This window comes from Podarcis liolepis, assembly GCF_965112155.1.
Source record: "Podarcis liolepis genome assembly, chromosome: Z".
NCBI classification, from domain to species: Eukaryota; Metazoa; Chordata; class Lepidosauria; order Squamata; family Lacertidae; genus Podarcis; species Podarcis liolepis.
In genome coordinates this window covers 12,784,439-12,856,527 of record NC_139570.1, presented here as the reverse complement: position 1 = coordinate 12,856,527, position 72,089 = coordinate 12,784,439, and the positions used below count along the sequence as shown (strand labels likewise).

Sequence of the window (72,089 nt, the reverse complement as noted above, 5' to 3'; positions counted from 1 at the left end):
AATTAAAATGAATATCAGCTGATGAGGCTTGATCTGATACAAACTATATTTGAGGCAACAAGTATCTTCCAACCCTGACAGGCTCTTGCATGAGATAAGGAAGATTGTGAAGGTTTTTGGGTTGGTTTTTTTGCTGACTAAAGTTACAATTAAGTATTTATATAATCTTTTATGGTAGTTTTGTCCTAGATAGTTCCATGTCTAAATATGTAACCTGTGACTTTGCTTTTTTAAAAGAAAGAGGAAAAACAGGAAGTGTGGTGTAGTGGTGATTAGGATGTGGGAAACCAGTGCTCAAATTCCACTCAGCTACAAGGCTCACTTTTGTGACCTTGGTCCATTCACTCTCTTTTAACTTAGCCTATTCACAGGGTTGTTGTGAGGATAACATGTTCAGATGGAGAATCATGTGTGCCCCCTGACCTTCACTGGGGAAAAGCAGAACATAAATGTAATAAATAAAAATGAGAGGAATAAAAAGCAACCAGGAGAGAGCCAATCTAGCTTTTCTAGGAAGAGAGATCCGAAGATTGAGAGTAGCCACCAAGAAGGTTAGCATAACGATTTGCAGCTCTCCTTCAAGATTTGTACTTCTCTGAGTTTTGTGGTACAGTTCTCCAGCAAAGGCATGCATACAAAAATGCTTAAATTAAATCAAAAGCATACACACCTTAGTTAAAGTAACATACCCCGCCCCCAGCACAAAAGAAAAGAAAAACATTAGTGGGCAAATGTATCTGCTGAGCAAAACTACACACAAAAATGTGCTTGTTGGAAGAAATGTGCAAGAAAATGCATTTAGATTTTAATGTGTTGCTTTTTAAATCACAAACATGCTCAGAAATGGAGCAGACTGAATTTAAGCCTGGAAAAGCAGGCAATGGAGAGAAACTGAAATTGAATGAATCCCCATATGCATAGTCACGGCTTCCCCCACAGAATCATGGGAACTGTAGTTTGTTAAGAGTTAAGTTGTTACAAGACTTGTGCTTGCCTCACTGAGCTACTGGGAAGTCCACAGAGTTATATGGGAAGAGAGTTTGCTTGCATGCTAAAGCATTCTGTTTAGTGCAGTGGGGCCTGAATATAACAAATACTTCTACGGTTTCAGAAGAATGCTCAAGAGATGGTGCAAGCTTGGGCCCTTTCTTCTTCTATAGATTTGGCTTGCTTCCTCAATTGAAGATTTCCAGCTCTCTTCAGCCATTGATCCAACTGATTACAGCTGAAGATGTTGAGTAAACAAAACTGCACAGCATGCCACACTGACAAGAGACTCAGCTAGCTTGTAATCAAGACTATAATGAGGAATTTATTTGTTCCTTTCTCCCTAGGCTTGCCCATCATTACATGTTCATTAAGGAATAATTGTCATTGATCGACAGCTCTACATATGGATGATGGTAAGAGAAATAGGGCTATTAGACCTTCACCAACTCAAACAAGTGCATGCCACAACCAATAAGGTAGATTAATGAGAAGAATTAAGCTGAAGGAGAGTTACATTATGGACCATTTTCCTGTCTTATTTTATTTATGATTACTGTCAACTTTGTAACGTTGCAGAGACCTTCAGAAGGCAAAGGATAACCAAGTGAAACGTATCCAAAACCTCCGGCTATGTTGTTTGAATGTTCCAACTCTCAGCTGCTGATGGTCATAATTTTTAATGTGGCAGACATAATTGGGCTAGGAGATTTGAGATTACAATGATGCAATTAGTTTTATGACCTTTCCATTTCTTACGTGTCCTTAAATGCTACTTCCTTATCCTATAATCCTGCCCAAGATTTAATTATTTATCTATCTATCTGGCATGACATACATGGTTTCCCAATCACACTACCACTTAGAACCTAATGGTTGGCATATTGCATAGTCCCATTTATTTACATAACGACTGTAACGTTACCACAAATGGGCCACGGAGCTACTTAGAAAGTTTTCATTTTCCATTGGGTGGACCATTTGCTTCTTATGAAACTCTATGCAATAGAGACCTATAAGACCAGGACTATTTAACCCACTTGCTCAAAGCAGAGTGCATAGCTACAGGATAGCCTGAAATTTCTTCATGACCACTTTCCAGGGAATCCAGTAAGTCAGAGATCAATAATGGAAGAGCTAAGCTTGCATTTACAGGTGCATTATGTGCATGGCCAGGTGAGAAACCAACCAGAGATAAGACACAGGACATTGCTGTTCGGTTGAAATAGGCCACAACTTTTATTGATTACATATGTAAGCAGGTTTTGGGTGTGCATTGTGACCCCAAAGGTCATTTCTAGAACCAAACTCAGTGAGCTCTTTAGTTGTAATAGTAGGAATACAGTGATGCAAATGATCATGGTTCCACAATATAAGAGATCTCAGGGCAGTTTGACTGTCTGTATGAACCCTCAGTGATAAAAATATCAACAAATGGGAGAATGCACATGGGAGAATGCAAATAATATAGGATTTTATGTAGGGATTTTCACTGGAATAGGAGTTGCCTTGTCTTCCAATCCTGATTCATATACAGTGGTACCTCGGGTTACAGATGCTTCAGGTTACATACGCTTCAGGTTGCAGACTATTTCTAACCCAGAAATAGTACCTCGGGTTAAGACCTTTGCTCCAGGATGAGAACAGAAATCGCACGGCGGCAGCACAGCAGCAGCAGGAGGCCCCATTAGCTAAAGTGGAACAGTTTCAGGTTAAGAAAGGACCTCCGGAACAAATTAAGTCCTTAACCTGGGGTACCACTGTACACAAACAGGCAGCTCCATCTTGATGATTATTGCTTGATTTCTTATAAACAATCAGATCTGGTTATGTAATGATATGTGAAGTAGAATCATAGGAAGGACATTGGTGTACTCTAGTGGCCTGTGAGTAAAAGCTAGAGCCGTGCATAGTCCCCACAGTTCAATTTTGGAGCCAAACCAGTGTTTTGAAGCAGCCCTGATCTAACCTGTGATGATATTGGCATGACCCTTGCAGAAGCAGACCCTGAGCCTTGCACGGTCATGCAGTTGGAAGGGTGTGACAAGGAGCTGCACTTTTCCTTCTCTCTCTCCCCTCCCCCATTAACATACGGATGGGAAGTTGGGGAAGAAGGAGGCACATTCAGGCTACCTGCAAGTCTCCTCCTTCCCACTCTCCTCTCCACCAGACCACCCTGCTTTTGTTATTCCTGGAGCAGTCCAGATGGACATGATTTGAACCAGATGATCCAGGGCTGTCTTAACTCAATCCAGCTCAATCTCAGGACATCATAAATCGGTCCAATTTGGTCCCCTGGATCTAGTGCGGAATCTCAGTAAAAAAGGGGGTGTCACTCAGAAACAGCTGACAGCGTGGTTCCACCACCAAGATGACCAATACATGTAGAGAGCTTCCTTTCCCCTTCCAAATGCACAGCTTGGGTATAGGGTGATAAAAAAACTTATACATGTGGAGGGAAGGGGAAGAGGATTTGGGCTCAATACGAATAGAAACCTCCTCACATGCTCCTAAATTTAGTGCAAAAGACTAAGCCCCATCCTTGTGTGGGATGACTGCCATTGCCCAGCCTGAGCAGAGCTTAGAAGTATCAACAAACTATGTTTGTATCAACACAACTCAAACACAACTTCTAAATTAACTTGGGGGGGGGGTTGTCATGGGTTGTTTACTGTACTTTTACCTGGCAGCCAAGCAGGAGGTTAAATCCCCTCTTTGTTTTAATTTTCATTGAAGAGATTAAAATAATTAAGTGCTTATTAGCCCTGGGGCTGGCCTTTTTCTAAAGAGCCTTCTTATATAATTGGCAAGCTGCCACTTACCCTTTCCTCACTGCCACTCAGTTTATACGCTCTAAAGGAGAATAAAAGGCCATTGCTTTAATCATACAGGGAACAAGTCTTGTTGACCCAACCATCAACGCTGGGAAGGCTAAACACTCTCTCATGACTAATCCTTCATCATAAACAACAGCTAATAAATTAACTTATGATAGAAATACCAAGAAATGCACAGCCAAATGTAGGGCAGCGTCCTGCTTCCCCTTGGATTTGACCTTGCCTGTTAATAACATAATTCATTACATGAAATGTCTTTCCTGATCATGTTCTTTCAAGGCTGCAGAAGTTTTCCATGGAAACTACTATCTACTTTAATTCTCTCTCTCTCTCTCTCTCTCTCTCTCTCTCTCTCTCTCCCTCAAACTCCATAAATTCAGTTAAAGCTAGTGCAGTGACTGTTCCTTGAGGTGTCTGATTTGCCCACAGTGGCACACGCCTTGGTTGCATCCCGTTTCGATTACTGTAATGCATTCTATGTGGGGCTGCCTTTGAAAGGTGTTTAGAAACTCCAACTGGCTCAAAGAGCCGCAGCCAGATTTTTGCCAGGGACTGGTTATAGGGAACAGACGACCCCCTTGTTACAACTGCTTCACTGGCTGTCAGTCTGTTTCCAGGCACAATTCAAACTGCTGCTTATGAGCTATGAAGCCCTAAATGACTTAGGTCCAAGCTATCTGAAAGCCCATATTCCCTCATATGAACCTGCCTTTGTTTTGGGATGTTTGGGGGAGGTCCTTCTCTTGGTCCTGCCACCCTCATAGGCATGCTTGGTGGGGTAAAGGGAGAGGGCCTTCTCAGTGGCTGCTCCCAAACTCTGGAACTCCCTCCCTAGAGAAGCTGGACTGGCTCTCTCTTCATTGTCCTTCTGCCAGCAGGTGAAGACTTCTTTGTTCCAACAAGCTTTTGTGAAATCTGCCCACCTTTCTCAGTGGGCAGTGTTGCGGCCAAGCATCCCGGTCCCCGCTGTGATCCAGCTTGGGGGCAGGGGAGTTGATGCCCCCTCGTGCTGACCCCAGCCACTGGCCCAGCATGGCCCAATTGGCCAATCAGCGCCAGCAGAGGGCGCGGCCGTGGAAAATTTAACCGTGGTGCAGCTGGGACGCTCTCCTCTCACTCTTTTCATCAGACCTGAGTGCTTTTAATGCAGGGGCTGGTGCCATGCTGTTTTTACTGTAATTATTTGTAATATTTTAATAAACATTATATATGTACAATCATACCTTGGGTAACAGATGCTTCGGGTTGTGCGATTTCAGTTTGTGCACTGCGCCGAACCCAGAAGTACCTGAACAGGTTACTTCAGGAACAGGTTACTTTGGCGCTTGCGCATGTGCAGAAATGCTAAATCACTCTTTGCGCATGCGCAGAAGTGCCGAATCATGACCTGCATGTGCGCAGATGTGGTGCTGCAGGTTGCGAACGCTGCGGGTTGCGAACGTGCCTCCTGCATGGATCATATTCACAGCCCAAGCATCCACTGTATATAGTTTACTTTAATTATTGTTGTTGTTTTTTAAAAATGCTCTTTTTTCTATTTTCTTAGTTTTCATTTTTTAATGTAAGCCACCTTGGGTCCCTTCAGGGAAAAAGGCGTGGATAAATAAATAAATATATGATAATAATGATGATGATGATGATGATGATGATGATGATTTATACAGCACTAACCCATCAGCCCACCTGTCTACTTCCACTGGTATCAGCTTCAAGCAATTCAGGCACAAATCTTTTCTAGCCCTCCCACTTGCATCCTTCTGAGTAGAGGTGGTAGGAATCAAGACTGGGACCTTCTGCATGAAAACAAGGGTGTCAACAGGATGCTATGAGCCTTATACACTATATGCAGATTGGGCCCTCCAACCCACTCACAAAAAGAGGATATGTTTGCTTTGTTGCACATTCAAATTTGTATCCTCTTCTGCAGATTGGAATGAAGGGACCAAAAATAAAGTACCTGCACATTTTGCTTCATAACTTTCTAGATGGACTAGACTTAAAAAGAAAAAGAAAAAACCAAGAAAGAAAGTTCAGAGACTAGTACTTTTGCTGGTTGTAGGTCCAATGCAACAGCAGCGCCTGAACCCACATCTTGGTCACTCTGCATGCAAAGCATGTATCCTACCTTTGAGCAGTAGTCCCCATTCCATCAGTTTGCACTCTTCAGACTCTTGCTTCTGAGAAAGGGTGCAGGCCTCTGGGATCCATGGGTAAAGCCTTACTTCAAGTGTTTAGCCTGAACATGCAAAGGCATAAAGTGTGGAGGGTGCTGAAGGGTGCCTTGCTTCTTGGCTAGAAGTCCACTTCAGACATTCCTGTTCAAAACAGGAAAGTCAGGGATGGAGCTAGCACACTCAGTTTGCATGAGGATGTTGGGTATGGGGCCAGTATGCATACTTCCGGGGACACAGGTCTAAACCTGTGGTCTAAACCACTGAGCCTAGGGCTTGCTGATGGGGTGAGCTCCTGTTGTTCAGTTCCTGCTCCTGCCAACCTAGCAGTTCGAAAGCACATCAAAGTGCAAGTAGATAAATAGGTACCACTCCGGTGGGAAGGTAAACAGCATTTCTGTGTGCTGCTCTTGTTTCACCAGAAGTGGCTTAGTCATGCTGGCCACATGACCTGGAAAAACGGTCTGCGGACAAACGTCGGCTCCCTCGACCAGTAAAGCCAGATGAGTGGCGCAACCCCAGAGTCGTTCACGACTGGATTTAACTGTCAGGGGTCCTTTACCTTTAATACATACTTCCAGTCCTCTGCCCACTTTGTCTCCCTCCTGTGGGCTGCAGAATTAGAATAATAACATTATGTGAACCATAAGAGATTCCTTGTGTTGCTTTGGAAGGAGATATCCCCAGCATTCTGACCCAAGTACACTATAGAGTATAGGAATCATCTCGTACCTCCAGTATCTAAACTCTGTAGCTCAGTGCTTTGCTGATGACCAGACTGTCCCTTCTATGGGATGATACACCCACACATGTATGCCGTATGTACATGACTGCATCTGTGAATAGAAACCAGAAGGAGCATCATGTGTAAATAAATCATCACAGCCCCAGTCTATGTTTCTGTCACCACAAAGAAGAATTTAGTATCTTTAATGGGGTTAGTTCTCACATTCCACTGCTAATCTTAAATGACACATAGGTAATGAAGTGTAGGGAAATTAAATGAGAGACTTGCATATGTTAATCAGCCCTTGATATTTAATACCTGCATGCCACCTGCAAAACTCAGATATAAATTAACAATATAGATTTGCACAAGTTTAATATTATTATTATTATTTTTAAAAGAGTTTTCCAGGGCACCCACTATAAAGTCGTCCTTTTAGAAAGACTAACAAGTGCCCTCATTTGCTCTCAGTGGCATCATAATCATGTAGTCAAATCTCATTGGATGTTCGGAATGTGGCCACTTATCTCCCTGTGCAATCCTTGAGTGGGTGAGTTCACCTGTGCAACTAATTTAAGAAAGGTGAAGACGAAGCATTATATATATATATATAGAGAGAGAGAGAGAGAGAGAGAGAGAGACATACACAAAAATAAGACTCAAGAGGCGGCCACAGTATATAGTAGTATGGAACAAGGATGGGAAATATTCCACACCATTCCGATTTCTGGGTTCCATAAAAGCACAGTGCAATGTATTATATAAAGGATAGCACAATTCTGCAAATTCATCGAGAGTGCTAGAGTAAAGCCTGACAGGTGTGCAGCCAAAATAGAAGTTAAGCCTCAACACTCCTGCTGTCTAAAGGCAATATTTCTGTTTCATGTCCTGTTTGTTTGACTAGACCCTTCCTTTGATAAATTATTTTAATTCAGAGCATACGCTGCTTGAGCACTGGGTCGTTGCACAGGTGTGTGTCACCTGCTGATGAGATGCCAAACCTCTGTAGTATGAAGATATTTCATGATAGCTTTGAGGGTAGGGCGGGGTGGGGGAGGGGGAGGGATGATGTTTTGACAGTTTTATTTCTTGTCCCTTGCACTCACTTTGTCAAGTAGCACATAGTTAATGACGCCAACTGGCTAATCACAACCATTTTGTTTAAAGGTGAAAATACATTAAAGCACAAGAGCAATAATCGCAACGGATGTGGGCAATACTTCATCTTTAGCACACCATCAGTGTCTAAACTAGAGACAGTACTGAACTTTGGAACTTGGGAGTTTGGAAACAAACAGCCCCACTTTTAATGAGCATTTTAATGATGAGCAATTGTGAACAAGCCCTCCTCCCTCTCCTGATTTTTGGCTCAGCTTCCAGCTGCCCACTACAACACTTTTAGCAGCCTTTCACAATACCTGCCCACCCCTTTTCCAACCAAATCTTATCCTGAGAGAGGAGAGGGAAGGCACTGGCAAGGATGGGTGGCAGGCATGTAGAAGCATCAAGGCTCATTTATAATCCCTAGATGCTGTTGTTTTATTCTGAACAAGAAGGCTGATCTCCAGGACAGCGTTGGGGCTCAGACACAATGGCAGTGAGTTCACCTTGCAACACCACTGCTCTGTAGAGCCACCCCTACTTGAATAAAACTTGGCACTTGAAGAAAACCACAAAGCCTTCCATCCAGGAAACATGTGTGAGTGAAGATCACAGGAACAAGGGGTGGGGATAAAGATCTACATTGAGAACAAAGGTGGCGGGAGACCAGCAGTGCCTCCTGTTCTCCAAGAAGTTGCTGTAGAGGCAGCATGTGGGGTGCTGCCAAGAATACAGTAGACTAAGCTTCCCAGGAATGTGCCACAGCTGTCACTGCCACCTTGGCAGCAGCAGTGGTTGATGCATTGTTTGGAAGCTGGATCTGCTGCCCCTGCTGCCCCTCACCTTGCCTCATGGGTGGGCCAGTCCTGCTGCTCTGCCCCATTCTGGTATGTAGTAGTGATCCTGGTGCTGGGAGGATGTGTCAACACTGTCCACTTCTGTGCCATTTCCCACAAACCTGATGAAAATGTGGCTCTGTGTACAGACCCTTTCCCCAGCATTCCCTGTTCTCATAGGCACCAATGGCCTGCAAGACAGTTCACTAAGTAGAACCAGCAGCTCCTGCTGCTTTAGCAAAAGAAATGGAAGGACCTTTCTACACACCCTTTTGAAACCATGGAGGCAGCAGTAGAGATGAAGAAGGTTAGGCTTCTGTCCAGCCACTGGCAGAAGAATGTGGGGGTGGGGGAGAGGGCCACCCTGGGTGCCATCCGGGGGGGTGCCATCATGGCTGCCCTCCTCCCCTCCCCTGGGACGCTCAGCGCTCTGCGCACCCCCAGGACACTCGGTGCTCGCTGCGCATGCCCTGGGATGTGCACCATATCACCCGCGGGTGGCCCGCCATGCCCCCTGGGATACATGTGCCATGCCCCCGGATGTGCGTCACTCCCAGTGCCGGAGCACGTAGCTCCACCACTCTGTCTAGCTCAAATCCCACCTCATCAACACAGTTCAGATTCAACATTCCCCATCGTTTAGCCCAGACACTGAGATCCAGCGCCAAGGGCCTTCTGGCGGTTCCCTCATTGCGAGAAGTGAGGTTACAGGGAACCAGGCAGAGGGCCTTCTCGGTAGTGGCGCCCGCCTTGTGGAATGCCCTCCCTTCAGATGTGAAGAAAATAAGCAGCTATCCTATCTTTAAAAGACATCTGAAGGCTGAAAAAAAACTTCAGGGAAGTTTTTAATATTTAATGCTGTATCGTGTTTAACACTCGATTGGGAGCCGCCCAGAGTGGCTGGGGAAACAGCCAGATGGGTGGGGTATAAATAATAAATTATTATTATTATTATTATTATTATTATTATTATTATTATTATTTAAACTTTAATCTAGCAATATTCTGTTAGTTCAGCCTCAGGCCCCTTTTGAAAATGACAGCATAAATAAGAAGACTGGCCTACCTTACAGACAGAGGTGTTGTAGAGAAAGACCATAGCTCTGGGACTTCTGTCAGAGCATGAACAATGATATCATCTGCTGGAGCCCCAAGATAACTTACAGACCCCCCAGTGCTTTGGCAAGAGATTGATGTGATAAAAGGCTTTTATGTTTGTGTCAGATTAGCACAGAGGAAGTCAAAGAATAGGAGCAACGATCACACAGAGGCTGGATACCTGTTTCCTTTGATGGGGTTCCTACTTCATGTTAGTAGTTGAAGTGATAACATCCCTTTGCAATATATTTTGCATTTTAATTATAAGTGAAAATTTGCATTACAGTAAATATCCTTTTCTTTTTTATGCTAAAGCTCAAACTGACTTCAGGTTGTTGTGGTTGCTGAATCTATGCTGTTCAGTTTTGCTTGTAATTGTTTTATTTGTTTTTCTAAGCAGAAGTGTTTTAGATGTGGAGAGCTGGTAAGAAACTGACATGCCCAAAATGGATGCCTTCAGGGGCTAAGGTACCAGTTACAGGAGATATAAGCCTTCATCAAAGTACAGGTGCTCCAAGTGTCCCCATTTTCCAAGGACGTGCCTGGAGTTACAGAAGCCATCCCAGTTTCTGATTTGATCCCAGAATGTCCCATTTTCCTTTTTCCTCCACGTCTTGGAGAACAATTAAAAGTGGTGTGTGTAGGTGCAAAAAGAGAGTTCTGTTTATCCTGAAAATAAAATACCTGCACCAGGTGAAAGAAACGGTGAAACTGGCATCCAAAGTACAAAGCCCTTCGTATAATTTTGAAGGAAAAGTTCACCGATTCTTTTATTCCAGTGTTTCAGCAGCCGAGCATTTCTTAGGAAACATGTGGAGCATTTATTCCTTTATTGTAAATGGAGGCCATCCCTGCTTGCTTCTCTTGTCAACACTGCCTACCCCCTTGCCCTTCCCCCATATCTGGCCAACGTCCTCCCTTTAAACCTTCACCATCCCCTCTGTTCCTCTAAAGTTCATACTCTGCCATGCCTGTGCTTCAAAATCTACTGCTGCATCACTGCTTGCAGACATGATGTAATGATATCACTGACGTTGGCAGGATCTGAGACAGAGCAATGGGAGCTCACTCCATCACACAGATTCGAACCGCAGACCTCCCAATCGACAAGCCCAAGAAACCCAGTGTTTTAGACCACAGCACCACCTGCGTCCCTGTAGCAGTGGTCTAAACCACTGAGCCTCTTGGGCTTGTTGACTGGAAGGTCGGCAGTTCAAATCTGATTGGGGTGAGCTCCTGTTGCTCTTTCCCAGCTCCTGCCAACCTAGCAGTTCGAAAGCACACCAGTGCAAGTAGATAAATAGGTACCGCTGTGGAGGGAAGGTAAATGGTGTTTCGGGGGGCAAGGTGTGGCCATCACCTTCCCCGACAATTTTGGGTATTCCGCTAAAGGAATCCGGCGGTCGTGGATCCTGTCCGATGCCTGTGTGGCGGGGAGCCATGGCACGACCCTTGGTGACATCAGGAAGAGAGCCTATAGTTGGATTAGCATCAACAGGCTTCCCCTACTGGTGGTTAACCCCTCCTCAGACTCACCCCTCTATGAGTGGGTGGAGTCTAATGTTCCGTGGTCCAATGCCTAAGCCTTCTCACATGCTGTAATCAATAAAGTTGTGGCCTTTACCTTACCCATTAACCTTACATTCTGCGTCCACGTGTCTTTATTCCCCAAGCGGGGATCGGGTCCTCGAATCACAAATGGCATTTCCGTGCGCTCTGGCACTCATCACGGTCCCCTGTGCACCAGTAGTGATTTAGTCATACTGGCCACATGACCTGGAAAGCTGTCTGTGGACAAATGCCAGCTCCCACGGCCTGAAGCGAGATGAGTGCTTTAACCCCATAGTCGCTTTTGACTGGGCTTAACCATCCAGGGGGTCCTTTGCCTTTACCTTCATCACTGGTGTAATGAAAACGACGCTCATAAATTATTACTTTATTATCATTTATTGCAGTAATATCCCCCCTTTGTTTTCACCAAGGAGCAGTGTCCCTGCTCATTTAGTCCACAAGACCACACTGAGAGGTAGTGACTGGCCCAAGGTCACCCAGGTCCTAGTCCAACACTCTAACCACTACACTAAACTATACCAGCTGCCTAGATGCTGTGATTGATGTATAAATATATAGAAACATACTTGAAGAGTTGTTTCCATGCCTACCTCCCCATTTGCTGTATCTCTGACATCACTGCCACATGGGTTATAAATAATCAGGGAGGCTCAAGAGGGGGGAAAGGAGGTGGAAGAGAAATTAGTCATGAATGCCAGATAGAATTTTCCATCTGAAATCTTAATTCATACAGCAGTTCTGGATAAATCTGACAATGCCGCCTCTGAAAAGGGCAAGGACTGAATCAGTGATGAGATAAAATGTCTATCACATGGAGCTCAGGTGGCTATTTAAGATTACAGGAGGCGATGCAGCCACATGACAGCAGGAGGAAGTCTCGTGTGGCGCGTTGTGCCTGTACAGCAATGATTGAAGCGACGGGGTGCCGAAAGCGATTCATGCACACATGCATTAAGACACATTGGCTCAATCGAAACCCTTTGCATTGGCACTGTGAAAACAAAGGCTGTCTGTTCTGGGCACGATTTTGCTAATCCTCCTTAACCATCAGCGCGACTGGCCTCCACAATTAAGACACGAGGAAAATCTTCCCTGTCATTTCGGCTAACCGCTGGGTTTCAAGTTCACCTCAGTTAATGACATAACTGAAACAAAATGGTTTCTTGCAAAATAAATAAATAAAATGAGGTGCAGAATTATTTGGTCCAATCAACTGTCCCCAGGCTGCATTCCCTCTCTCTAAGTCACATTCCACATTGGCCATGCTTCACAGCTCAAGTGCTTTTGCCTGCCTTGATTGTGTTGCTTAATTGTGATTGGGTGTCTTTCCTGTCTGGATGGAGGCTAGAAACAGGTTGCATGAATGTGAGACATAAAATGAAACTCAATACTCCCCAGAAGACGCTTTGCAAACCACAGTTCTTGTTGGGGATTTAAGGTCGAGCATGGTTTGCTGCACGACCCTCTTATCCAGGAGATTCTTTAATCTATGCCAGTCCACACAGTTGACACATATATTTTTCAATAAGTTGCTTTAAACGGTGGTTCTGATGACACAGGGAAAAATTAATTCTGACTATAAAACAAATGCAGAAAGACTTTTAAAAGGCAGGGAAAAGAAAGAAAGTTACTTCCCAATGCTGGTTTTCCCTATCTCTTATAGCAATTTTATTAGCTTGCAGCACATTGCTGCCGCAGTAGCACCAGATGGGTCTGAAGAAATGATAGCTTTTTAACAATATTATGTCATCTCTGACTGCTCCTCTAAGTGTTCTTCCCTTCATTCAAAAGTTAAATGGACTCTCAAAGCATGAACAAGAATAAATATGTAACATTTGTTACAAGGACATTAACAAGAAAGAACACGATAACAGTCAAATATATTCCAATATATAGAAACTGTATGAAACGTCTCCTTAAGTCCTCTCAGGTGGGAGCTGGGATGCTGAAAATATACCCACCTTTCTTGATGCATTAGAGAGACATTAGACATTTTCTTCTTGCAAATGACAGATCTTTTTCCCCGGTATGTTTCTGTCACTCATAATATGTTAACCGGTATGGGGTGAGAAAATGTATAATCACAGTAGCAGTTTAAGTTTGCCTTCAAACCAGACCAGAGAGACACCAAACTGAACAAAGCCCACAAGCCACACATGAGATGCTTTGCAAGATTTCATATTTCAAGAATGAATGAAAAAGAAACAGCCCCTGGTGGGCTGTGATGCATAGCTGGTGGGGCTGGGTTTGGATAAGTGAGTCACAAATTGCATCCAGTAGGTCTACATCAGAAAATCACAGGAACATAGGAAACAGCCTTGCTGGATCAGACCAAAGGCCCCACTAGTCTCAAATCCTGATTTAACAATGGCCAACTAGATGGTCATGGGAAGTCCACAAGCAGGACTTGAGTGGAACAGCATTCTCCTCCCTTGTGATTCCAAACAATTATTACTCAGAGGCATGCTGCCTCTGGCAGTTGAGATAGAACATAGCCATTGATAGCCCAGAGATCTGTCACAACTTCTTAAAGCCATCCAAGCTGGTATCCATCACTACCCTGTGGGACTGAATTCCATAGTTTAAACTTTGCATTATGCAAAGCAGTACTGTAGCAAATGTGGTGTAGTGATTAAAGTGTCTGACCAGGGACCAGGGTTCAAATTCTGCTGAGCCACAATGCCTTTGAGCCAGATGCTTTCTCTTAGGCTAATCTACCCAACAGAGCAGTTGTGATGACAACATGTAGATTCTGAAACTCATATTGATGTTTGACACCATGATATGTGTTATGTGGGGCAGATGAGGGGATGCAGGAATAGGTAATGACAGGATCAGATGGAGGGGCTTGGGGTGGTCTATAGGATGTGGTAGGTGAGGAATTCTTCTTCAGCTTGGAGTAACATCTGGGCCAGGGAAGAATTCAGAGGTTGTAATGTTTAATTTGCATTATGGTCCCCCTGAAACATATATTTTCATGTATGGAAACCTTGGGTTCAGCTATACAGGTAAAGGTACCCCTGACCGTTAGGTCCAGTCACGGACGACTCTGGGGTTGCGGTGCTCATCTCGCTTTACTGGCTGAGGGAGCCGGCGTTTGTCCACAGACAGCTTCCAGGTCATGTGGCCAGCATGACTAAACTGCTTCTGGCAAACCAGAGCAGCACATGGAAATGCCGTTTACCTTCCTGCCAGAGTGATACCTATTTATCTACTTGCACTTTGGTGTGCTTTCGAACTGCTAGGTGAGCAGGAGCTGGGACCGAACAACGGGAGCTCACCCCGTCATGGGGATTTGAACCGCCAACCTTCTGATTGGCAAGCCCTAGGCTCAGTGGTTTAGACCACAGCACCATCCGCGTCCATAGGTTCAGCTATATCACTAGCCAAAAATTATGTTTGTGTAGTGGTTAGGGATCAGTGGAATGGCTCACTTTTGGTCTGTAATTATACCAGAACTGGTTCTTCTCTGCCAGTGTACTTGGCAGGTTTTTGCAGGTGTGATGTTTGTGTGTGATTTTTAAAAATACATATACAATGGTTAAATTGTGTAAAAACTAGTCTCTCTGTTGTTTGGCTCATCATTTTCACATCATTCTTTCCTGGGATGGGTGGGTGAGGCTTAGCTGACGATCTTAGCTTTTGGTGAAATCTGACATAAGAGAGGTTCCACAATGTTTAAGGATTGGCAGAAAACTCTTTCGAAATTTATATGGCAAGGGAAAAAGACCGAGAATTAGATTTAAATTACTTACAGATCGAAAAGAAAGAGGGGGATTCTCGGTGCCAAATCTGAAATTATACTTCGAGGCCTCCTGCCTTTGTTGGATCAAAGATTGGATCAATTTGGAAAATACTGGTCTGTTAGACCTAGAGGGTTTCAACAATAGGTTCGGTTGGCATGCCTACTTGTGGCTAAATAAAGAAAAGGTACATAAAGGGTTTTCAAGTCATATTATTAGAGGGCCACTATATGAAGTTTGGGAGAAAAACAAAAAACTTTTAGAATGGAAGACACCCTGGTGGTTATCACCAATTGACATTCTAACAACCAAAAAAGCAAACATGGAAGGAGAAAGATTGACCTACGAAGACCTACTAATAAGATCAGAAAGTGGCTGGAAATTGAGAACATATGAAGAGTTGAAAGATAAATTAACAGGCTGGCTGCAGTATCATCAAATAAACGCAATATGGATGGAAGACAAAAAAGTAGGGATAAGTGAGAAAAAATCCAAATTTCAGATAGAAATAATTGAAGGCAAAACCAAGTTATTATCCAAAATGTATGATATATTATTGGAATGGGATGGTAAAGATGAAGAAATAAAGGAGGTTATGACAAAATGGGCAATGGACTTGGGATACAATATAGAATATGAAAAGTGGTCGAAATTATGGAGTTATGGGATGAAATTTACGGCATGCATCATACTTAGAGAAAATTTAGAAAAGATGATGTATAGGTGGTACATCACACCAGCAAAATTAGGAAAAATGTACAAAACAGGAAATAAGGCCTGCTGGAAGTGTAAAATCAAAGAAGGTAATTTCTACCATATGTGGTGGACCTGTGAGGAAATGAAGAAATTTTGGGACCTGATTTATAACGAGTTAAAAAAAAATACTTAAATATACCTTCCCTAAAATACCAGAGGCCTTCCTGCTAGGAATAATTGGGGGTGAAATTAAAAAAGAGGATAAAACACTATTCCAATATTCGACAGTAGCGGCTAGAATATTAATTGCACAGATTTGGAAAAGCTCAAATACCCCAATGGTCAGAGATTGGCAAACAAAATTATTTGAATATGTTGAACTAGCAAAAATGACGCAAAAAATTAGAAACCAAAAAAATACAAAGTTTATTAGTGATTGGAATAAATTTATGGTATATATTGAAGGAAATTACAAAAACTTAAAAACTACTGCAGGTTTGATATAAATCTTATGATGCGCAAACCATTAACAACTTTAGCTGCAGGAAAAAGAAAGAATTTGTATTAAGAAGCCCGAAATCGGGAGGGAAAGAGGTCAATAGGTGTGTAGAGGAAAGATCTAAGTATTTAAAGATATAAAGATTCAAGGAATAAGACAAGAAACTGTAATGGAAATTGACGTTATTTTTGTGTTATGTATGGATATTTTTTCTTTTTTTTTCTTTTTTCTGTAACTGTTGTTTTGTTTTTCCTTTTGGTTATTTAAATGAAATTCAATAAAAAGAAATTTTAAAAAAAATTCTGATATAAAGAGAATTTTGAAATAATGGCCTATTTTTATGTCCCACCATGTTTTGTTTTGTTTTTAATTGCAAGAAATTCTGACATTTCATAATTTTACTATTGCACCATGCAATAACAAGAATCCCAAACGCTCCTGCAGAATCCAATGACAATCTGCCCCATCAAGTTACCACCCAAAAGCTATTCCAGAAGTCCAGGGCTGCAAAATTGCAAAAAAACACACACAAAAAAAACAAGTTTTTATTTTGAATTGCACATTGGGAATGGGCAGCAACATAATCTTTCCAATGCTTGGGTTCTCTAAAGCTCTTAATCCGGCCCTGCCCATAATCCTATCTTTAATGCACTTAAACACTACCTGTTCCTCTCTATGCACAAATGAGGATGTTTGCTTTCTCTTGCTAAAGAGTGGTTGCTAACACAGTGCCTTTCTCCTCCATTAGTCTTTAAATTCTTGCTGCTTTCGCTCAACCACAATGATTCGTCACCTTTTATTTTCTCATTTTAAGGACATTTGCAGGGCTCTCTTTCAAATCTTCTCTTTCATCTGCCAAAGAACTTTGTTAAACCGATTTTGAAGCTTCTTGGCTGACACGGCCTGAGCTTGGCTACCAAACTGGTCTGTTATCACCGCAGGTGATACCTACATTGCTATTTTAATTATTTGTGCCTTTTTCTTTATTGTACAGTTTCCTTTCATCTTCTCCTGGGCTGCATTTGGAGATACGCCTCTTATGAATAAAGGCTTTGTCAGAGTGTCAATTGCATACCCTTTGCACAGCTGCAGTATAAAATAATTTGAAATCTTTCTGCTGAATACGCTGCCACTACACAATCCTGTGCATCTTGCCCTTTCTTCAAGGTTCAGGACAAGGTATAGATATAGTATAATATAGTGAATACCAAAGAACCTGCTTCTCATCTCCAAGGCCAGACCTCAAAATATATTTGGAATATATGTAGTGGTAGATGATAGACATTGTGCTTTACCTGTGACCATTTCCCCTTGCTCTTTTTCAGTTCAAAGGCCACATTCCCACCTAGGCAACTTTTGGAAAACAGCATTCCTGGCAGGCAGTGTTGTAGGTGATGCAGTAGATATGACTCCTACCTTTAGAGAGGAGACTACATTCCATGTGATGTCAAATTTATGTCATATGATTGGCAGGTGGGTAGAATTTGCTAGAAATGGCCTGGTGGTCCAAATTAGACTCACAGGGCAGAGTTTTCAGGGCTATCACACTCTTTAGATTTGTCTGTTCTTATCTATCTGCTTTCTATATGTGTAAGTAGGAATTAGAATTCCTCATATTAATATATGGCTTTTCTCCAGCCGAATCAGCATATTAAAGTCATTTCTTATAGCTCCCTGAGGGCCGATCTGACATTGAGTTTCATTTCCTGCATGGACAACTAGTGACAGCTTGATTGCTAAATGGGTATTTTGCTTGAAAATCAAATCTCTCAAACCCATTTATGCAATCAATGAAAACTGTGAAAAGTCGGTTCGGGGTCAACTTGTATTTGCTATTGTGTTTACCCTAATAAATTTGCCACTTTGACACCTCTACAAAAGCCATGTTTGGGTGGAACAACCAAGTTATAGAAACAGGTGTGCCCCTCCCCCCCAAAAGCTTTCTTTCCCTCTACTCTTTGCAACTCCATTTAGAATTAAACAATTCATCTCCTTAAGGTGATACTTTAAGAAAGATATCCCCTCACTGTATAATAAAAGCAAACAGAAGAAAGACTCCAGATTCAAAAAGTAATCATAAAATCTTCACACTCATCTTCTAGTTTTTACTTCATTACCAACAAAACAACCACCCAGAAGTGAGAGATACATAATGGTTGCTGATTCTCTTGATAGACACACAACTTTGTTTACCCTGTTCACCACTTCAATGGCTCTATGCTGTGAAATGGTTTATAATTTGTTTAATAAAATAAGCAAGTAAACTATGTGATTCTCGCTATTTTCCCTGGTGTAAAATGGATTGGTGACAAGTCATGCAAATAGTTTTGAGATGCTGGTGTAGGAGGGATTGGTGTATAGTAGCTGCTAACATCACAAATACTTGTTCAGTCCATTATGATGCACATATTTTTCCGAAGTAAATCCCACTGAGTTCTGCATAACTGTTCAAAGGTTTGCAGCCTAAATGTTGGGTCCCCTCACCGAGGGGAAATCCATGGTACTACCTGTGCTGCTTCCAGGGAATAACAAACATTTGCCGGGGGGGGGGAGGGCTGTTTCATAGGTGCAACCTTTCAAATTCCTTAGCACAATATGTCTATCAGCTTTCCTATAGTGCCTCTTGTGCTCACCATTCTAAAGTAGATGAGGAGGAGAAGGTGAAAAGTTAAACATACAATCACAATCTATAGTTGTTTCTGGAATTCCATAGATAGTGGACTTCTTCATTAACAGTTTCCCTTTCATTCCCATTTTCATAAAACTCCATTATTGTCATCAATGTTCATGATTTCTGTCACTTCCTTTAACTTACAATGTCCTTGGCCATTATAACTTTTCATGCGATTGTGGGTTTTTCCAGAAGAAAGAGAACTCAGAAGTGGCATATAAATGAAAACAACAACACAGAAACTTTATTTTAATAAGCCTGCCAAGGAGATGTAGAACTGGCTAGGGATGAGGGAGACATTTGTGTGGTTCATATTTTAATGGAGACTTCTTACAGATTTGCACTAAGTAAATCAACTGGCAAACCGAAGCATAGCCTCTTTCACAATTCACATCTCTGAATTCTGCAATGCAGTCTCCAACCAAAGAATGCACACCAAAATGTGTATATTAATGGAAAGTGTGTACAGAAACTTGTAGATTAGTTACATAACTCATGCTACAATGCAATGTATTCATGGAAATTTCTTGCAAATATTAATTTTCTAAGCAAAATTGCATAAATTTTCATAACTCCATTGTATCACCACTATTTCAATCGCTTCATAAGACAATCACATAGCCAGAATGCCAATATCCTTCATACATCCCCCACCAAGACTGCAGGAAATTTCTTCACTGCTATTTTTAAAAATAAACTTCAAGTCTCAAGGGATTTCTGCACAACCAAATCTTGAATGAACTTCAGCATGGTGTACAGCCTGTATCCAATTCCTCATCCTATCATAGATAGTATCCCACTTCAGAGAAATGTAGTAGTAGTAGTAGCTCTGTATCTCATTCTAGTAGAAGCTTTGTATCTCATGGCACCTGAACCCTCAGTAGCTGACCCTCATGAGCAGTGTCAGTAGGACATTTCATAAAGGGAGAGGACTCAAGGTTGACCAAAGAAGTGTACAGAAAAGAGATCAGCCAAATCCTGTCCTGAGCACACCCAGCCCAATGAGGACAGGCCTTTGGAAGTTTATTTCTTTATTGGCAAAGCATTTGGTTATATCAGCTCCTAAGGTGCAAGGTTTATATGTACCACCCCTGCTGACTAAATGCAAAGGTGATCTGTCTCTACAGCTCTGTGCTCCAACCCAGACAGTTGGAGCAGCAGCATGAACACTCCCTTTTCAGCTTTCTCAAACTGCCTCTTCTGACACAGCATGCACAAGCAACCAGCAACTTATCCTGTGTGGCAGCTCCTGTTGCTCCCATCTGTTTAAGTCCCTCCTTGTGCATTGAGACTGGAGAGGGGTGGGGATATTCCCTGCAATTCTTATCGCACCTTCTCCCCCCCCCAAATCTCTGACTGCCTGGTCTCTTCCTTGTGACTCCCTTGTACCACCAGTTTCAGCACCTGCCTCACAGGTGGCACAGAAACCCACAAATCTCTGGCCCCTTCCTTTTGACCATCCTCCAACCCCCCGCTCCCTCTGCCCTCACACCCCCCTCACATCCCCCTCCTCCTCAGACTCCTGCCTGTCCCTGACATCCCAGCTGGGAAGGCTCTCAATTGCAATCATCTGGAGCAGGTCACATGGTTTTCTCTGGGCCTTGCAGATTGCTCCAGGTGAGGCTTCCTCAATGGGCTGAGCAACTGGAAGACCTGCTCCTGCTGTGCTATTCACAGCTCACTCTATCTTTGTCCCATTCTGCGAGTTGGCTCTCACAATCCCTTTTTCACTCTAGGAAGGGACATTGACCTCTGGAGGGAAATCTATTAGGGAACCAGCTGAACAGGGATCCAAAAGTAAGTAGGACTAGAGCCATATTGGAAATTGGTTGAGCACTACAGTGCCCAAGCAAGGAACATGTTGAAAACTAGGACATGGTAGGAGGCCAGGATTCAGCTCACCCTTCAGCCATGAAGTTCACTGGGTGACTTCTATCCTAGGCTACGTAGGCTTGTGGTGAAGACTCAGATGAGAAGGGAGACAACAAGGTATATCACATTGAGCTCCCTGGAGGGAAGATGGGCTGTAAATGAAATAACAATAGCCCTGACCAACAATGGGCAAATCTGTCAATTTCAATTTTTCTCAGTTTCTCATTTTTCCAGTTCCCCACATTTCCATATCAATCTGCATCTAAAAGAATACACAAATGTCATAATGAAAATTCATCAATATTTTCTGCAAATTTCTCCAATTGTACAAATTCTTATAGAAAAATTTCCTCAATATGTACACGTTTGCAAAATCATTACCCCAACATAATGCATTTATGTACATTATTTTCACTAATATATGCATTTATATGTGCACTTTACTCTTGTATGTGCATTTTTACACATTACTCGGCTGGAAAACTACATTGCAAAATTCAGAGAACTTCATATTTTGAAGGATGGCTGTGTTTTGGTTTGCATTTCATTTAGGAAATGGGTAAATTAAATATATCAGTATTTAAATGCAAACTGAATCAAATTTCTTCCCCATCCAAATTCCTGACCCACTTAATTTTGCACTGCCCCACTACTATATATGTGCCTACTAAAGTTTTGCCATGGAGTCAGTTGCCACAGCTCATCAATATACGGGTGTCCTCTGCTAAACTCAAAACTGGCAGTCAATCAACCTGAAGATTCCACAAATTAATCCCACAGACTCAATCCATCTCAGCAGTTGTTTACATCATCAGGTTTCTTTCTTTTTCCCTCCTCCACCTCCCGTAGTCAATAAATTATCTCAACTGCACCCGTGGTATTTCCTCTGTGCCGCCTTCAGGTATTTGGCCATATATTTCCTTCTGCTTTATTGTTTTCGTGTTTTGACATTGATCAAAGCTACCTATAGCTGGCACGTAAACAAGAACTTGAAGAGTAAAAGGGATTTGGCAAAGCCCACTGGACTTTGCTGCAAGTTTGTTGATTATTGTACAGCGTCCACAATTCAGCAACGGGAAGTCCCCATCAAATGAAAACAAATTCTCATTCCTGCCTGTTGTCATTTTTCACTGACGGGCTTTAAAAGGGGTGTGCGCACAAGGGGGTGGCGAGAGCTTTCCTGTCAGGAAAAGAAAAAAATCAGATAGCTGCTATGAAGGAGCCAAGTTTGCTGCTTATTACAGTAACAATTTTTAAGTGTGCTTTTGAGGGGGGAAAAAGCATGAAGAAAGGGAGAATTCTTCCCCCACCCCAGTTCATATTATGAGATGTCAGCCTGAACTAAAAATTAATCGGTATGAGATAATGCTGATAACTGAATCCTAGTATAATGAGGAGCTTAGTCATAGTCAATACTTGAAGAGGAAACAGAGAAAATCCTAGGCAAGGAGACACAGACAACTTTTGTACAGTCATCTCCTCCATATGGACAAGGGACAAGACAGTTTGAGCATATTACACCTATCCTGGTCCTACTACACTGGCTATCAGCTAGTTTCCAGGCCCAACTCAAAGTGCTGGTTTTTACTTATAGAGCCTTAAAACAGCTCAGGACCACAATATTTCATGGGTCACCTCTTTCCAGAGGAAGCTACCCACACCCTGAGATCATTTTTTTCTGAGGCACTTTATCATGTGCTTCTTCCATGAGAGGTCTGGAGTCTGGCAACACAAGAACAGGCCTTTTCTGCAGTGGCTCCCTGTTTGTGGAATGCTTTCCCCTTCATTGTACACCTTTAGGCACCAGGCAAATACATTCCTCTTTAACCAGGTCTTTGTCTGATTGACCTCCAATCCCCTTTTACAGTGTCGGTGGGGATTATTGTGTTGTTTTTGTTTATATTTTTATTATGTATTTTGTATTTTTATGTTGTGAACAACCTTGAGACATGTGGGTATAGGGTGGTATACAGATATAATAAATAACAACAACAACAACAACAACAACAACAGTGACATTAGAAGATTGGTCACTTGATTTACCAAGCCAGCAGAACATCAATGAAAATATTGTATAACTCAATGTCCCCCAATTACTCATGAATAGTGAGAATCATTTTATTTTATATTTTAATTCTCTTTTAACATTTGTTTGATAGTTTACTGGCATTTTAAATGAATATGCTATATTTTTATATATGCTGGAAGTCACCCAAAGTGGCTGGGGCAACCCAGTCAGATGGGCGGGGTACAAATAATAAATTATTATTATTATTATTATTATTATTATTATTATTATTAGACATTATTTCAAATCACTTGGAGGTCTTTTGCTCTAGTAAAGAGTATGTAAATTCTGATCATGTATTTAAAAGCATTTGTAAAACAATATTCTAACTCTAAGAAGTATATGGCATAAACGCAAACAATATCATAAAAATAAAAAAATACTACTTTTGCTGTGAGGACTGGGGTTACAGAAGCAGTTTCAGGAGTAATAATATTGTGCAGTTTTCTCCCAAACGTAGCTCTCCAGATGCGGTTGGATTACTACTTCCATCATCCCTCTCACACAAGTCATGCAAACTGTGTAAATCAGGTTCATTTTGAAATTATACATTTCCTATGAATTAATGGGGACAAATCTGCCCAGTTAAGGCTGCCATACATCTGGGACCTCCCAGACATTACAAAAATCCGTGGGTTATTTTTTTGTGAAAAATAAAAATAAAATAAAGCTCAACAACGTTGGAGTCTTCCTAAAAAAAGCTTTTTGAAATATGGAAACCATAATTGTGACCTATCAGTGATCAATAGGGATAGTGGAGAATTTAATAATAATAAAATACAGATGCCAGGTCTGAAGCAATTCTCTTATTTGCCTATCAGCTGGTTGGTTTCCATACAACTGCTAGAGATCTTTAAAAATACGGAATTAAAAGGGGGGGGGGGTATCTGACAAAATCAATTGCACTGTTTTCAAACCCAGGACATATTTAACTATTACTTCTTATACAAATATTACCTTGTTGGTTGTCATTGTTATAGAATTACCTTCAGATCAGTTGTGCTGAAATGTGTATTCCACTGAACTCTGTTTTCCTGAGGTGGTTGTGGTAACTCTTAACATTCATTGCTATGCTTCTTATCCTGTCTCTCTTTGTACATAGCTCTTCATTTCATGATTTGTGCTTGATGGATGTTAAAGTAGCAATGTTTAATGCTAGCGGTTTATATATACATAAGCAAGTAATTTTTAAACAAAAGAACAATTCTCTGAGCCTCTCAGTGTCACAATCTCATACATCGTTGTACGAAAGCTTTGTCAGCTTCACTTTTGCAAAATACTAAGGAGAAATACAGCCAGCTCTCTTCACCAAGCCTCTACATCATTTCATTGTTTGGATGGCTGAAATATAATCACAACCATGTACTTCATGTATTTCCTTTTGTCATCATCAGCTAGCATCATCTTGTTCCAGACTCACACACATGCTATAATCCAAAAATATTGGTCATTTTTAAAAAATAATAATAATTCTGATGTTCTCTCTGTATTTTGCAGCAATTGACTTTGCCACCTGTTCTTCTGCAGGTGGCCGTTCACGGCTTTGCAAGAAGAAGGGTAAGGGAGGTTGAGTAAGATGACTGAATTTGTTGCTGTGTTGCAATGGGATTTTTTTCCCCCCATTGGGAATGTCTTGTTGATTATCTGTGTCACACACAGACAATGATTTTACTTTTGTTTGTTTGTTTGTTTGTTTGTTTGTTTGTTTGTTTCCTACCCCAAGTAAATAAGGCTTTGGAGTGAAACTGCTTGGGGGCAATGGCTACTTGATGGTGGATAATCAATAACAGCAGCCATATTATAAATAGTGAAATACACACAGGCACAGGCACACGGAAAGCCATTACGTAGGAAGTGATCACTCCACCATCAGCAGAATTGAAAACAACAATGTTGTTTTTGCAAACTGCCATAGTGGGCGAGATCATGCAAATTTAACAACAGTGGTCTGAGTCTGAGCACACAATCTAAAGATGAACAGGTACGGAATGGTGAACTAAATACCTAGCAATCACTACCCAACTGGAATGTTCACAAATGAAAACCATGGAAGGGGATAGCTAATAAAGACTTCTGATGTGTTTACTGTGCTCAGACGTCAATGTTTCACAAAGACACCAACTTTCCTCCCCTCTTCCAGCCAATATACTTGGCCTCATTCGTGCGTGTTCTCAGAAAACCTGTCTTCCAATTAAGCTATTTAATGACCCAGCAGACTATCTGGAAGTCCTAAATATTAGCTGTGCCCTTGAGTTAACTTAATTACCAAAAAAAAAAAAAAAAAAAAAAGAGTCAAGGAAATTACTTTTGCTCAAAATCTCTTCCCTTGTTTTGAAGTTTGACTTTAAATGCAACTTTTTAAAGGTGGTTCAGGGGGAAGGGAGAAGAAGAATGCAAAAAAGTAAGATCTGGTATATCTGGCTGCCTTCCAACCCTGGAGTTCAGAACTAAATATTACTAATCAGTGGCATAGTTTTCTAGGGGGGGGGGAGGGCAGTTTAAAAGGCACTTTAAGCAAATGCACTTGGCTTAACTATAGCTAGATTGGATTGTGAGTAGGCATTGGTGTTGAAAAAGCACAAATATTAGAATTAAAAATGGCTGTGTTTGCAGAGGCAGCAAAATATTTTGCATGGTATGGAGAAAATAGAGAAAAAGCTTTTCTTCCTCTCTCGTGACACTGTAACTTGGGGCCATTCAATGAAGATGACTGCTGGAAGATTCAGTACAGTCAAAAGAAAGTACTTCTTCGCACAGTGCATAGTTAAACTATGGGAGTCCACAGGAGGCAGTGATAGTCACCAACTTGGATGGTTTTAAAAGAGGATTAGACAAATCCATGGAGGAGAAGGCTATCAATAGCTACTGGCAATGATGGCCTCTGAATACCAGTTTCTTGAAACTGCAATGCTCTTGTGCTTGGGTCCTGCTTGTGGGCTTCCCACAGACATCTGGTTGGTCACTGTGAGAACAGGATGCTGGACAAGTCTTGTCTTACATTCTTAGTTATACTGTGCGCTAGCTATGCCCAAAGGACAATGCACAGCCCTCTTTATGTTTCTGGAGAAGCAGTGGTGCCTCAGTGTCAGACTGCAATTTGCTCCATATATTAGGGATGCAGAAACCTTTTCATTCCAAGGGCCACATTCCCTCCGGGACAGCCTTCTGAGGGCCACATGGCAGCAGTGGGTAGGACAAGGGGCAGAAGTGATGCAAATTTTACCTTTGAGAAGTAGGCTAGTTTGTACACAAACACACACCCTTTCTAGCCTCTATTCAGACAAGTAAGAGGAACTCTCAGATGCCAAGGGCACATTGCAACTAGAAAAAAACAAAAACATTTGGAATTTAACTCAGGGCCAATGAAGGGTGGGGGAAGGGAGTGTGGCTTGGATAGAGTACTGAAGGCCAGATAGAGGGGTCTGGAAGGCACTGTTCAAGCCTGAAGTTCCCAACATAGTGCACTGCATATGAAACTTAATAAGAACATACCACTGAACAAGTTCCTGTACTTATATGTTGTTCTTGTATTTACATGAAAACCAAAACAACAAAAAAGGAGGGGATGGAGAAGAAAAGTTCCAAAGATTAGCTTTCTGGAATTTTGACACATAAACCCCTTCATTCTATTACAATATTTGTTCTTATTTATAATACCACGGTGATAGATCTCGGACCATCAGTAAGAAAATGAAAGTAAATGGTTTTGTGACTAGGCCAATTAAGTGCAATTTGCATAGCGAAACATGCTTCGCAATTTGCGATGATAATTAGACCTCCCGGTGTTCTCAGGTTCCCTCCAGATGTGCCCCATCTGTACTAAATGAGGAAAAGAAAGGGGGGAAGTGCAGAACTTCTTCAGCTTGTTTTGAAGTTTCAAATAGCTAATGCTTTCCCAGCAAATTTATAGCAGCACCACTGCTATGTAATTTGGATAGTGTCATTAGAAACTTTATTAGTCGCAAGTCATTATTGCTACTTGGGACTATAAGAAGGGCTATTAAGAATGAATGACCACCCAGGATAGGAAGCAATCTAATAAGTGTAACATTTCTGATTACGTTATTCCCCACTGACAAAAAATGGTATTTTCTCAATGGCTCACAACAGGTTTAATAGATACAGAGGAAAGACAGTTAGTGGGCAATAAAGTGTGAAGCAAAACATTAGCTTCAAATAAATAGCAGAATTCCTCATTCAGTTGTAATCGTCTTGGGTTTTTAAACAGCCAAGGATCCCCAGTCTATATTGTCATAACAGAGAAAGGTGTGATCAAGCCCTAGGATCGGAGGCTCCACTCCCTCTCTTCTCCAAACAAGTTGTTTATATAGCTAAAGTAGCTTAAAAAAAAAAAAAAAAAACATTTTCTCCCCACAAAGAACATTTGTTTAAAAAGCAACAGACCTTGGAGAACATCCAGAAGGCAACCCATCTGCTTCTCCAGTATCAGAGGAGTTGCAGCTGCGAAACAGGATTCGTGAAGCTGGAGAAACCATAAAGTAGACTGATATTGAACAACCATGTTGGAACTGAAGCTAAGAACTGAACTGAAGACTGGAAAAATGAGAAACTGAGAGGAGTGTAATTGACAGATTTATCCCTTCCCTAAGGGTGGGCGACCTTTTTTTCCAGGCCAAGAACCACATTACCTTTTGGGCAACCTTCTAGAAGCCCGAAGTCAGAAGTGGGCACTGCTAGAGGCAAAAAGTGGACATGGTGAGAGGCAGAGCAACAACAGTAAGATAGTTACCACACACGTTTATGCATCCATCTCTGCCCTCCATCCAGTACACCAGGCTTCCTCAAACTCGGCCCTCCAGATGTTTTTTGCCTACAACTCCCACAATCCCTAGCTAGCAAGACCAGTGGTCAGGGATGATGGGAATGGTAGTCTCAAAACATCTGGAGGGCCAAGTTTGAGGAAACCTGCAGTACACCAAGAAGCAATATAGTGGTACCTCAGGTTAAAATTTGTTCTGGAGGTCCGTACTTAACCTGAAACAGTTCTTAACCTGAGGTACTGCTTTAGCTAATGGGGCCTCCCGCTGTCGCCCCACCGCCGCCGCACGATTTCTGTTGTAATCCTGAAGCAAAGTTCTTAACCCGAGGTACTATTTCTGGGTTAGCGGAGTCTGTAACTTGAAGCATCTGTAACCTGAAGCGTCTGTAACCCGAGGTATTAGCATTCAAGTATATTTTCCAGCAAGGCAAAAACACTCAAAGAGGGTGCAAATCATGGGTGTGGTTCAGATGTGTGTGTGGATTGGGAAGACTTGCAAAAGCTATAAAGAGAGACCTGGAGGTTCTTATTTGTTCCCCAGCCCTGAGGTTCCCTATCCTCGGCTATGTGCAGCCTCTAGTAGGAGGGTAGTGTCTCTGAATGCCAGTAGCTGTGGATCACAAGAGAGAGAGGGCTGTTGTGTTCATGTCCTACTTGTTGGCCGTCTCGTTGGCCACTGTGAAGGCAGAATCAGGACTAGATGTGTCTTTGGTCAAATCCAGCAGGGTTTTTCTTTTGTTGTTAAACTAGGGGTGTAGCCTTCCCCAAATGCCACATTTATGCAGGAATGTGTGATGTATATTTTTTTTAACTCTTGTGAATATTTGTCTGCACATACACATAGCACATTTCTGTATGCAACTTTGACCAATCAGCACCATTTTGCAAAGCAATTTTTTCCTAATACAATTTATTTTTGTTTGCTGTTTTCATTAATGCATGGATTTTTAATGCACACATCCCCCTAATATATGCATTTGTGTACACCTTGTTTGGTTGGGAAAATTCATTGAAAAGTTTAGAGAAGTGCAAATTCCGAAGGACAATTGTGTTTCAGTTCACATTTTGGTTTGAGTTGTAAAGATTAGAATTGGGTTTTTAAATTAAAAATTAAAACGAAATGAAATGCCTTTCTAGCTCCATTCCCAGAAAGATCCCTATTCTTGGCAAAGGCATGAGAACCAAAACCACATGGCACCTCCTAGAAGGGAAACATGAGCTGTGAGCCAGGGTGCCCAAGTGTCAGACTGCAAGCAGAAAGTTTGGGGTTTAAAGCTGCACTGAGACATAGTAATCAGCCACAGATAAGGTCAGGCAGTTTTCCAACCTAGCCCAGTATTGTCTGCGCTGACTGGCAGGAGCCATCCAGGGTTTTAAAGAGGTGTCTCTCCCAGCCCCACCTGAAGATGCCACAGAATTGCTCTTGGACTTTCTGCATGGAAAGCAGATGCTCTACTACTGAGCCATGCCCATTCTCCTTCCTCCATCAAAAAGACCAGTTCCCATCACCTCCTACCTGAGCTCCTTCAAACAGGAGATGCAACCAGGAATTGAACTTGGCACATTCAGCATGCAAAACATGTGCATTGCTATTGGGGTGTTGACATTGTCACAATAATCCCAACTTGCTTTGCAGGGCTGTTGTAGGAGCAGAGTGCCCATGAGGGGCAGAAACCTTATACCGTTGCCCTGAGCTCCTTGGAGGAAAGGCAATATCTTTTTCTAGCGTCTTGAAAATCAGGCTTGCAGTTGTGCATCTCTGAATAGGGATCAATGGGGCAGTGTTGTGCATCTCTGATAGGGATCAATGGGGCAGTCTACTCCCTGCCTGTGCTACTGCTGCATTCATTCATAAGTCTGTTCCATTCCATTTCCCCATCTATCTATTTTCCACTCGGAAATTCATATTTAAATGAGTATTTATGTACATATTTTAATGCACTTTAAAAATCATTTCTAAATGTATATTATTCTAAAATACACATTTGCAAACAGATTTGGGTATTTATTTGTTATTTGAGAACTGGACCCCCAAAAGCGAGAGAATGCATTTTTCTGGGTGGTAATACAAATCTGATCAGCTCCCAGCCATTATTCTCTCTTGTTTTTAACTGTTTTTCTTTGGTTTGAAGTGAGTTCTTCATTGTTTCTTGCTTCTTGTTTTCTTATTTGCTTCATGTTTTGTAGCATGTCATGGTATCTGTTGCAAATAATCTGCGGACCATACATATAATCAATAACATACAAATAAAATTATAATCCATGTGGGCTTGAATTCCTCAAAAATAAGAACATATTTTGCATTTTTATGTTGTGAACTGTCCTGTGACGAAGGGCAGTATACAAACTTAATAAATAAATAAATCCCCCATGAACCCCAAACCGGCCAGAAACAGAAATGATTAAGGATGGAAGATTCCTTCCCCCGCCAACTGACTTTGCCAGCATAAGTTGAAGTTGCTACAGGTGGAATTAGGTAAATTGGCAATCTTCTCTGGGCCAGAATAACCTCTTGGAAAGTGATCTCGATTTGCTTCATTACAACACCTGCTTGCAATAAGATGGGATCTTATCTATTTCTGTAATAAAATGCCATGGTAGAACTGTGTCCTTAATTATCCTACTAAATAATGGGACGCATTTAAAGCCTTTCCACTCCATCTCCCACCACTCATTAGTGTCCTTTATGAGTTATTTGTCTCAACGTTATTGCATTTTCATTTAATTTTTTTTCCTAAGGAAAAAAAAATTAGGTTCAAATGCAAATTCATTCTGGTACACATATAAAATGAATACATAATTAATGGTTCTGTTTCAGACATTTTAATCACCCAAAATATGCTAAGTGCTTCTCAGAACAATCGTAAGGCAAGTAAGCTAAATATCTGTGTTGAGATTCAGTTTATATTGTGAGTTTACAGGGGGTCAGATGCCAAGTTATGATCAACTGCAGTGTAACCTGGGGAAATATATCATCTAAAAATGCAGTATGCTTCTGGATGCAATACTAAGCACTCTTACTAGTGAGTAAGTCTCATTTAACTCAGTAGGGCATACTTTGGAGAAAATGCTGAGGGTCACAAGGCTCTGATATATGGAGGATAATCTTGGAATGTAAGTTTTGGGTGTTGACTCCACAGTGTCTTAAGAGGCAACTGGCTAATTCAAACAGGGGCAAGTGATATAATGCTGATAAAGGCTCTTTGAGGTATATGATGTTGGGCATGCCCTGTAGTGGCTTCCTTTCTGATCAGAAATTATTGTTCATATTAATTTATTTAGGGAAATCCATGCTATTTGTAGATGTTCACACTTTTTAATGTCATATTCCTTTGCGGAGGGACTAGCAGGTGGGGCTATTGGTTTATTGTGTTTTGGTTCTTGTTTTTATTATGTACTTTGTAGTTTTATTCTGTATTTTATATTGTGAACTGCCCTGAGATATTCGGATTAAGGGCGGTATACAAAATTAACAAAAACATCATCAACAACGGATCCTGCAAGCCCTTCTGGTTGCAAGCATAAAAACCCACCATCCATTACTCAATGGTCTTACTGCAGTTTCTACATCTGAATACTTTATCAGTGTCATAAGACTTTTGAGTCAATGAGACACATGCAAATAATAATGGGAGAGGATTAGGTAACAACTATTTCAAAGCACTCTGTCTCCAAGCCTGTGCTAAACTGCCAACCTATGAGCTAAACTCTAATGCCGATCATAAGCTCTTCTGGGTAGTAATTGTATCTGTCTGATTTTGGGTAAGGAACTACCACTCTACTAACATGAAATCAATGTTGCATAATTGGTGTGGTGATTAATGATGTCATGGTAAATATGCTGTCATGCAGAGTGAAGAGATGACCTTCTATTTGGGTTTTTATATATCTCCATAGCTGAAGAGACTTGCTGAAGAGCATTACAAAGGCATTTCAAAGAGCCCACCAGTGAAAGTGAAAGAAGGGTCACTTGCCCAGGCAGGCACATTATGTGACCCATGAGAGCAACAAAATAACCAGACTGTATAACTGAGATGGGATAAAATCAGGCCAAATATTTATTGAGAGCAGCAGACAGGGCAAGGGTTGGCATGGCATTGGGTCCCAGGATCAAGTCATCATTCCACAAGCCCCATACTGATGGAATGCATCATTTCCACCCTCATACAAACAATGTTCTTCGGCCTAACTAAGGAAAGCCATAAGTTTACTGATAGAAAGGTGAAAAAGAACCAAACAAAGTGCCAATCAGGTTGAGAGGGGGGAGGAATCATTTCTGGCCCTGTCAATCAATGACTTAAAATTGTTCAGTTAAGGCTCTAGCCCAAGGGCAGGTGGGAAGCTCTCAAAGCAAAATGGCTGTGAGCCCAAGTAGGAGCAGCCTTATACAGGCTTCCCTTCTCCTCTTCAGCAAGGGCTCATGGGACAGCTTTTACCCATCACACAGAAGATATAGTCATACCTTGGGATAAATACGCTTCAGGTTGAGCACTTTCAGGTTGTGCTCAGTGGCGACCCATAAATAACGGAGCGTGTTACTTCTGGGTTTCGCCACTCGCGCATGCGCAGACAGTCAAAATGACGTCACACGCATGCGCGGAAGCGGTGAAACGTGACCTGCGTATGCACAGACGTGCTGTCGCGTCTTAAGTTCTGTTGGGGATGTGAACGGGGCTCCAGAACAGATCCCATTCGCATCCCAAGGTACCACTGTACTGGGCAAAACCTTGCCCAATATTTTGCTGCAATCTATGGGTCACAGTGTCGTCGGGCAAAGGCATCCTGTGCTTACTGGACATGAAACGGGGCTTCTATGCAAGCTGTTTTTTGAACATTCATCCTGATGTGTTTTCACAAGTTTGGTGAGCAATTGCTATCCCACATAATCCAGGGCATCTGGAAGAACAATTGAATGAGCAATTGAAACAAAGCACAATTTGGGGGAAGCAGGTTAGATGTTGAAGAGTACTGACAGACCCTCCAAGTGTCCCAATTTTCCAGGGACAGTCCTGGAATTACAGAAGCCATCCTGGTTTCCATTTTGATCCCAGAATGTCCTGCTTTTCCTTTTTCCTCTATGCCTCGGAGAACAAACAAATGATCTGTGTGTGCAAAAACAGATTCCTGTGTATCCTGAAATTAAATAACCGGAACTAAATGAAGCAAATGGTGAAGTAGGCATATGAAGCCCTTCCTATAATTTTGAAGCAAAAGGTCACCAATCCACTTTAAATTCTTTCATCACAATGCTTCAGCAACCAGCCATTTCTTAGGAAAAGCAGGGAGTGTTGATTCCTTTATTGTAAATGGAACCTTACACTGTCTCCTCAGAAGTAACTCCCACTGTATTCAATGGAGCTTACTCCCAAGTAACTGTGTAAAGACAAGACAGACTTACACTGTAATCCTAAGTATTTTTACTCAGAACTAAGTCCCACTGAGTTCAGCAGGATTTACTCTCTCGTATGTTCCTGATCTGGGATGTGGGTGGCACTGTGGGTTAAACCACAGAGCCAAAGACCTGCCGATCAGAAGATCAGTGGTTCGAATCCCCACGACAGGGTGAGCTCCCGTTACTCGGTCCCTGCTCCTGCCAACCTAGCAGTTTGAAAGCACGTCAAAGTGCAAGTAGATAAATAGGTACCTCTCTGGCGGGAAGGTAAACAGCATTTCCGTGCGCTGCTCTGGTTCGCCAGAAGCAGCTTAGTTATGCTGGCCACATGACCCGGAAGCTGTACGCCAGCTCCCTTGGCCAATAAAGCGAGATGAGCACCACAACCCCAGAGTCAGCCACGACTGCACCTAATGGTCAGGGGTCCCTTTACCTTTTATGTTCCTGATCATTCTCACATTACATTTTCTATTATTTATTTATTTATTTCGCATTTTCCCAATAGGGACTCAAAGCAGCTTATTGCTAAATTTTTATTTCATTCTATTTATCTGTAGAAGGTGTACATGATCCCTGCCCTGATACATTTTTTTCTTTACAACAATCTTGTGAGGTTGATGAGACGGAGAGGTTGTCATTGGCTCAAGGTGACCAATGTTGATGTGTATATGACTTCTATGTGTGCAGTGAGATCAAGCACGGGAGAAGCTTCCTGATGTAGAAGAGGATGTCCCTATTTTCATGTTGGAGGGAAATGTTGGAGGGAATGCACTGAATCGGCATTAATTGTGCAATCTGAATTTGCTGGTATGTGATTGAATCCCTGAGATTGGGGGCAGGTGGGGTTACTACACAACTCTGCCACTGCTCAATATATTACAGCTGAAAAGAGGACAAAGTCTCAAGAGCCAATAATTTATAAGCTTATTTATTGTTTGTTTGTTTGTTTGTTTGTTTGTTTGTTTGTTAAATTTAAATCTTTGTCCCCAAAGGAGCATAAAGTGGCTAACAATAAGTGATGAAGCAACAAGAACTTTAAAAAAAAAATCCCAATACACTTTCAGACTGGGAAAGATCTCAATTTAAAAGGCTAGTTGGAAGAGGAAGGTCTCTAGTAGGCATTGAAAAGACAACAGAGGCTGCATATAAGGTGTGAGATGATCTTTCAGGTATATTTCAAGTTTAACCCAGATTAGATCTTGGAAACTCTATGGAGATAGATGACTCTCCAACTGGGGGGGGGGGGGAGAGCCAGTTGTTAGAGCCAGCAAGCAGGGAAGGAAGTTTAGATTTCACTTCTAAGCACTGCTTGAGAGCACATAGTGATGCCACTGCAACAGCCTTAGGATCTACAGTTGTAAACTACTTGTAGAAGCACTGCTTAGTTACAGTGTTATTAGATGATGCATAGAGATGTTGGAGAATTCTGATAAAAGCCTCAGTTGGCAGGTTCATGCACACATGGGTACAGAATGGCAGAAAGGGGAAATGGAAAAATGGAGTCTGAAATCTGCAAAATTCAAGAGCTACAGCTTGTGACCTTTTTATCATGCAAAACTCAAATGTATGTAAGCTAAGTGTTTACAGTGCAGCAGCATCGAGCACAGTTGTAGATCTGAATCTATCACAAAGATCACTGTGTTTCCTATGCAGTGGTAGCTCGGGTTATATATGCTTCAGGTTACATACACTTCAGGTTACAGACTCCACTAACCCAGAAATAGTACCTCGGGTTAAGAACTTTGCTTCAGGATGAGAAGAGAAATCGGCAGCAGCAGGAGGCCCCATTAGCTAAAGTGGTGTTTCAGGTAAAGAATAATTTCGGGTTAAGAACGGCCCTCCGGAACGAATTAAGTACTTAACCCGAGGTACCACTGTATTGTTATTATTATTTATTAAATTTCTATAACACCTGAGGATCACAGGATGCTCTACAATATAAAAACTAAAATACACATAACATGAACCTTAGAACTGTTTTAGAAAGTGGTTTGTTAAAGCACGTGATGGATGATGTATCTCCATGTATATACAGTTGGGAGCAGAAAATGATCTGAGTCAGGTTTTGCATTCATTCATCCAACAGGGAAGTTATTTGTTCCTTGCAAACTTTCATTATCACAGTAGAACAAAGGAGGGGGGCAGAAAGAGACAATAATTAAAGCCCTCAAAGAGCCATATACTAAGGCTTAATGTCAAATGTGCAGTATCCTAAAGTACAAGATACCCACGCTAAAGCAATAAAACGAGTTCTGCATTTCTAATAGTTTTATTTATTTTGTTTATATTTAATACAAAGCAGGAAAGGAATCCTGGTCTCCGTACATCAAAAAGATGCGACATGTTAGCAAAACCGTGGTGCAAAAAAAGAGCCATAAACAATGCTTTTAATTCCAGGAGCGCTATATTATGGATAAACAAAAGCACAAAAATGAGGCGATAAAAATAAAGGGGAATCCAGTCCATCAAAGCAAATGTGCTAAGAGTATGGCACTGTAAAATCATCCTGATGAAGGACCCATTTCAAACGCTCGCTAACTGAATCAATGGCTCCATATTTATTTTATTTAATGAGCGGCCTTCCACTAAAGGAAGCTTCACATTTCATTTAGCCAAGGGCTGATTCTCACAATGCAGGATTCTGCCTCCTCCTCTCCAGCACTTAGCATAAGAGGAGACCCTGCTGTTTCAGGCCAAAAGTCTATCTAGCCCTAACATCCTACCCACATTGGCTAGCCACACATCTATGGGAAGATCGCAAGCAGAAATGGAAGGGGATAGCTCTGTACCACATTTATGCCCCATTGGTCCACAAAAGTCTACTTCCTCTTAAAAATACAGGTTGCATACAGTCACCACAGCTAATTTTGTGTATGGCTTTGTGATTTTTTTAAAAAAAATAATACAAGTTAAAAAGAGCAGAACATCGACTGCTGCATTGTTCTTAAGTCTCCTCCCACTCGAGAGAGGGGGGAAAGCAAGAACTAGGAACCTACTTTAGGCAATAGGAAGGGGCAGAGGATGATTAATGAAGGATAAGGCTAGCAAAGGCTACTACTAATAATAAGAAACACCTTCCAGCAGCAATTCAAATGTTTAATGCCAAAGTTGTCCCTAAACTATTATATGGCTGCGAAGTATGGACTACAGCAATATCAGGTAACTTGGATCGCCCACTTCACATGTTTCTGAGATCTCTTTCCGGCGTCCCAAGATGTGTCTCAGGTGCAGCCTTACGTCTTGAGTTCGCCCAGCCCTCAATTGTAAAACGAGCATGGAGTCGAGCCATTTCCTACAGCTCCCACCTACTACCATCGGATGCTCGAATTAGAGGTGGTTTCTCCAATCTGATCCTAAGAGATATTCATAATTCTCCTTGGAAAACTACAATTAATCTCAAATTCCGCTCTCTTCTCAATTTGAACCGCAAAACTGTTTTTAATTTAGAGTGTATAAGCCCGGCAGCCCTACCTCTAATCAAAAAGAAGCTGCAGCAACTTGACTTCTCTAACACAGCTTCCCATGCAAGAGGGCCGTGTTCAGGCTTAGCCCTAGCTATTCCACCCCCTGAAGGGATCCCTCTATACTGCTTTACAATTCCTTCGGAGGCTAAACGAAGGGCCTTTACCTGTGCCCGTCTCAACTGTTTTCCTACAGCAGTTCTGTCGGGTCGTTACTCCAGAGTTCCCAGCGCAAATAGAACATGCTCCTGCAATGACACGGTTCTGGAGACTATGGAACATGTAATGCTCTTCTGTCCCAACTGGACAGATGAAAGATCTCGGTTCCTAACTCCTCTCGTGAACAAGCTTCATCTCCCAATCCAGCCTTGGATAGTGTCCCTTCTTCTGCAGGATTCTGACCGTTGGATTACCGAGATGACAGCTAATTTCCTGCTTAGTGTGATGAAGAGGAAAGCGGCACCAACTCCTTCCTCAATACCACAGATGTAGTCGATACGCCGCACAACTGAACCTGTTTTTTGTATTCTCTGTCACTCAATGTTTTAAATCTCCCGTTACCTTTGTTATCCCCATTCTCTCAAAGTATTCGCCCAGAACGGCATACACTTTTATCTCCCCACCCCCATTTTATGTTGTTATTTCTATGTATATTATGCTATGGCCGCATGGCTAATGCAATAAAATCATTATATATAATAATAATAATAATAAATTTTATTTATATCCCGCCCTCCCCAGCCGAAGCCGGGCTCAGGGCGGCTAACAACACTAAAATAGTGCAACATTATAAAAACATCAAAGAATTAATTAAAATCAAAATTGATGGCAACCATAAACTAAAGTATTGTAAAGATTGCCAAAGGAGGGAGTCAGGCTGCGCCCTGACCAAAGGCCTGGTGGAACAGCTCTGTCTTGCAGGCCCTGCGGAAAGATGTCAAGTCCTGCAGGGCCCTTGTCTCTTGTGACAGAGCATTCCACCAGGTCCTAGGCCGTATAGGGCTTTGAAGGTTAAAACCAGCACCTTAAACCTGATCCTGTACTCCACCGGGAGCCAGTGCAGCTGGTATAGCACCGGATGAATGTGATCCCGCAGCGAAGACCCCGTAAGGAGTCTCGCTGCGGCATTCTGCACCCGCTGGAGTTTCTGGGTCAGTCTCAGGGGCAGCCCCACGTAGAGCGAGTTACAATAATCCAGTCTGGAGGTGACCGTCGAGTGGATCACAGTGGCTAGGTCAGGGCGAGAGAGGTAAGGAGCCAACTGCTTAGCTTGGCGGAGATGAAAAAATGCCGCCATTGTTATAGCTGCAATCTGCGCCTCCATGGAAAGGGAGGCGTCGAAGATTACACCCAAACTCTTAACGGACGGTGCTGGCACTAATTGCACCCCCACAAGAGATGGGAGTTGCCCCCTCAATCCCATATCGTCCCGTCCCAGCCAGAGGACCTCTGTCTTCGAAGGATTTAACTAGTCACAATGGCTATGTTCTACCTCCACTGTCAGAGGAATTTCCACTTTCTGGAAATCTCAAGTTCAGAGAACTGCTCTCCTGCTTGAATCCTTCTTGTGAGCTTCCCATATGCATCAGGTTGGTCACTGTGAGAACAGGATCCTGGACTAGATGGGTCATTGGCCTGATCCACCAAGACTCTTCTTGTGTTTTTATGGTCTTATGAAGCATTTCTGATGCTTCCTGCCATCCCAGGAACTGATTTCAGGAGTGAGATGGAGAAGTCCAGAAGAAAGCACAGTCTGAACTGGAGAAAAGAAACAGAAGGGAAATGTGCATAGAATTGCCCCTTTAGGTATTACCGGGGAGGAGGCACAGATTTGCATAAAGTTTGCATTTGCCAATTTATACCTAGCGGTGGAAATAAATAGGGTAAATAAAAGTCATTTCTCTCATTTAAATATAAATAACAGAAACACACTATAACTCACCATAGTGAGGATGGCTGTGACTAGGTGTTTTGTGTGCCTACAGAGTCTGTTACTCAGGTGCCAACCATTGATGGACCACTTCAAGACACTCCCTTGTTCTCCCTTCTTAGGGTTCTGTATCTCTGGACCAGGCAGTCTTTCAACTAGAGGACATTTTCAAATGAAGAACTGTCCTCTGTAAAGTTCTGTCCCAGAATTGCTACGAGCTGCACTACCTAGCCCTGTGTACACACAGGAATAAGTCCCATTGCGTTCAATGAGGCCTGCTCCTACAGAAGTGGCAAGAAGATTGCAGCCCAAACTTCTGTGGTATAAAACACTGCATATCTGAGCACATCTCTTCATCACTGCTATTATATTCAAATTAATGAAAACCACTCTTGGGTGACAAATACGCAGGCAATCTCAACTTGGGGATTTGTTCCAAGCATTCAGAAACTTGATTTCTATTGTGACACAGGTCGAGCAGTCAGGCAAATTCAGGATGAATGAGGCTTGTTGCTATGTTGATGAGGAGGAGACGGAATGATTCACAATGTACTATGACCTTCCAACCACTACTCTCCTATTCCCTGTGAAAGCTAGAATGTTAAGCCATCATCATTGTATTCACATTCTCTCAAGATTCGCTGAAGAGATTTTTATACCCATACACTTCAGAGCTCAGTCACGCAGCTAACACTTGAAGTAACCACAATGCGCTGGTACAAAGGCAAGTGTCGAAACATACTGGCATGAACACTGATTTACTGAGAATCAAAAATCTAGAGCTCCGCAGACAGATAAGGATGAGTGGAGCTGTTTGGTTCCACTTCTGAAAGCTTTGCTGGAGCCAGGAATGTATACTTTCCACTCTGACAGTACTTCAGAATAGCTTGCAGAATTAAAGTGGTTTCCACAACCCACCATTACAGATATGAGGAGATGAGGATGGATGAATCTGTCAATTTCAGATTCTCTTAGTTAAGCATTTATCCCATTTTATATTCAGCTGGCCACATTTCTGTATCAGTGTGTTACTTTAAAAAAGAAAACTCGTGAAAATTCTTCAATATCTTAGTGGGTGCTTTTTATACATAATTTTGCATACAACTGTCTCCCTCATAGTTTCTCATATGAAACTCTCATATGGGTTTCTCCCTCATATAATGTTTTGGATGTTTGTCTTAATTAATATTAAGACACTCCTCAGGGAATGTGCAGGCGACCTTGGAACAGACAGCTCACAGAAGAACCCCGACCAAACCCAAGAGGAGGCGTGTAGTGGTGATAGGGGATTCCCTACTGAGGGGAACAGAAGCAGTGATCTGTGGGCCTGACAAGATGTCTCGGGAAGTGTGCTGTCTCCCCGGGGCTAAGATCCAAGATGTAACTGAACGACTGCAAAAAATCATAAAACCCACTGACGAATACCCCTTCCTCTTGGTTCATGTGGGAACCAATGACACTGCAAGCAATAGCCTCCAGAAGATCAAAAGAGACTACGAGGCTCTCGGCAGGAAATTGAAGCAACTAAATGCACAAATTGTCATCTCGTCTGTCCTCCCAGTTGAACGACGTGGGCCAGGGAGAGAGGGGAAAATAGTGGAAGTGAACAGCTGGCTTCGCAAATGGTGTAAACAGGAACGGTTTGGATTCTTAGATCACGGACTGCAGTTTCTTGAAGATGGTCTTCTGGCAAGTGATGGGCTGCACCTCACAACGGTTGGGAGAAATGTTTTTGCCAAAAATCTCAGAAACCTCATCAGGAGGGCTTTAAACTGACTAATGTGGGGGAGGGAGACAGTGCTCCTGAAGGTAGGAGTCTATCAATTAATGAAGATGATCATCCAAATGTCATAGACCAAATGGAGCAAACAGCACGCGGACCTAGTGGAGGGAGGAAAAAATCCTTAAATAAGAGACATGGGGGAATGATTAATGGACTTCAATGTCTGTACACTAATGCGCAAAGCATGGGAAATAAACAAGATGAGCTTGAGCTCTTGGTACAGCAAACTAAATATGACATAATAGGCATCACTGAAACCTGGTGGGATAAGTCCCACGATTGGAATGTAATAATGGGGGGATACAATCTATTTCAGAGAAACAGACCAGACAAGAAAGGAGGAGGAGTGGCGTTATATGTCAGGGATGTGTATACCTGTGAAGAGATCCAAGATTTAGAACCTCAAAGCCAAAGTGAGAGCATTTGGGTCAAAATTAAGGGAGAGAAGAATAACAGAGACCTCATTGTGGGAGTTTACTATAGATCCCCAAGCCAAACGGAGGACATAGATGCTGCCTTCCTGGAACAGATGGCCAAGCATGCAAAAGGAAGGGAGATAGTAGTAATGGGGGACTTCAATTACCCGGATATTTGTTGGACGTCAAACTCAGCCAAGAGCATAAGGTCAAACAGATTCCTCACTGGCCTTGCAGACAACTTCATTGTCCAGAAAGTGGGAGAAGCAACAAGAGGAACAGCCATTTTAGATCTGGTCCTAACCAATGTTGATGACCTGGTTAGTGGGGTAGATGTGGAAGGATCATTAGGCGCGAGTGATCATGCTCTTCTGAAGTTTACTATACAGCGGAAAGTAGCAGCCAAGCATACTAGGACTCAATTTCTTGACTTTAAGAAAGCCGACTTCATAAAACTTAGGGAAGTGCTGGGTGAGATCCCATGGACAGCAATACTAAAAGGAAAGGGAGTTCATGATGGCTGGGAGTTTGTTAAGAGGGAGATAGTAAAAGCACAACGTCAGGCAATACCAATGAGACGAAAACATGGAAGGTGCCTAAAGAAACCAGGGTGGCTATCTAAAGAACTTTTAACTGAATTAAGATTAAAAAAGGATGTGTACAAAAAATGGAAAAGGGGGGAAACCACCAAAGAGGAATTCAAACAAATAGCCAGCACGTGTAGACACAAAGTCAGAAAAGCTAAAGCACAGAATGAACTCAGGCTTGCTAGAGAGGTTAAAAGCAACAAAAAAGGCTTTTATGGGTATGTTCGTAGCAAAAGGAAGAACAAAGAAACAGTGGGGTCACTCAGAGGAGAAGATGGTGAAATGCAAACAGGGGACACAGAAAGGGCTGAACTCCTCAATGCCTTCTTTGCCTCAGTCTTCTCCGATAAAGAAAACAATGCCCGACCTGAAGAATTTGGAGCAAATGATTCAGCAAAGGAAACACAGCCCAGAATAACTAAGGAGATAGTACAAGAATATTTGGCTAGATTAGATGTATTCAAGTCTCCAGGGCCAGATGAACTGCATCCAAGAGTATTAAAAGAACTGGCAGATGTGATCTCAGAACCACTGGCAGTCATCTTTGAGAATTCCTGGAGAACAGGCGAAGTCCCGGCAGACTGGAGGAGGGCAAATGTTGTCCCTATTTTCAAAAAGGGGGAAAGAGAGGACCCAAATAATTACCGCCCAGTCAGTTTGACATCAATAGCAGGGAAGATTCTGGAACAGATCATTAAGCAAACAGTCTGTGAGCACCTAGAAAGGAATGCTGTGATCACCAATAGTCAGCATGGATTTCTGAAAAATAAGTCATGTCAGACTAACCTGATCTCGTTTTTTGACAGAATTACAAGCCTGGTAGATGAAGGGAACGCAGTGGATGTAGCCTACCTTGATTTCAGCAAGGCATTTGACAAGGTGCCCCATGATATTCTTGTAAAGAAGCTGGTAAAATGCGGTCTTGACTATGCTACCACTCAGTGGATTTGTAACTGGCTGACTGACCGAACCCAAAGGGTGCTCATCAATGGTTCCTCTTCATCCTGGAGAAGAGTGACTAGTGGGGTGCCACAGGGTTCTGTCTTGGGCCCGGTCTTATTCAACATCTTTATTAACGACTTGGATGATGGACTCAAGGGCATCCTGATCAAATTTGCAGATGACACCAAACTGGGAGGGGTGGCTAACACCCCAGAGGACAGGATCACACTTCAAAACGACCTTGACAGATTAGAGAACTGGGCAAAAACAAACAAGATGAATTTTAACAGGGAGAAATGTAAAGTATTGCACTTGGGGGAAAAAAATGAGAGGCACAAATACAAGATGGGGGACACCTGGCTTGAGAGCAGTACATGTGAAAAGGATCTAGGAGTCTTGGTTGACCACAAACTTGACATGAGCCAACAGTGTGACGCGGCAGCTAAAAAAGCCAATGCAATTCTGGGCTGCATCAATAGGAGTATAGCATCTAGATCAAGGGAAGTAATAGTGCCACTGTATTCTGCTCTGGTCAGACCACACCTGGAGTACTGTGTCCAGTTCTGGGCACCACAATTCAAGAAGGACACTGACAAACTGGAACGTGTCCAGAGGAGGGCAACCAAAATGGTCAAAGGCCTGGAAACGATGCCTTATGAGGAACGGCTAAGGGAGCTGGGCATGTTTAGCCTGGAGAAGAGGAGGTTAAGGGGTGATATGATAGCCATGTTCAAATATATAAAAGGATGTCACATAGAGGAGGGAGAAAGGTTGTTTTCTGCTGCTCCAGAGAAGCGGACACGGAGCAATGGATCCAAACTACAAGAAAGAAGATTCCACCTAAACATTAGGAAGAACTTCCTGACAGTAAGAGCTGTTCGACAGTGGAATTTGCTGCCAAGGAGTGTGGTGGAGTCTCCTACTTTGGAGGTCTTTAAGCAGAGGCTTGACAACCATATGTCAGGAGTGCTCTGATGGTGTTTCCTGCTTGGCAGGGGGTTGGACTCGATGGCCCTTGTGGTCTCTTCCAACTCTATGATTCTATGAATATGTACATTGTTATGCACACTTTCTCCTAATATGCACACTTTTTAAAGTGAAAAACTGCATCACCAAATTAAGAAGAGTGTGAATTTTGAAGAACAGCTGAATTTCAGTTTCCATATTATTTTAAGAGACAACCAGTTACATTGATCTGCATTATAACTAAAGCCAAACCAAACTTCTCTTACTTGTTCTCCCACACTCCCATGTGGGGAGAGGCTAAGGATGACCTGCAAACATGGGGGGGGGGTCCTGTGGTGTGGTTTATTTGTTTATGTGGTTTATTTGTTTTTTTAAAAAACAATAATTGTCATGCTCCTGTCCCAAGACACTTACACCTGAGAGTAAGGAAGAGACCTCTATACAGGCTGAACAAAAAGCACAGGATCCAAGTGTGATTCCAAGGCGCGCACACAAGACAAGAGACTCAGAATTGAACAAAAGCAATGAAGATGTCCCAACAGTTGTCACATCTGTCCCATAAAGCCTTTTACAGGTGGGGTGGGGTGGCCTCACTCACAATACTCTCTCACCTTATGAGACTGCCACCCATGCAAACACAATCTCTGCCTAGGTTGGTGCATTTGATCAGGGGCAGATTTTTGGTCTTTCAAATTTCAGCAGTGCCCTGTGTGAGGCCAAAAATTGGCACTCCATTGCTTCTCACCTTCTGTTCCGCTCAATTCACTACATCATAGCTGTGATGCCCTGCAGCACTCCCTAGGCTCAACAACTAGTGTGGCAGAACTGGTTGCACTGCCCTAAATGCAGAGGTGATGCCTGGTTCTCAACAACAACCACCTGTCTTGCCTTCATGATTCCAGCTCTGCCCAACTTCCTTTTTCCCAGCCCCTCTCACTGGCTGCTCAAAGCACTTTCTGCACCCCAAGAGGCTCTGAAGTTCACAGGAGTGGCAAGCAAAAAGATCTATAATCTCAAGGGGGAGAACATCCTTCTCCACAGCTGCCAGCCCTTAAGGCCTCTCAACTTCTTCTCGCTCTTCTGTCTGGGGCTTATATACTACTATGAGTGACACTGATGGAACTGAGGGGCCCATTACTGGTTCTGTACAACCTTTCAGCCTTAACAAGTGCCCCCAATCACGAAGAATTATGGAAATGTGGTTTGTTAATGGTGGTATAGGCTACCAGGATTCTCCATGACTGTTATAGAGGTATAATAGTGCTTTAAACATATGGTGTGGGTGTGACCTAAGAATGCATGGGAAGCTATGAACTGGGCTAGCCTATTTTAGACAGACCTTAATAAAACTGATTTTCGGTGTCATGAAAAGGAAGCAAATGTTTAGGCATTTATATTGTTGCAGTTTTATTTTTTACAGTCTGTGAGGGGAAGATGTGTTTGTAGGGTTTTCTGCCTCAGCTGCCCAAATAAATTGCCCAGCTTTGATTTCTGGAAGTGGTGGTGTCGTTTGCTGCATAATTGTGGGGATTTTCATTGCAATTTCATGTGAGAAAATTTGGGGTGGTATGCAGCTCTTTCCCACCGTTTTAAATCAGCATGATATTTAAAATTTAGAATGATACACATGGTATTTGGATCAAAAAGCCACTGTTTCATAACAGGTAATGCAGTGTAAAAGGAACATTAGGCTCCAGGGTAGAAGTACTAGCATTATAATCACAAAAAACTAATACAAAAATCCTCACGTCTGAATAGACTCTTCCACTTGCCCAAAGTGTCGAGTTGTGGAAACATTACAGCAAGTATGGCCTATGTTCTGGAATTCTTTCTGGCTCAACAAGGTCAATAGGTTTGTAGCCTGGATTATTTTAGAGACAGAATCTTCCCCATCCCTTTCCACAACTAGGAGAGTCTGCTTGTGCATGACTAGAGTTAGTAAAGAAACAGAACAAGGGGGAATTACTTAGCAGCAGAGAAGAGGTGGATTCTACACACATATAAAAATGTTCTGAAAATGCTGTTTTAAAAAGTGTTCTCTCTCTCTCTCTATATATATATAAATAAAAATTTCCATAAGGTTCACCATCATCATCTAGTGTCACATTGTATATTGCACTTAAAACACACTTAAAACGTTTTATTTGCGGCTGTACAGCTGATTAAGACTAATTAAGTCTCTGATAATCCAGGAAAGAAGTTTTATGGGGTGGGGAAAACACATGAACAGCTCTCGCTGCAAAGATGTCTGCTTTCTTAAAACTTACAACAGCTGAACCAATAGCCTTCACTTCACCTTTCCAGTTTTGCTGAGCTGGACGATGCTTTATTGGCCATTGCATTTGAGATAAAGCATTTCCTCCTCTCCTCTCTGGTTGTTAATCCTGTCAAACCATCATGGTCATTAATTTCCATCATCTGGGCAAACTGTTTGTTTCTCCAACATGGCAATAGACTACAGGGTCTCTTCTGACACCATTAATTGTTTATAGTGCATATGGCAAGACACTGTGCCTCCGAACTATATTGTTGCATGCCTCCCCCCAAATCTCTGAGTGGTGCAAGATCCCAGGGGTTCCAGGTGCTTGTTCAGGGTTCGTATTTCCTTTGGAAATGAGACACAGCAGAGGCTGTGGTGTCTTTATGATAGATGGTTTATCTACACATATATACAACCTTAGCCTATGAAGGAGCAGTTCAGAGCATTAACACCCAAGAGGGCCTTCCTTCCTTCATAGCCGCAATCTTTGATTCAAACGGGAATCAAACAGTGTTCTGACTCTGTCTTCTAAGTTTGCTGTTTGATTCTAGTTCACATCACTCCAACTCTCACTCCTGCCATTTTGTCTTTCTAACTACCTGTGAGTTGAGGGAGGGGCCCCCATCCATTTACAGTCTTGCCCAGAATCCCTTCCTTTGTTCCCTTAATGGCCCACCACCCAGACTCTCAGCTGAGTGGGAAGCTAGCCTAGTTTGTATTTTAACACTTTGCTGGATCCTGGGTTTTTAGGATCTCAACATATAGCCAACTCCTCACCCCAAAAATACATTATAACAATATTAACTGCCTGTATAAAAGCAGCAGCACAACCACATTGATTTAGATCAGAGATTTTTCAACCTGGGAAACTGAGTAAGTATCACATGCCAGTGTGGATGGAGCCAAAGGCAAAAGTGGGTTGAACAATCAACATAAATTTTACCTTTGTACAGCAGGGCAGTTTCTACACAGCTAGCCAGCCACCCTTTTCTATCCTCCATCAGGCAAGGAAGAGTTCCAGACGAAAAGACTTAAACATGCTCAGTATTTTTCCTTATCACCTTCCTGCCAAAATACAAATATCAAAACAGACCAGATTAAGAAACAATTCAACGTCATAGTATTAGTGGGCATGAAATTGGAAATTTTGGAATTAACTACATTGCTCTTTTTTACATGGTTCTCTCTCTCTCTCTCTCTCTCTATATATATATATATAAGATTAGTTTAGATTGCCATGCTTCTTTCCCTTCCAAATGGCTTCTAGATTTTCTCTGCTCCCCAGTTCACCCAAGTTTCAGGAAGAAAAAAAAATTGGAATTTAGAATTCAAAGATTTGACAAAAGGGGTCTGACATGTTATTCCCACTAGCAGGGGCACCAAGTTGCCTCCCCCACATTGAGGGGGCATGGTCATGTGACTCATCATGTGATGTGCCACATGACACCACCTGGTAAGTGCTGGGCAGGGGTGGCAAGCGTACTTGTTTGGCCCGGCCCCCACCTGGTTTCTAGGCTGCCAGGCAGAGGCTGGGAAGAGCAAAAGCGAAGATCACCTTCCCTATTCACAGCCCCTGCCTGGCTCCCAGGCTCCCAGGTGGCCAGGATTGGTGTGTGTATGTGTGTGTGATTAGTTCAGAATCTTATTTCCTTGTATTGCTCTTACAGGCTTCTAGCCTGCCCTTTACTGTTCAGCCCCAGGGCAGGTTATATACAGCTCAATATAATATGTAGATTGTTCTTTACCTACCTATCTAATGATTTGCCCACCTGATGCCCTTCAGACATTCTAGACTCTTGGGCTAATAGGAGCTGTATCCCAAAAAGAATATGGAGAGTGCTGGGTTGTAGAAGACTGCTTTACAATGAACAGAAGGATAACAGGGAATGGATCTGCAGACTGTGATGCTTCATATCTTTGGGTTTCATTTTAATAGTAAAAAATTGACATGGAAGGGATGTGGGTTGCAGGCAGAGAGAAAGGTTGAGGGACACCTGGATATTTGGAAGATGTTCCCAGCATACGGAGCAGCAAGGGAGAATGGGTCTTGGAGTCTTAGAGCTTACATAGCAGGGAATAATAGATGGATGTAGCAGTATTTTAGCCTAGTGCCTCTGTTGATTAGGCTCTGTCATATCAAGGAAACTGGGCAGTAGTAAGCAGCCAGTCAGTTGTTCTTGGCAGCCCTCCTGATTATCTAAGGAACAGAAGTCTGATGTTGTGACACATTCAAGTGACCAGGGAAAGGGTTTTCTACAACAGCTACAACAGCAGCCTTCATACTATCCTATCTAATGCTGAAGGTGATGATACCTGAGCATAGTTACTAGATCACAGCTCTGTCCTCTGAGGCTAGAAGATAAACTCAAATGACAGTTGAGCTCATATCGTTGAAAACTGCCTAGATATATAGGAGAAGACAGAGGCGCACAAGAACATTGTCATATGGATTGCCACCACAGTGCAGAATCCATAAGTATTCTAAGGTACACTTTTAAAAAGTTGATCTGCATTAGATGTAAGCGAAAAGACTGTAGCATACATTATAGATAGAAAAGTGACAAAATCCGATAGGGCTCATTTTTACACCTGTCTCATGTAGCAAAATGCCTGATTTGCAGACACCCTCATTACTTCAGTATGACAAAATAGCACAGATCAAACACTTCAAAGCATCACGGAAATAACACACTTGGAGGAAAGTTACCTACTTTTTATCTCTTTTGCTAGAACTTTGCAAAAAGGAAAGAAAAAAACCCACGAAAAAAGCCCACCCTGCTCATTTGCGATGGAATTATTTGTGCCTGTTGCTGTGTGTGACAGATTTCTGCAAATATAAGTTGAAACAGGTGGGGAGAAAGCAACCATTGGCAAATAGAAAATTCTAGAAAACATTAAATGAAATGGCCCCCCAAATTTCATCATCCACTAGTTTTTTGAAGAACACATGGGAGCAGAGGCCCCAAAGCTTGCTTTACTGTGCACTTCCCAGTTTTGAATCACATTAGATTGTGAGTATTTGAGCATGGACTCTATTATATTTTAGTCTATGTACAGTCCTTTTTAAACATGCAGATGCTTTGTAAGTGTTAAATAACAACAAAAGCAGCAGTCATAATAGTGTCCTGATCCAAAGTCAATTCATTCTGATATAAGCCTATGCTGTTTGATGTGATCTATTCCCAGGTCCACACAGGACTGAATGGCAAGTTTCACTCAAAGCCCCAAGATCCCAGGCCAGCTGAAGTGTCAAACCAAATACTGTGCTCTAGTCCATATCATTTTCATATATTCCATTCTTACTCACAAAGCAAAATAAGTAAATGTAGGTTTTTGTTTTGTTTTGTTTTTAAAAATCAAATGAACAAATAAATCAATAAAATACTAGTGTGGTGTTATGACCTGGACTCTGAACTGCAATTTCTCTCTTAAATTCCTGCTTCTGCTCTACCTTGAAGTTAAAGGGGGCCTTTATCAAGCTCCATCCTCGGTCCTGTATACCTGAAGGAGGCTAAACGGCCTTGGTCCTGTATACCTGAAGGAGCATCTCCACCCCCATCGTTCAGCCCAGACACTGAGATCCAGCGCTGAGGGCCTTCTGGTGGTTCCCTCATTGCGAGAAGTGAGGCTACAGGGAACCAGGCAGAGGGCCTTCTCGGTAGTGGCGCCCGCCCTGTGGAACGCCCTCCCATCAGATGTCAAAGAGATAAACAACTACCTGACATTCAGAAGACATCTTAAGGCAGCCCTGTTCAGGGAAGTTTTTAATATTTAACACTGTACTGTTTTTAACACTTGATTGGGAGCCGCCCAGAGTGGCTGGGGAAACTCAGCCAGATGGGGGGGGGTATAAATAATAAATTATTATTATTATAATATTATATATCCATCCTCTATGTATCAGCTTCATAACTGTAACACCAGAAGAGCAAAACTGACCTACTTTATGGGGTAGTTGGAAAGTCAAAGGATCAATGATGGCTTGTGATGTGGGACAGAGGTGGTGGTGTCCTCCTGGCTCTGCAAAAATCATCAGGATGGGGACAGGGAGAGGTGGGGAAGCTCCAGGCTGCAATGGCAGGCTTGCAAGTGTGTGTGTGCACCTGTGGGGCTCTAGACACTAGATCGTATTCAACTTTACCACTGCTGTCTTGCCCTTGTTCATACCCATGCTAATGAGTGCAGCGCTACTGGGAGAAAGCCACTTCCGAGCTGAAGAGGAGGTAGGGTTGCGGGCCCCACGCCCTCCCCACGTGCGCGGGGGCTGACTCACAGCCCCTGCGAGATTGAGGGAATCCTCAGGCGCATCATCTCCTTGGCCAGCCAATCGGCTGGCCAGGGAGGCGTGGCCCGGGCTATTTAGGGCTGGCGCGGCTAAGGATTTCCCTCTCTTCTTTACGCCAGCTGCTCCGGTTTGGCTCTCTGACATTGCTATGGACTTTGGTTGGCCGCCGTCAAGGGGCCTGGCAGGAATTTTTCCATTTGGCAAATTGGCACCAGCCATTTGGTTTTTTCGTCTACCTCATAGCAAATCATCACAACTTCCTTGGCATTGGTGGTTAGGTATTGGTAGGGGTATTTTTATGCAGATGAGGGGGGAAGGAAGCGCTATCACCTACCCCCAAATTGAAGGGTAGTCCGGTAAAGGATTCCGGGGGGCGTTGCCCTGTCCGAAGCCTATGGAGGTGTGGGCCTAAGGCACGCCCCCGAGCAGTGGCCCTGGGGGAGCTCCTAGTTGATGTACATCAGCAGGACTCCCCCTGCTGGCAGTTAACCCTTGCCAGTCTTTAAGCAATCAGGCTAAAGCCGGTTAGTCGATTGGACTAATGCCTAGGCCAATACCGCTCAATTCCTGCAATCAGTAAAGTTGTGGCCTTTTTCGCCCATGAACCTTAAATGCTGTGTCTTGTGTCTTTATTTTCCAAGGGGGGAGGTGGGACTCACCACGCAAAACCATTGTCCTCTCCATCTAATCTGTCCATGTCAAACAGATAAAACTCTTAACAGCACAGCCCTATGTGTTTTTACTTGGGTGTAAGTCCCACTGTGCTTAACAGGACTTTTCCCCTTAAGTGTGGTTAGGTACTATCTAAACTGCTAAGCATAATTGTTTATTTTTTTCTGTTTGGGTTAAATTGTTATAACTTCAATAATATATGATCTCTTTTGTATGTATGAAGATGTATGAAGAATTCTAAGTGAATTTTGTATTTGTACCTGCACATTGCAATCCCATCAGATTCAATAGGATGGTTCAAGAAAGCAGCACCGGCGTGTGGGGGTGTGGAGATGACTTTATAATAAATTATAATAGAACAGAGATGTGTGAATAAGTAACCTTGAAAGTGTCCCTTTACAAACAGTAAATCTCTGCACTTAAAAAAATAAAGAAAGAATGCTACAATTTGACCTGTAATTCCAATAATGAATACACAACTGAGATACAATCTACACTGAGATAAAGAAACACAGCTTAGTCTCGACACAACAGGGCATGCCAATCAATTGCTATTGATTGTTCATGATCCTACAAAGGATAAAGACGTCATCTCTAGTATTTCCAAATTTGTCATGGCACAAAAAAAATACCAGATCTAAAATGAATTATACATTTAAATTATGAGAAACTAAGGCTGTGCAAATACTACTTACCTGGTCTGGCTTTTGGGGCGGGGGGGGGGCGGGGGGGCATCCTGAAGCCTTTCCAATTTCTTTAAGAACAAAAGAAGAGCTGTGTTGCATCTGGTTAAAGGGCCATCCAGCCACCATTCTGTTCTCACATCAGCCCGCCAGATGCCTCTGGGAAGCCCACAAACAGGACCTGATTCCCAGTGACTAGTAGTCAAGGGCACTCTGCCTCCAATGGTGGAGGTGGAGGTAAAAGGTAAAGGACCCCTGGAAGGTTAAGTCCAGTCAAAGGTGACTATGGGGTAGCAGCACTCATCTACCTTTCAGGCCGAGGGAGGCAGCGTTTGTCCACAGACAGGTTTCCAAGTCATGTGGCCAGCATGACTAAAACACTTCTGGCACAACTGAACACCATGATGGAAACCAGAGCACACGGAAACGCCATTTACCTTCCTGCCACAGCGGTACCTACAGTATTTATCTACTTGCACTCACATGTTTTCGAACTGCTAGGTTGGCAGGAGCTGGAACAGAGCAACAGGAGCTCACCCCATCGCTGGGATTTGAACGGTCAACCATCTGATCGGCAAGCCCAAGAGGCTTAGTGGTTTAGACTACAGCGCCACCCACGCCCCATAGGACATAACAATCATGGCTAGTAGTCACTGATAGTCTTAACCTCCATGAATTTGTCTAATCACCTTTTAAAGCAATCTGAGTTTGTGGCCATCCTGATATCTTGTTATTCCATAGTTCGCACTGTGTGGAGAACTTTCTGTCTGCCCTGAATCTCCCACATTTTGGCTTCATTGGATGACCCTGGCTTTTAGTATTATGAGAGAGGAAGAAAACTTTTATCTGTCCACTTCTTCCACACCACGCTTAGTCCCGTCCCCCCCAAAGAAACCCATTGATCATTTTGGTTTCCCCATCTCTAGTTTCCTTTTTGTGGTGAGGCAACCAGAACTGTACTTCAATATAGATAAAATATGTAAAAGTCATGCATCTGCAAATAATTGTTCCAGGTGGTAAAATGTGGAAATTCTATCTGCTCTCTCTATAGTTTTCAATTAAGGGCCCTGAAGCTTAGATCCATCGCTGCTTCTGCTATTTTAGATAAGTGATGTGGTTCTTCTGGATTGATTGTAAAGAAAGGATAATGTGCACTGAATACATTTCTGTTGCTTAGTCTCTTGGGAGTTGGACATGCCTGCTCTACACCATACATGGGCAGTTTTGTATATCTTTATCATTTCCCCTTAATCATGTTTTAAAAATCCCTAAGAGCAGCTTATTTATTTCTTTGCTTTTTTAAAAAATAGTAATAATATCTGGTTTCATTACTTAATATGAATTTGATGAGGGAACTGAATTCTCCTTTTCAAGATGGGCAATGCCAAGTTTTGCCATCAGTCCAGTTCTGCCCTTGATACCAAGACTAAACCTAGATCTGATTCCCACCAATAAAAAGCACCAAACATTCCAGAGTACACGAAATATCAACTCCCACCAACTCTACCCCAAATAACAAAGCAAAACAAAAACTCCACCAAATGCATTTTGAAAGATCAGTGACTTGATATGTCTAAACAGGTGTGTGAAAAAGATACTCTGGCTTCCCATTTCTGTTTAATGAGAATGTACACCAGTGACACCTGCAGACTCTTCATCAGATCCTCGAGAAAGTAACTGGATCAAGTTTCTTTAAAAAGAAGAAAGAAAAATCAGATAGCACAAGTTATATGTAGACCCAGATGAGTTTGGGATTGTGCTGAATGAACTGAGCCAAACTTTGTGATGAAACAAACAACATTCTAATAAATCGGGTCCTCCCTTAAAGATTAGGACGGTGAGACCTGGAAAACCGACACTCTGTGTTGTGGGTGGGTGGGTACGATTGGTCAGCCACAACACCCAATTGGTAGGCCCTCGAAGCTGGATGCAATCTGGCCAATGGGACGCAGTCCAAACGGTTCAAGGGACCTACTTATACCCATGCACGTGACCCAGAGCTTCCTCTTTCGGCACATGCATTCGGAACACCAACAGCGTGTCCTCTGTGAGCCGAGAGAGAGAGCAATTTACCTTCAATGGATCGTCCTAGTGATATCTTTCTGTTATCCCTTCTTTTAATTCCTTTCACCCTCTTCTTTTTCCCTCGTTTTAATTTTAGGTTAATCCTCCCCGTCCTTGCCCTTCCCTTACTAAGAGGGGCTTTTGCCCCATGGGGCTACGGGCCCTTAGCACTCTGTTTTAGAGCTTTTTGATAATTTCCTTCGGGTTCCTGAGTGCTCCCTTTTGCGGGGCTTGCCGCGGATTCCGATTTTATATTTGTGGCTTTGTGTAGTGTTTGCTAATCCCTCTAAGGGCCTTAGCTTATGAGCCGGTTGATCCGGGGGCTCCCGGAGTGCGGAATCACTGCGGCCCAGAAAAAACCTCTGCTCAGCGGCCCCTCTTATTATTTGCGGAGGAGATTTCGCCCACAGGGCTTTTGCCTTTGGTGCTTTTGGCTGTGGAGTTTCCTCTGTTTTCCTGAGTTCTGGGAGCAGCAATTTTGAGCGGTTATAGCCACGCCTTTATTTTAAAGAGCCTTGAATTGAGTTTAGTGGGGGCAAAAATATTTTGAGTTATAGTGATTGTTTTGTTTGCTGTTTCGGCTTTTGAGAGTTCCCTCTCTGTAAGCCTGGTGAATTCTATACCCCGCCTCCCAATTTTAAGGCTGGTTGGGGGAAACTACTGGGGCCGGTGGCCATTTTCCCTGGCTTATTTTGGTGGGAGCGCCATCTTGTTTTGGCGGGAGCGCCATTTTAATGGTTAAGAGTTAATTTATTTATTTTGTAGTGTGGGAGAGCTTATTGAGATGCCTGTTAAAAGGAACCCTAGTCCTTTAGGACCCATCTCAGTCGCTGCGTTCAGTGCAAGCCCCAGCAGTTCCTCAGCAAACGCTGGATCATCTGGGTGCTATCGTTGCCAATATTGGCTCAGACACTGCAGCCTTGACAAGGTTGAATTTGGACTTGAGTCATTGGCTCAGCAGTTTGGGAGGCAGCCTGATCCCCAGCCTGGCCCATCCTCTTCTTCTACTGTTTATGAAGCCCATGGTCCCTCCAATGCAAGTAAAGGGAGCGAAGCTTTCGATTCCTCTGGGGCTTTGTTTCCCCAATTACAGTTTTCCAGGATTCCAGCCTCAGCTAGTCCCAGGGGTCGTCCCAGGAGTATGGGTGGAGTGCTAAAAAGTTGTAACATGACTTGGGGATTCAAAATATATTTTGGTTAAATTAATATAATTTAGTATAGTATTTCTTGGGAAGTAACATTTGTGTAAAATTGCATGGAAATCATAAAAAATGATTGCCAAGTATTTACAGTTATATTATATATTAATATTATTTGTTATTTGATGTTTTTATTATTAAGTAATGCCCGACATTTTAAGAAGGTAACATTAACATTTTTTGTTTTCTGAAAGTTTGAGTGCTGCTTCTCCAAATGCAGACTTACCAAGCTACGTGTCGTTCAGTCACAAAAATAAAAGCAGATCTGAATTCCTCATACCCAAAAACATATTTTGAATACCCTTCCCTGAAGAAATTTGCAAAAATTAAGCTTCACCGCACTAAATGACACATTTCATGGACCCAAAGGTCTTTTCCTTATCCCATGCTTTCAAATCACAGGTCCAAGTGGTTTTCCTTTTGCTCCATCACTTACCCCAGGAAAAATCACTGCTTTCCACTGAATGCAACAAATGTCAACCCACAGAAAAACCAATTGATTCCCCGCCCCCTCAATTCATCAGAATACAGTGGGTTTCCTGGGAATGGAGGGGAGGTGGGACAGGCCCTCTATCTTCCTTTCTCTTTTCACACAAATTCGTACATCTAGATTGGTAGGCGAAGGGATATTATTTGGTTTCTTATTTATTAAAAACTTTTCAGTTTGCAAATGGGAGAATCCTATCTCAAAACAAATAATGATTGTGATTTGAGCATAGCTGCCAACTTACAGATTTGAAAATAAGGGACCAGCAGCCAAAATAAGGGACCTGCAGCCTCACCTGTTCCAGGCACTCCAGTCTTCCTGTCCTCCTGCAGTCTGGTCAAACTCATGCTGGTAGCTTTGAGAACACTGTCCAACCAACTTTTTAACCAGAGGTTCAACTACATAGAATCTGAATCACATGCACCACAAGGCCTATGCAGCCTCAATTTAAGATGGCTCCCCGGCCTGGCTTTGCACTGCAAAGTTTGCAACAGCACATGCAACAAAATGGTGTCCAGCATTCAAAAAACCCCTCAGCTTGCATTAACTAGCCACACACAAGGCATGCAAGATCCACCACCCAGTCGTTCTTACACTTCTTACTGGGTGAGCAACACAGCCAAGCAACACAGTTGGAGCCTCCCTCCTCCCTGGCTGGCAGGGAGGGAGGGAGGGAGAGGAGCTGCTTCCTTTGAAATTTAAGGGACATCATTTAAGGGTCATTTAAAGGACATCCATCAATAAGGGACAGCAGCGGGACATGACGCTGGAATAAGGGACTGTCCCTTCAAATAAGGGACACTTGACAGCTATGGATTTGAGATTTCCCTTAGGGCCCTGCAGAGGAGAAACACCCTCCACACTTGACTTGATCTTGATAAGTCCCCCATATTCAGTGCCCCACCCAAAAATGCATTTTAAATGTAATGCCACTTTCAACACCACCACTGGTTTGCCTCTAAGACCACAATGTAGTTCAAATCAGGATAAAAGCAAGCTGTCACCCCCACCCCAATGATCCTCCCAGCAGCACCCCCCAGGTTGCCCAGTCCCAGGCATGCAGGAGGGCGGAGTTGGCCAGCTGCCTCAGTGTCTCGCTGACTTTGTCGACCCCGAACTTGGTCGCAGAGCCGCCCACAGCAGAAAGGCCCGCCAGTCAGTCAGAGCATCTGGATTCAATTCTCGGGCCCTGGACTCTCAGCCTGGCGCCCCTGACAGCCCGGCACCTGGGTGGCCCGCACCCCTAGCCCTGCTCGGAGTTGTTAAGAGACTCCTATTTCCGTCAGAGGAAAAACACATACCTATCATGGTTAATGTGCACAACTCCCTCTACAAAGGGCCTGCCCAAGGCATTTTGGCTCTTGAGGTAAAGCACAAAATGGCGTGCGCACACACACCCAGGGAAGAAGGGGCAAGTGAAGATCTACATCAGGAACAAGAGAGGAATAAAGATCAACATCAGGATCTGCTTCTCCTCGGGATCCTGCTGCCTGAGGCGGTCGCCTCACCTTGTCTCATGGGTTGGCTAGCCCTGCTTCTATACGGTCAGAAGATGTGAATATTCCCCATGAGGCATGGTGAATGTCTCCTTAATTGATGAACTCGCATTACCCCAAACATGTCCATGTGTATGCATCTAATTAAAGCTTCAAAATTATTTACTTAAAAGCTTCACAATAATTTTCCATCATTGCTCTAAGTAATAAGCAGGTTGCCTACTTCTCTATAAATTCGTGAGAAAAAATGTCTAAGCTCACACTTCAGGAAAAGGCTGTATTTCATGTTGTGCTTCCTTGATAATGTCTCCATAATGAAACCTTCTGGGAAGCCTATCTACCCTTGTACCTGCATCTCTTGATATAAAAGGGAAGAGAAAGGTTTCTATAAAACATGCAACACTTAGTGTAGCTTGAAAAATCTGATGTATTTTGTGGTTCTTTTTCCAAAGATCCTGACCTTGTGATATATATAATTCATAAACACAAAGGTAAATATTAAATCGTAATTGAGCAAGGCAGAGTAATGAAATATCTGTGAATCCAAAATTTAAAAGAACTGTGCAATTGCTTTACAGATGCATACATATTATTTCTGAGGGGTTTGATATATTGCAGCAATATACGCACACACACACATACACAATGGACCCTCCAAAAATGAATTAAATTCGTTCCGGGGCTCCGTCCACAACCAGAAAAGTCCGTAGGCAGAGGCGTCTCTGCTGCGATTGAGCGCTTCTGCACATGCGGCGAAACCCAGAAGTACCGCATTTTGCGCCCCATAGGACGCTCCGGCCCATAGGACGCACCTAGTTTTGGGGGGGGGGGGAATAAAGAAGAAAAAATTTATTTCCCCCCCCAGGTGCGGGGCTGGAAGAACCAGGTCGGGGAACAGTGGGAAGGCACGCTCTGCCTCTCCGCTGTCCCCCGAGCTTGTGGCGCTGGCGATGGGGAGAAGTGCGCTGATCCCGGGACTGCAGGCAGCTCTGCGCAATCCTCGGAGCCGGTCTCCCGAGGGTTGCGCAGAGCTTCCTGAAGCCTGGAGAGTGAGAGGGGTCGGTGCGCACCGATCCCTCTCGCTCTCCAGGCTTCAGCGAAAGCCTGCATTCGCCCCATAAGACGCACCCAGATTCCCCCTTCATTTTTGGAGGGGAAAAAGTGCGTCCTATAGGGCGAAAAATACGGTATACACTTCCAAGTTTGCCGCGTTCGTAACCCGAAAGTTACGTATCCAGAGTGGTACGTAACTAGAGGGTCCACTGTGTATGTATGTGTGTGTGTGTGTGCATGCGCTGACATAAAGACTACATCAAGGTGAGTCAGGCATCTTTAGGGTTATCTCATTAGTTTTGTTTCATTGTATTGATCCAATTTTCTGCACAGTGAAAATTCTGGGTAAAGCTTGATAATCTGGTCGTATTTCTGCTTTCCTTCCTATTCACATACTTTGGCACTGGCTGTATAAAGACATTACTTTGGGAGCTAGGGATCTAAGATGGTAGTGATTTCCATTCCAACCTGTATTTGTCACAATCAGCACTGTTTCCATTTTTCTGTAGTTCAGTTTCTGCCAAATATTATGTTATTTTTCTTGCTGTCTGCTATTTAAGGTACATTAAGGTACATAAGAATTTTCATAACCGACATTCATTTCAATGTAAAGGAAACATCAAAACAATGTTAGAGTCACCAACTGCATATTGTTTCTGGACTTAAAAACAGCAAAGATATCAATAAATACTGCTTGCATTTGCTTGACTGCTTTTCATTCCTGACTAAAGACGAGCATACCAACTCCAGCAATTTCTGCTTCTTTTTCCATTGGTATACTTTGACATCATTACTGTTTAAATGTTCTTTCTCTGGACAGCAACCCCACCACCACCACAATCCGCACACATTGTGTATGTTGCTAGGAAACTGAAGTAGTCATAATTGTTACCTTCCAAATAAGAGAGTTCACTAAATTACTGAAATTTATATTTATATCAAGAAGAAACAAATATCAGCATTTGGGAGTGGGGAGATACATACCTATTAGGGAGCGACTACATTTTGATAGTTGTGGTGTGCAAATATCTAGGAGCAGTTTTCAAAGCAATTTCCTCATTTACTTTTCAACATTATCGAGTAATTCAAAGCAATGATGATTGAAGTTGGGAGGCTGTGTATCAGCTGGAGACATTTTGCAAAAGAAATACATTGCATATACTATTTTCTTTCCCTTAGTAGTTGTAGGGGAGGAGATATTGGTAGGTGTCTAGAGGCACTGGATCTCAGCATAGCCAGTGTTCCTATCACCCTTACTTTTCCGAATGTGAAAGACAAGTGAAACCTTTGGGGTCTAGTGGCTTGGGACAGTAGTTTGCCATATTGCAGTCTTCTCTAGACCCTGGTCTTTCTGACTGAGAAAGAAGAAGAATGCGAACAGTGGTGAAGTTGCAGCACTCGCTTGAGTCACCACTACATATTGGGAGCTGAGTAACTGCTACTTATTAGGAAAGGAGTGAGGTGTCAGAGATGTAAGTGTGATGCAAGTATACCAGCAGGGATGCCAGATTGCCTTCACTTGTGCATTTGTACTATGCTAAATTTCCTGCCCTCTTGCCCTTCCCCTGTCCGATAGCAGCAATGACTCAGATGTCCAGAGGCCAGGTGAGCACTGCCACCCCACCCCACTGTCCACTACTGCTTCTCAGAAAGTCCTTTTGGACTGCTGCTAAAGAGAGGTTGGGAAACTAGTTGTGTGGGACAGATTTGGCCCATAGGAAACCAGCTCCCCACCTCTGCATGTTTGTTTGTTTTTTCTCAGAAAATATAAAAGTAATTCTTAGGTATTTTTAAACACTCATAATTCAAAATCTTCATATGGAAAATTCAGTGATCTCAAATGTTGATGGCAGGATTAATTTTCAGCCATCTCCCTTAGGGGAATGCTGATTCTGTCTAATTTTTCCTGAAGTTCTTTAGCCCATTACCATCTCTTGATAAGTCCCCCTGAAGGTCTGCCTTTTAAACCATTTACCAAACCTGTCTTTCAGTCATCAGACTGCTGCAGCTGTTTTCTTGTGGACATTTCATAAGACTGATCCCCAGGCACCTACCTGAATTCCAGCACTTTGTATTAGCATCAACCGTGCAACTCGACATTCCCTATCACAGGAACTGTGTTCGGTCTCAAGAAAGATGAACATATCATTTTTGACATGGAGCTCAAAAAGGCTTGTTTTGTGGGTTGAGGGATAAGCTACAATCCAGGGGATAAGTTTTGTTCCCTGTCTTCTTTGCCAAGATTATTGCAGAACTTCTGCTTAACAACAAATTACATTCATAAATACAGGCTGGCAATGGCCCTTGAAAGACAGCTTGCATACCACGACAAGACAGAAATATGTATATATATATGTATGTGTGTGTATACATATACATACACACACACACACACACACACACACACAGTGGTACTTCTGGTTACAAAAATTCATTCCGGAGGTCCGTTCTTAACCTGAAACTATTCTTAACCTGAGGTACCACTTTGGCTAATGGGGCCTCCCGCTGCCACTGCGCGATTTCTGTTCTCATCCTGAGGTAAAGTTCTTAACCCGAGGTACTACTTCCGGGTTAGTGGAGTTTGCAACCCGAGCTACCACTGTGTGTGTGTGTGTGTGTGTGTGTGTCACAGAAATGATCCTCCCACTATACATTTTTTTCCAGTGTAATTACAGTATGGAATTGGAAAATGGGGTGGGGGAAGAGATCCCTTTATAGCAGCACAGTGAGTAGGACTGAAGTGTTGCGCAACGGTAAATTAATCAACACAGAGTCTTCTTCATAAACAGAATAAAACTTTTACTTGAGAAAATAAAGTTGTTCAGAAACAGCATAGTTAAAGAGCATACACAGAGTGCTCATAGCAGCTATCTGACTCTTCACAATCTTAGTTAGTGATTCACTAGAGTCCTGGAGCCACTCTGTCTGCAACAACACAACATACACACTGGCTGAGACACACACAGACACTGAGGCCCATAGAGAGTCTGGCTACTTTTATAGGGAGAAGGAGTCATCACCCAAGATGAGACACGAGTCACAATGACTTAGCAGGCTTAGGCCTGAATGATTGTGTAGGCCTTGTAGGCCTTAGTGTTTCTGCTTTCAAGAACCTTTGTCTCATGACATGAAATGTGTGTGTGTGTGTGTGTGTGTGTGTGTGTGCGCGCGCGCAAATAATCTCTATCTGGGATGCAGCAGTAGAACTCCAGTAGCATCCAGTAAGGATCCTTGAACAATTCTCGTTTTGAAAAACAATTATCACCCCAAAGGCAGAGCCGAAGGTTTTACTTATTCATTTATTTATTCAATGCCTTTCCATTCTGCCCTTTTAAGGCAAAACTGAGGCATCAGGCATAAGCCTGCATTTTATTAATGTTTGATCAGGGCTTGTATATTAAAGAGAGGGCTTAGATTTTCAAATGTTTCATGCCAGGCAGAGAAAACCTTGGCCATTCTCCTAAGACAAGGGCCCCCCCCCTTGATTGATAGCAGAAAACAATTCTCAAAGTCGTAAAAGCTGAAAATACAGACTAAGAGCAGGACATTGACCCTACATGTTACAGAAGATAACAAAGGCAGAGATAAATATAATTAGGAATGGGCAAATAGTAAAATGATACCATGGGCCTCTCTTAAACCTTGAGCTGTATTTTCTAAGGCCAGAGGCAAATGGGGAGAAGCATCTAGCTGACAGAAAAAGAAAGCATTTTTAGGAAATCTTCTAAAAACTGTTTCTTTCTTAAACTGAGAGAAAAGGCAACTGGCTTGGCTGGGGAAAAAGAAGCTTCTTCCTATTTTATTTTGAGGCTGGAAAGGAGGGTGAAAGGGGGAGGTGTAAACTAAAGAGCCTTCTTTAAAAACTGTTTTTTTTACTGAGTTCCTTCCTTTCTACTTTGAGAAGCTTTATTCTTTTAAAAGGTTACCTATGATAATGTATGAAATATATTAGCTTAAATATATTGGCTTAAATGTAACTATGCAAAGGATTTAGAAAGTAACAAATTTAGATGTTAGATTCTTATTTCATAGAATCATAGAGTCCTAGAGTTGGAATAGACCACAGGGGCCATTGAGCCCAGCCTCTTGCCAGACAGGAAGACGCCATCCAAACGGTTCTGATATATTAGCTGTCAGACATTTGTTTAGAAACCTTCAAATGAAGGAGATCTTTCAATGTTGATGTGAAACTCAAGATCCTTGACATATGTTTAAGATAAAAATTTAAGATTAACCATTTGTTTTAGAAGGCAATAGGGCAAGGAGGGCAAGAGGTGAGCTGGTAATTAAGATTCCATGTAAGATATATTACTACTTATTTGTCATTTATAGATGTAACAATATATAGCTCTTTGTGTTCCATATAAGGACAGGAGGATGGGTGTATCTTTTTGTGATTGGTTCTAGCAATCAGCCAATAGGAAATCCAACCAGGCTGATTGGACAGAGGCAGCCCAAGGAGGAGCAAAGGGGGCTGGATTAAGGGAATATAAGTGCTGGCCATAATGGCAGGAGGCCAGGCCAGAGCTTGGTAACCATATACCACTGTGCCTCTCATTTATTTGTCTGACAAATAAATAACTATTTTAAATTCTCTATTGCTGCGTTGAATATTTCATTCCAGCTAAGCGTTAACCACAAGCAGGGTGCTACAAAACCTTTCCAATTTGCTAACAAAACATCAATACAACACAGATATACAAGGATAGAACAAGGTCAATAAATTAACAGCTAAGCAGCAGCAATTAAAACATAGAACTTAGCATGAATTCAGCAGTCAAATGCCAAGAAGAACAGCCACGAAAATATGCTTTAGTTATTCTTTTTCTTTGCAAAAAGAAATGCAAAGTGGCTTACAACAACAGCACATACATGAGTATGCCATCAATATATTTTTCTCCAGGGAAGGTACTTCCAAAGAGGTGGGCTACTCATGCAAAGCCCCTATCTCTGTTACCTTTATTTCCCCAAGAACTTTTGAGTCTTTTTAAAAGAGAAGAATCATTGCCTGGAGTATGTCTAGAGTTATCTATCCCACTTTCACCCCCAATATGCAGGCATTGCAGGTTTGCATATTTGTTTAGCAAACTACAAAGCCTATTTCAACCACCAGCAGCATTCAGACCAAAACAAGGGGGGAGGCACCATACCATGTGGAGCAATGTCTCTCCTGAGCTGCAGTTAGCTAGGGGGGGGGGGAGCTGTAGCTCAGTGATTAAAAACAACATGCATGACATGCACAAGATTCTAGTTTCACTTCCTGGCATTGACGGGTGGGGCTGGGGAAGACTCCCATTTAAAACCCTGAAGAGCCACTGCTTGTGGCCTGTTGGAACCCATAATACCATATGCTGTTCTCTTGTCTGGTTTATTCATCCTTAGGTAACTGAAGGGTCACGGGGTCTTGGCATGCAAATGGATGGATTTACTTACAAATGGAAAGCAAGGTGTCTCGGAGGATGAAGCACTTGGCTGAATTGAAGCAACAAAGTTGGGTATGGCGAGGCAATCCATTTCCCCTAAGAAGGCCCTTTCCTCCTTTGCTTTTTCACCTCTTCCTGCTTCCACAACTGCTTGGCAATAAGGTCCCATTGCTTTCATTATTCTTAGAGAGAGATAGCCCAGAACATCACAATTTTGTTTGGTAACTCATTCTAGCCAGACCTCTGGCTCTACTCCTCATCTTCTGGTCTCAACAAACATTCCTTGATTCTCTGTGTCCAGGTTAGCAGTCCATATATTGGTGAACTATTCCTCCCATAACCCCTGATCATTGACCATGTTGCCTATTGTTGATGGAAGTTGTAATCCAACAGTATGTGGATGGTGCCACATTGGAATCAACTGCTCTAGAATATTGTCTGGTTTCGCTAACAGGGCCTTGTCTGTGCAGCTGATGCTGATGCCAGCTTGTGAAATAGCATTGATGAACTAGAGGAATGAACACAGCAGAGTACTGGTTTTTGTTCAAAGAAAGGAGAAGGGAAATAAAGATGATGGAAGAACAAAGATATGCAGAGAAAGGATTTTATGAAAAGCTTAGCCCTAAACGGCCTCGGTCCAGTATACCTGAAGGAGCGTCTCCATCCCCATCGTTCAGCCTGGACACTAAGGTCCAGCACTGAGGGCCCTCTGGCGGTTTCCTCGCTGCGAGAAGCCAAGCTACAAGGAACCAGGCAGAGGGCCTTGTCGGTAGTGGCACCCGCCCTGTGGAACGCCCTCCCACCAGATGACAAAGAGAAAAACAACTACCAGACTTTTAGAAGACATCTGAAGGCAGCCCTGTTTAGGGAAGCTTTTAATGTTTAATAGACTATTGTATTTTAATATTCTGTTGGAAGCCTCCGAGAGTGGCTGGGAAAACCCAGCCAGATGGGTGGGATATAAATAAATTATTATTATTATTATTATTATTATTATTATTATTATTATTACCAATGTAGGTACCATCTAAAACCTTGAAATCTCATGAGATGATCTTGGAAATATAAAATGCATATCCATACACACTACCCTGGTTTTCTTGTATGTTGTTATTCCTTCACAGTAAAATTACTTTTGTAGACCTTCAACATTGTTAGAAGTGTAATCAAACTTTGTTACATAAAGGTTTTTGTTTTGTTTTTTTACTTAGATGGATGTTTGGCTACTAAAATTAGATGCAACATTTTGGAACATTTACTAATCAGCCATCTGCATAACAGAGGCCTATTTTGCAATAGCAGGGGTAATTACAGCTTTAAAAGGTAAGCGGTCACTTTGTCACCTTTGTGTTAATTACTTATTGTGCTCAGTGCCGCCAAATTTGTGGGAAGATTGTTGGACCTCTGATTTGCTGATGAAGTAATTAATTTACCTAATTATCAATATCAGTGGTATAAGGAAGAGGGGTAAAGTGATACTATTGCCATATGTAGCACCCTTTCATAAGAAACATGAATATGCTCGTGGGCTAATAAAATAATTTTACAATGTTTATGTTTTGTTGACCTATCTGCTAGTCTAGGGATGTGGAACTTTGAAAATGAGTTATGTGTGGTTAAGGGGCATCAAATGTTCTCTCCAGTCCACACTTAATTTAAAATGGCATCTCAGCCTGAGAAGGAATGGAAATAAAATGCTAACAAAAGAGTGATTGCAGGTCTCGGTGTTTAACATGTAAGATCTCTCATCTTAAAAAATTAATTAGTCCATAATTGTCCATTCTATGAAAGGAAATCAGGGAAAGTAATATTAGTTATTATGAGTTGGATGGTTCCTCATGCACCAAAGGGCTATCAAGACACATGAGGGCTTGGAAGAGATGGAAGAAAGGCTTTGGTATACACAAGCAGGTCTGTAGCTCAAAACATATCAAGGGGGCAATTGTCAACCCTAAACTTTTAGTAATGGTATTTCTGTGTTTGCCTTTGACAATGGCATAGTTGTCTTTGATCCCACATTTTAAGAGTGAATTTGGAACTGACCATCTCCACCTTTGGTCACATGTCACTACCCAACAGGAAATGGGAAGGTGCTACTCCACCAACCCCATTCTGCCACTGCTGCCAAAGCCTCCTTTATCTGGGATGCATGATGGTGTCTGAAGCAGTGGCAGCTGGTTCTGCAAGCTATTCTGTTAAAGATATATTTGTTATTTATATTTCAGGAAAGCTAACATAGTGTACATCACAAGGCTCGGGTCTGTTTAAAGTGGCATTAGCTAACAAGGATGTTGGCTGCTACGGTTTATAAAACTAAACAAATTAGATGGCAACTATCAATAATTGAGCAACTTTCTCTTCCAGGAGGAACAACTTTGCTTTCTCAAGCTGCTGCTATAAAATGCAAAATAATGACTTTTTAAAATTGGGGTGGGTGGGTGATTCTTTTATCCTCAGTGCAGGCCTGGTAAACAGAGAATCTGATATAATGTTCCAGTACATAAAGAGATATTACAGAGCTGAGAAGAAAATGTGGCCATTTCACCCCTCTTTACAATGACCGTGAAAAATTACAGCAGCTAATTAAATAGCCACTGCTTCTTCCCTCCCCACTTCACTGCTCAACCTCTATCATTTTAATAAGCCATTCTTCAGAACAAAATGCTGTATTCATAATGGATGATATTCAGTTATGATCAATACTCATGCAAGATTTAGCATCCGATTTTAAACAGACGGTTACAATGCTCAGAAATAAATAGTGCATGGAACAGACACTCCCTGCATGATTCAGAGCACAGAGGAAGGAAACACTATTCTTTTTAGGCGAAACACCTCTACTACATAATGCCTTCTTCCTTTTCAGAGGTTGGGATCTGACTTCAGATTCACAGCAATTCTGCATTTCTTCCTTTGAATCTGTACACTAAAGTTTAAAAAGTTGACACTGTAAATGTCTGCAGGAGGGGAGGGGACAAAGGACCTTTGGATATGTAAAGAGATCCGTCTTCACTACGCTATAACAAGTAAACTGTTCTATGAGCCTTCTTTGCTATGTTTATATCCACCACAAGACCTCAGATCCACAGTCTCCCTCCCCCAGGGAACAAGAATGTGGGACAAGCGAAGCATTTTTATTTATTTATTTATTTTTGCTCTTGAAGTCCTTACTAGTTATTGCTGTTCCATAATTTTTCTGGGGAGGTGCAAGGGTTGCATTGAGATGTGTTCAACTGCCATCTATGGTCAGAGACCGAAAGGTCTACACACTTTGTTGCAAATATCACCTGATAGAAATAAATTTTGAAGAGGAAGAGCAAGAACTTCTTACATTACTAGCTACTATTCGGAGCAGATAGCATAAAAAGTAGATGTGCAAAAAAGGCTGGAATAATAGAAAGAATTTCCTTTGTACAGGGATACCTCTGGTTGCGAACGGGGTCCGTTCCGGAGGCCCGTTCACAACATGAAAAGCCCGCAACCTGAAGCGCTGCATCTGCGCAGGTGTGTGGTGCGATTTGGTGCTTGTGCGCATGCGTAAAGCGTGATTTAGAAGTTGTGCACATGTGCGAGTGGCGAAACCCGGAAGTAACACGTTCTGTTACTTCCGGGTCACCACGGAGCGCAACCCTAAAACGCTCAACCTGAAGCAACTTCAACCCGATATATGACTGTACTTTTTTTTTTTTTAATAGACTGCAGAGGTGGGGGGGGGGGCATTCATGCGCACAGTCCTAGTACTTTGTGACCAGCTGCAAAACTCAGTACTGCTCATACAGTTTCTCCTGAGCCCCCCCCCCCCCCCCCGAGCCAGTTTTCTGGGCCTAAGACCATCAAATACCATTAAAGACACATCTCTAGCTATTAGCTAAGCAAAACTCTACCAACTGTTAACTTTCCACTTGACATTGCCCAACAACATTTAGCAGCCGAAGGAAACAGATTTAGAAATAGCGCTAATGATGCTCAAGAGATGGCTGACTAGAGAGCTATTGTTTTACAGAGTCTCTTTTGAGACTAAGGACACTCTTGACAAATTGGATATTGGCTTTTTGGCAGCATTTCTAGCCTCAGCATGCACACGAAAAAGGCACGGAGGAAGAAATGTGCACAGCCCTTCAGGCTTGCTCATGGGGCATCTCTTCTGCTATTAAATATCAGAGTGTGTAACTCACAAAATCAATGAGTATGATCAGTCTTCCTTTGTACGAAAAGCTACCACCTGCCACCTTCAGGCCCCCATGGGCAAATTCTCCTTTTCTCTCCTAACTTGAGTTCTCATAATGGGGACAAAATCTTGCAGGGAAATGCCAGCAGATCATAATTAGGCATCCGAGTTCCACAATTGGCACAGCATTGGTTGAGGCATAAATGGTAATTGCACCATGGCTGCTACACAGGCAACTTACATGTGTGTGTTAGGGCTCAGCATTATCTATTCTATTTAACCAAATTCTGCTTACTTCCTGCATTTATATAAACCTTCCTGCCCAAGTACTTCATGCAGTTACAGTTTAAAATAATAGCCTTTAATATATTGGAAATGATACAAAGGGGGGGGGGAGGGAAAGGAAAACCAGAAAATTTGGGTACCAGTTCCATCATTTTCATCCCAGATGATGCTACATAATGAACAGGCGGAATGACCACTGCAAAAGGTGATTCTGAGAAATGCTTGCCCTTCTTACCATACACAATGCATCCCCTGGAAATTGTTCATTAGACAAGCATTTGCATAACGAGTCCAAAATTTCTACTTATTCCAATGGGAACATTTATAATCTGTAATCTTCCCTACCCCCCATTGTTCATTTCTGGAATGGCTGCAGACAACCAGCAAAAGAGAGACAAAGGAAAAACTGATTTGTCTGATGTCTCCTGCTCTTTGATTTGTCCTCTATGTTTCAACATGGTCTCTGCCTGAAAAGGGCTGCCGCGAACCAGGAGCACAAAGAAGTAATGCAGTGAGGAAATAGGCATATTTCAGCTGCTGCAATATTTGAATCTGTGGTGTGCATAGCAAGGTTTGGGCATCATTCTCTATGTTGGGATAACTGATTTTTTGTAAAAAAAATTCCTTCCAGTAACACCTTAAAGACCAACTAAGTTAGTTCTTGGTATGAGCTTTCGTGTGCATGCACACGAAAGCTCATACCAAGAACTAACTTAGTTGGTCTTTAAGGTGCTACTGGAAGGAATTTTTTTATTTTGACTATGGCAGACCAACACGGCTACCTATCTGTAACTGATTTTTTGTAGAATGAGCTGGTGAGTAGTTGGACCTGCATGTCGTCAAATGAGACATTGGTCCAGTCAGTGGGGGGGGGGTGCTCACTGTCTAATTTCCTTCTCTCTCTCTCTCTCTCTCTCTCTCTCTCTCTCTCTCTCTCTCTCTGGACTCAGCTAGATGGGTAAAGAAAAAGTGTTTTATATGCATTGTATATGCATTATAACACTGTGATACCAGATGGCACTGTGGAGTTCCATTTTTACCAACACCATTTCTCATACAAAGTTTACAACACTGAAATGCTTCTTTGCTGTGTCTAGATCCAGCCTCTGTCTCTGCCTCTCTGGCAGCCAGGTGGAATGGATACTGATGACTAAGGTTCTTGGAGAGGAGAGGATTTTAGCCAAGCTGATGGAGAAGGCCACACTGTCTCATCTCTCCGTCTGCAGCAGTGAGAGATTTGACTCCTTGGCCCCATCTGCACTACTCATTTAAAGCAACATTATATGGTCATAATTCCCCATCTCCCTCCAGCACCCTGGGAACTATAGGGGAACTGAGAATTGTTAGGAGACCCCATTCCCCTCATAGAGTTACAAGTCCCCAAGTTCCCTTAGAAGAGGGATTGAATGTTAAACCCCTCAGAATTGTAGCTCTGTGAGGGGATTAGGGGTCTCCTAACAACTCTTAACACTACTAACAAACTCCAGTTCCCAGCATTCTTTGCGGGAAGTCATGACTGTTTAAAGTGGTATGATACTGCTTTAAATTTTATTTACAATCCACAGCTTCTAAGTGCTTCAACCATCTCGATGATGTTTAAAAATTAAAGTATACACAATTTACATACTATATGCTCAGCACCAATTAGTGTGTTTTCAAGCTATCATCTTGTATCAACTCAGCCTCTTTTTCATTTCTTCTGAACATCATTTATTCAACAGAAGAAGCTCACAGAACGATTTTGACTTGATCTTTTGAAGCTGACATGTCACTTTACTCTAGAATGCAACTTGAAATTCTCTTTATTAAAGTTTTAGCACCAAGCTCCCTGCTAATCGTTTCATGCAAAAAAATGTGAAGAACCTCACACTTTGTAAAACTCTTACCGCGATCACAAGAAAAGAGGAGAGATCAATGAAGGGTCTCAAAGATCTCTGCCTTATTGCTTCAAAGGAACAAAGGGTGTACAAATCAAGTCTGCAAAAATCGAATCGTCCCAAACCCTAGAGGATTTGTGTTAAACAAAACTAATCAGTTCTTCTAATGTTTTGGCACTGATTAACACATAAGTCTGCAGCTCGAAAGGTTCGTTTTACCTAAAGGACTTTTCTTTGATGGCCGACTGCAGCAAAGACTTGAATCCCTACCATGGGTGAAAGCACTGGCGGAGGAAGGGGGTGCGGTAGGTGCAGTTCGCCCCGGGTGTCATCCCTGAGGGGGTGTGACATTGCTGCACCACCGCCCCCCCCCGGGACACTCGCTGTGGGCAGCACCTACCTGGGACGCTCGCTCCGCGCCCCCCCCCCCGGGTGCACAGCATGTGCACCTCTCCGGGTGCTGGAGCAGCTAGCTTCGCCTCTGGGTGAAAGGTACTGAAATCACATTCATAGGCTCCATTGATCTCTATTCTCTATTCCATTACTATTCTGTCTCTGGACACGCACACATACCAATTTGTTCCTACTTTTGCCTTTTCAGGATGTCTAGATAAAATGCAGTTAGTGTGATCCACTGGCATTATCAGTCTTCAGGGTTCATCTCTCCTGCTAGAAGTTAAATTTCTGGGTGGGGAAAGTGACTCTAATGTGGGGGTGGTCCATGTAGTGCCCTTCAGATGTCGTGGGACTACATTGTCCCTGACCATTGGTTATGCTGGCTAAGACTTATGAGAGTTGCTGTGGCATGTATAATATCTGGCACTCAGGATTTCCCTCCTGTTGACAAGCCTAAGCTATTGGAAAAGCAACTGCCCTTGATTAGGTATATCATTTTAGATAATAAATTATAACAGAAAACTCATTTTCAATCTGACCAGACACGGGTTAGAGCTCAACGTAGAGCCTACCAAGTGGCAATAGCGACGGCAAATAGGACTTTCTTCACCGCCTCTATTGCATCTGCAGAAAATAGCAGCAAGAGTCTTTTGCAGGTGGTTCACAATTTAATGGAATCACCTTTGTCATCGGGGCCTGGTAAAGACCCCAAGATCTCATGATTTTGCAGTTTTTTTGCAGATAAAGTCGCTCAGATTCTCCCAGTCTCAAATCTTCCACTCTTGGGCAAGGTGATTGAGCAGGTAGTTGAACAGGAGCTGGGAGCTGGGGGCACTGTTATACAGTGGTTCTGCTCCTTCCTCCTGGTCCATGTCCAGAAAATGGTGTTGGGGGATGAGTGTTCAGACCCCTGCGCTCTCACTTGTGGGGTGGCTCAGGGTTCCGTCCCCTCCCCCATGTTTTTTAACATCTACATGAAGCTGCTGGGAGAGATCATCAGGGGGTGTGGGCTGGGTGTTCATCAGTATGCAGATAATACCCAGCTCTACCTCTCTTTCAAATCAGAACCAGTGAAGGCAGTGAAGGTCCTGTGTGAGTGCCTGGAGGTGGTTGGAGGATGGATGGCAGCTAACGGATTGAGGTTGAATCCTGACAAGCCAGAAGTACGGTCTTGGTGGCAACAGGTGGGTGTGGGGGACTCCCTGGTCCTGAATGGGGCAACTGTGCCCCTGAAGGACCAGGTGTGCAGCCTGGGAGTCATTTTGGACTCACAGCTGTCCATGGAGGTGCAGGTCAATTCTGTGTCTAGGGCAGCTATCTACCAGCTCCATCTGGTACGCAGGCTGAGACCCTACCTGCCCGTGGACTGTCTTGCCAGAGTGGTCTATATAGTCTATATAGACTATAGAGACTACAGAGTGGTCTATAGAGTCTATATAGAAGGATCTGGCAACTTCTGTTTCAGTGTATCTGAAGAAGTGTGCATGCACACGAAAGCTCATACCAAGAACTAACTTAGCTGGTCTTTAAGGTGCTACTGGAAGGAATTTTTTTATTTTGCCAGAGTGGTGCATGCTCTAGTTATCTTCCGCTTGGACTACCTCAATGCGCTCTACGTGGGGCTACCTTGGAAACTACAACTAATCCAGAATTCAGCAGCTAGACTGGTGACTGGGAGCAGCCACTGAGACCGTATAACACTGGTCTTGAAAGAGCTACATTGGCTCCCAGTACGTTTCTGAGCACAATTCAAAGTGTTGGTGTTGACCTTTAAAGCCCTAAATGGCCTTGGCTCAGTATACCTGAAGGAGTGTCTCCATCCCCATAATTCAACCTGGACATTGAGGTCCAGTGCCAAGGGCCTTCTTTGTGGTTCCCTCACTGCGAGAAGTGAAGTTACAGGGAACCAAGCAGAGGGTAGTGACATCCGCCCCATGAAACACCCTCCCATTAGATGTCAAAGAAATAAACAACTATCTGACATTTAGAAGACATCTGAGGGCAGTCCTGTTTAGGGAAGTTTTTAATGACTGATGTTTTAATGTATTTTTAATCTTTTGTTGGAAGCTGTCCAGAGCCCAGCCAGATGGGTGGGATAGAAATTATTATTATTATTATTATTATTATTATTATTATTATTATTATCATCATCATCATCATCATCATTAATATTATAGAAAACTTTATAAGTATTGTGCAAAACCTACTATATAAAAACAATGTGAAACAATCCCTGCATCCCTATAATAACAAGTAAAATAAAAGTCAAAATTTCTAAATACAGGGTATAGCTTAAACAACCAAAATGCACATCCCATCCACCAATTTTATTATAAGTAGCACCATAGCGAATAGCAATTCCATCTCATTAAAAAGTGAGAGAATAAATATGTTTCAGATTTTCCACATGATTTCATTCACATCCTTTCATGGTAATCCTGTAACAGACCATGTTGCACAGCTTTAGCAAGCTGTTGCAAGCTGTTATGACTTATATGTCATAAGTTCAGCATCACATGTTCAAAATCATACGTATAAGAAAAATGAGATCACCCTGCATTCATACATGTAGGTGAGTGCAAATGAAGGCTTAAGTTCCATGCAGT

At 42.6% G+C, this 72,089-nt stretch overlaps 3 long non-coding RNA genes across 9 annotated transcripts; 1 reads left to right on the top strand and 2 right to left on the bottom strand.

Annotated features, from left to right (window-relative positions):
* Positions 1–29,562: 29,562 nt before the first annotated feature.
* Positions 29,563–57,031, bottom strand: LOC310698885. Of its 4 annotated transcripts, none has more exons than XR_014521776.1 (5): positions 52,634–53,446; positions 47,709–51,126; positions 46,339–46,456; positions 45,403–45,519; positions 29,563–29,872 (listed from the first exon to the last, which is right to left on the bottom strand). It is a non-coding gene; the product is annotated as an uncharacterized lncRNA (long non-coding RNA). The 4 variants fall into 4 exon arrangements; XR_014521778.1 differs by lacking the exon at positions 29,563–29,872 and having other exon boundaries at positions 45,243–45,519; positions 47,709–47,796; positions 51,048–51,126; XR_014521775.1 differs by lacking the exons at positions 29,563–29,872; positions 52,634–53,446 and adding an exon at positions 55,081–57,031 and having other exon boundaries at positions 45,243–45,519; positions 47,709–51,106.
* Positions 57,032–57,475: 444 nt separating this feature from the next.
* On the bottom strand, positions 57,476–60,257 carry LOC310698928. Of its 2 annotated transcripts, none has more exons than XR_014521830.1 (3): positions 60,184–60,257; positions 59,389–59,591; positions 57,476–58,459 (listed from the first exon to the last, which is right to left on the bottom strand). It is a non-coding gene; the product is annotated as an uncharacterized lncRNA (long non-coding RNA). The 2 variants fall into 2 exon arrangements; XR_014521831.1 differs by lacking the exon at positions 60,184–60,257 and adding an exon at positions 59,750–59,845.
* Positions 60,083–68,663, top strand: LOC310698894. 3 transcript variants are annotated; one of them, XR_014521791.1, is made up of 4 exons: positions 60,083–60,618; positions 62,717–62,829; positions 63,969–64,080; positions 68,308–68,658. It is a non-coding gene; the product is annotated as an uncharacterized lncRNA (long non-coding RNA). The 3 variants fall into 3 exon arrangements; XR_014521792.1 differs by having other exon boundaries at positions 60,083–60,555; positions 68,308–68,656; XR_014521790.1 differs by lacking the exon at positions 60,083–60,618 and having other exon boundaries at positions 62,557–62,829; positions 68,308–68,663.
* The last annotated feature ends 3,426 nt before the right edge of the window (positions 68,664–72,089 follow it).